The 72,089-nt window shown below is 40.7% G+C and overlaps 2 protein-coding genes across 2 annotated transcripts; both read right to left on the bottom strand.

The window, feature by feature from the left end:
* Nucleotides 1–3,880: 3,880 nt before the first annotated feature.
* Nucleotides 3,881–17,936, bottom strand: LOC148155492 (gamma-aminobutyric acid receptor subunit alpha-3-like). The gene is made up of 3 exons (XM_088012616.1): nucleotides 17,867–17,936; nucleotides 11,936–12,141; nucleotides 3,881–4,201 (listed from the first exon to the last, which is right to left on the bottom strand). Exons 1-3 carry the CDS (start codon nucleotides 17,934–17,936, stop codon nucleotides 3,881–3,883), a joined length of 597 nt encoding a protein of 198 aa, XP_087868742.1.
* A 3,414-nt stretch (nucleotides 17,937–21,350) lies between these two features.
* On the bottom strand, nucleotides 21,351–53,040 carry LOC106922708 (gamma-aminobutyric acid receptor subunit alpha-3-like). Its single transcript, XM_088012614.1, has 6 exons — nucleotides 53,033–53,040; nucleotides 51,939–52,060; nucleotides 45,020–45,087; nucleotides 31,231–31,451; nucleotides 24,321–24,403; nucleotides 21,351–21,684 (listed from the first exon to the last, which is right to left on the bottom strand). The coding sequence occupies exons 1-6, from the start codon at nucleotides 53,038–53,040 to the stop codon at nucleotides 21,449–21,451; spliced, it is 738 nt and encodes a 245-aa protein (XP_087868740.1). The 3' UTR covers nucleotides 21,351–21,448.
* Nucleotides 53,041–72,089: the final 19,049 nt, after the last annotated feature.

Raw genomic sequence — 72,089 nt, 5'->3', positions numbered from 1 at the left:
TTAGTCAGAGAATGACTCATATATATTTTATGCATAACATTTGACAAATTCAGCTATTTTGTTTAGAGCCACCAACCCGCAGTAACTCCAATCCAGGAGCCTGGAGGAGTCAGACGTAATTATTTAAGATGTGTCGACAGATGCTGAATTAATTTAAAGTAAAATATTTCAAAATAAAAGGGTTCACCCTGACTTGGGTGTGCAAAAAAAAAAAAGAAAAAAAAGAATAATAACTGCAAACAATCAGCTTACGGTTGATGCTACGTTTCATTTAGTTTAAATGCATCTGGCATTTTGTTTAAACAGCGATTCTGCAAGTTTTGATTACCTTAAATTAAGACTTTAAGATCTTGTTAAAATCTTACTTGAATTAAACACAGACAAGAGTTATAGACAATCTTAATACATTAACTTATCGTGCATCATGACTTCTGTTTAGCTAATATACCATCATAAAAAATTTAAATAAAGTTTTGCACACTTTAGTTGAACTTTTTTTTTTTAAATCTGACATATGACTCCAAAACTCTAGCTAATTTCAAGTTCAAGGATTATGTAGAATAATGAAGGAATCTTCATGAATGATTATGACTGTTGTGATGAAGTGTCATTTGGAAATAATGAAATTTTTAATGCAAAGTTGACACTTTTAATTTACTTTTAATGCAAGTTCTAATGGAACGTTACATTAAAAGTGTCTTTAATTACTAAATAATGCAAAGTTTTACACTTTCAATGAACTTTTAATGCAACTTTAGGTGCACTTTTGCACTAAAAGTGCCATTATTTACCGAATGACACTTCAGGACAACAGTCGTAAATATTTATGAAATATCATGTTCATGATAGGTCATGTTTTTATGCACGCCCCTTCAAATAAAGTGTTACCGGATAATGTACCAAAAATGCTTGAAATTTAATTTAAAAACCACAATAAGCCAGTTTGAGGAGGAGAAATTAAAGATGGAACTAAAATACACTTGAAGAAAATCCTTACTCATCAGAGGCTTTTTGAAATTGACACGGATATTAAACTTTTTAAGACCCTACGGCGACCTTGTTAAATGGAGACGAATGTCGAGTCAGTTCAGTGGATCCATGTGTTTAGTTGTAAACTAAATAAGGGAAAACCCATTCAGAGGTCTGCACTAGAGTAAGTGTTGATGCTACTGGTTATTACAAAGTGACTGGGATGAAGTCTCGACTCTGCACCCTGCTTCAGTGTGCAGCGAGTAATAATGCTGTAGATCGCAGGAGATAACGTACAAATGTTCCTGCAGAATCAATGGCTGCTAGATTTGCACATGATTGACCGACAACATTTAACAGTGCATGTTGGGATCTCCAGTAAGTGTCTTAAATAATCTTTACTTATTGAATTAGACAGAATGCATCTGGAATAAATAAATGAATAAATAAATAAAAGTGTTTTAGAATCAGATTGGGTAAATACATAGGTGCAAAAACCAAAAAGACATCTCATCTCACACACACACACAGCATTTACCACATTTTCTCAATAAATCAAGATTTGCTTTCAACTGGAATTATTAGGCTCTACAGTAATTTCCAGTATGTAAACTACTGCAATCTAAGTGTTTATTTGGATAAATTCAAATCCCAGTGTGACACATTGCCTTTGTTGTCTGCAGCAAAAATAAAGTCAACATATGTGGACAATAGAATCAGCACCGAAACACGTTGTACAGAAGAAAGCAAAGCAGGAAAGCGTGGATTCTTAGCAGCACGACGACAGAGACATGATAAACATTTTGGAACAGCAACGAATGCAAAGACAAGAGGGAACAAAGAAAAGAGCGATTGTTTTCATAAATAAAAAATAAAAAACCATTTTAGAGGTGTAATTTCAAATTTGTCTTCCTTCTGAGGTAACGGTGGCAGTTTGTTGGTTAGGGTGCTCCATAAAAAAACCAAAAAACAAAACATAATTTATATGATAGTTGTTCTCCACAACACAGGAGCCGTGAATCTCTTTGCAAGATCGTCTCACAGGAATAGGTCTGTTAACCCTTCGTACTAGGAGGCAGTTTTAGTCTGGGTATCTGTGTGTGTGTGCGTGCGTGTGTGTGTGTGTGTGTGTATGGGCTGGTTCAGGGTGGGGATAGCCATACACTGGAGTAGATAGAACCTACAGAGACCATTAAATGTTTCTAGATAAAAGATGCAGTACTTTGCAAAAGCATTAACACCCCTAAAAACTTGTTTTGCCTTATTGTGTCACATTACAAAGACAAACTTTAATGGGTTTTTTTTTAATGATTTTTTTGTGATGGAGCAACTCAAAAATGTTGCACAATTATAGAGCGAAAGGAAGATGTCTTTCAAAGCCTTTTGCGAATAGAAATCTGAACAAATGTGGCAAACAATTGTTTTCAGCCTCTTTTATCCTGAAAATGCAGCCAATAGTCTTTAGAAGGCACCCAGGGATGTTTTCCCTCCTGATAATCTGGTGGAATCGGTTCGATTGGGGTCTAAACTTGCAACATTTCTTCCATTTTTCAGCTGAACTCTGTCAAACAAACAAAACTTCTTGCCATCAGTGGCTCTGCACCAAGAACCACCGAAGGAAACAACATGAAAACCTGATATGACACTCTGGATTTAGACCAGAACCGTACTGATATGTCTGAATGGTCCAGTCAAAGTCCAGATCTCAAACTAACTGAGAATCTTTTGCAATATGAATTATTTCTACAGACGTTCTCCAGCCAATCTGAAAGAGTTTGAGCTATTTAAAAAAAACAATGACAAAACAGAAGCTGCAAAGAACGGATCAGAGGAGCTGAATACAAATGCCTGCTATATTTTCATGACTTGTGCCTAAAAGAAATGAAAACTAAATATAATTTTCTTTACCCTTAGCGATCCTGCAGGTCTTTGTGCTGATCTGCCACATAAAATCTCAATAAAACACACTGAAGTTGGTGGTTGTAGCAGGGCAAAATTGGAAAAGATTTAAGGGGTGTAAATATTTTTGCTAAGCAAAACGCACATTTGGAAATGGGATTGTGAGCATGTATGACTTTTCTTGCGTTTTGTTTCTTTTCCTTCTTTGTGATGAGTGTTTTCACCAAGGCACATATATTATCTGTCGTTGAACATAATCAGCCAGTTAAAACAATAAGAGCCAGTGGACTAGAAAATGTTCATGCAGCCTTCTGAGGCTGCATTGTGTGTGCCGAGCTTCAGCGGCAGCTGAAGGCCAGACTCTGACAATTATTAATGATGTTCCTATAAAACTATACAGGCCGCCCCGACCAACAGAAGCACAATAAAGCGGCCAGCGGATGGCTTTCCTCGTGTTTTCGGCGGTATCGGTGTGTGTGTGTCTGTGTGCGTACGGCGTGTCAGCGCCTTATCACTGGTAATGAGTCACGATGAGAACAGAAAACGCATGCGAGTGCTAACTTATTATAAGCAATGAAAAAAACAAACCCAAAACATGTCAAAACAGGGGGGACGGGGATGGGAGACGCACAATTCGACTACTGTACGAAACGGCAAGCAATCAAGATACAGCAAAGGGGATTAAACCACAACGGGGAACAGTGTGGGGTGGAGAAAAAGAAACGCCGCACAAAAACACACAGACTGATGAGAGAATGTGCTTCCTCCGAGGTCCACCGCTGCACGTGAGTCTAATGGAAACCGGGTGTGCCTTCCCAACAACAACAGCCGTGCAAAAATATCAAAGGTTTAAGAAGAAAAAAGAAAAAACAGACACACGAGACATGCGCGCACACACATACACACGACGCACGTTAAGATGCGACGGACTTGGCTTTTCCTGCAAACCTACCTACCTACCTATCTAGCTATCTGTCTGTCTGTCTTCCCGAAAGCCAACATTTGGTGAAATTCAGTTCAGGTTGTTTGCCTTCATGATCGCGGGCTTTCTGTTGACGTACGTTGCCCAGTAGCCTAGGTTGAAAATGAAGAACAGAACTGGGAAGATGATGCGCGAAATCTTGTCCACTTTGCTGACGCGGTTGTAGGACTTCTTGGCCTCCGTGTAGGGGTCGTCCATTTTGTGCAGGAAGGAGTGTTTGATCGACGGTCCCGGGGCGCTTTTGGAAATGGTCGTCAAGCCCTGGTCTTTGGCCACGTTGATGCCGTAGGTGGTGCCGACGATGTTGAAGGTGTTGTTGGCCTTTTTAGTCAGCGTGGCCGACTCCCTCCTCTGGAAAGGAAGAAGGCAGTTAAGGTCGTGAGTCGCAGCAGGGCAGTGGACTAAACAATACTTCCATTTGAACTCATAAAGAGGAAATAGAAGCAACACCACGAGACACGAGACACACACAAGAACAAAACAAAAGCCTAACCATATCTTTAATCCTGGCCATGTTAGCCTGAAACGGTTCCTGAAAAGAAAAGTAGAAAAGAAAAAAAGTTTACCAATTATATTAGAATTACCCAACTTACAGAATCTATTCATCACTATCTAGCTGGAGGTGACTTTTTTTAAAAAAAAAAATATTATTTTATTACATTTTTACAGTTTTAATACTGTCAAATCAATGGTATATTACACAAATCTGGATCGCAGGAGGAAAATGTCATGAGTAAAAATATCATGACGAGAATATTGAGCTTGTGAGATAAATAGTGTGGAAAATTGGAACAGTTCTCGTGTTTTTATTTTATTATTATGTTTTGTTTTTTCAAGGGGGGGGCGTGGGAAGGAGAACCAGGCTGGACTGGCGTCTGGTACTGCTAGCAGTAGCAGTAACAGCACAGAGCAGGATTAGAAACAAAGCAAAAAAAAAAAAAGAAGAAAAGAAAAAGAAAAAAAAAAACAGCGCCTGAAAACATGTCTGACAAACTGTATCAATGAAGGCAGCCAGGCCTCTTCAGGCAAACAGCTAGTGATAAAGCAAACATGACAAAGGCTGTGTGCGATAGAGCAAGCTAGAGGGTCCGGCGCCTTCCTGCTTCTGGAGCCGCGCGATTGCGGCGCCTTTCACTTTGGAGTTGCACGGGAAGAAGACACGGTTTTATTTGCCACATTGGCACCCTCACATAACTAAACTTGCATCTCTGGAGGATCCTGTCAGTCTGACGGAGCACAGAGCAACGAGCAATTTGGATGTGGGGGGGAAAACAAGTAGGGCAGCAAGATGGATTGCCGAGCAACACTTCTGGTTTCCTGTGTGGCTCGCGCTCTGGGTTTGTGCTGCGATCATTTCCTGTGCACCGATCAGGACCTCTTTCAGATCAAGACTGGACCGGTGTGTGTCATGAGGGAGGAGAGTTTCAGATCCAAGTGCTCCTGTTATTGCGTGAAAATTTATTTTTCTAACTGCGTCGTCTGAAACAAAGCTAAGCTTTCGACGTATTTTCTTCGGTGGCTGTAAAACAAAGTAGTGCATCTTTAAAGGTAATATGTACGTTGTGTTTCAGCTAACAGGTGTGAACGTACGGTGACTGAAGCTCATTCAGACTGGATGGAGAGCAGTGGTGGCACATGGACATAAACTTTAAGTTTTATTATGATAGTTTGTGGTACTATTGTGATATGCGTCACAAACAGCACGCCGTAACTATAATAACAATATTTTTAAATGTATTGATATTTTCATTGAACAAAAATTACAAAAAAAAAAAAAAAAAAGCAAAACCAACCATCCTAGCAACATTTACAGCCTTTGGGGGTTTTAAAAATTGATAATCAGGATTTATTGTGACTATAATAAATCAGAATTCTTGTCACGACAAGAAATTTATAACAAAAAATGATACATGATACAATATATGCCCACCATTAACGGAGAGCATGTGCAAGCGTAAATATTTTAGTTTGCCACAGATTTACGATTGGGGTGTAGGTCTGGGCTTTGACTGGGCCAGCGCAACAAATGAACACGCTTTGATTTAAGCCACTCCATTTCAGCTCTGGCTGCATGCTTAAGCTGCACTACTCAGCTGGAAAATGAACATCTGCTGCAGTCTGGGGTATTTTGTAAACTCTAGCATGTTACAACAGGCAACAGCTCTTTCAATCTTGCTAGCATAATGCTGTTTCGGCCAGAGTAAAGGGAACCAAATACAAATGAAAGTATTCTTTGATTTCTACTCTGTGTTGGTTTATTAAACAGAATCCCTAATAAAATGCAAATATGAGCAATTGCGACTCTGGATCTGTTAAAAAAACAAACAAAACGGTTTTAAACGACACAGGGACGTTAGCTGGAAATGTGTGTGAAACAAGCAGAGCTACAGGAAGGGAACGATCGCCGGTTTGCTGGGGCAGCAAATCCTGTCGAGGTCTAACGGAGCTAGCAGGGTTGCAGCGATGCTCCCAGATAAATGGACGCTTCCCCATCTATCCCCCAACGAGGCCCCTCCATCACAGTGACAGCTTGGATCAGCAGGAAAAACTAATTACGACATTCAAGTGTCGTATGACCTTAATCAAAGATCATCCGGCTCCCTGGTCTTTAGCATTAAGGATGTTCTGTGCGGCGCTAACCTGACAAATGAGCTGTACAGAGTCGTTTTCTGTTGCTTTTTAGCCGGGCTGTCATCTGCGCTAATTTATTGGGCCTAATTATTGGGGAAACCATCTGTGGCATTGGGCTGGATGCATTTTGTTACGAACCTAATGTGTCACAGCACATAATTTACTTCTGCTTAAAAGATCTGCATGCACCAGGCCAAGTAATTGGGCTGGCTGAAGGCAAAAAACACATCACAACGCATCCATTGACCTTGTCCTCATAACTTCGGCAAATTGTTGCTTAAGAATTGAAATGTGTCTCAGGGTGATGAAGCGATTGTGCTTCACCGCTTGCAGCTGGGAGTGTGGATGTGTGCAAACCTTGGGACAGTTGGCAACCCCTCTATGTGTGGAGATGAAATGTTGGCATGTTTAACAGCCTCAAGTGAGTAAGCATGTGGGGGAACGAGAGTGTGGGCAGCGCATGGACAGCCATAATGACCTCGCTTGTGCCTGTGTGGTTCTGGAGTGACTGTATTTAGATGTAGGTTCAACAGACGGCCTCTGTTAATGTTATAGCTGCATGTTTTATTGCATGTTTGTGTCCCTTTGTTTTAAAACCTCCTTCCTGGTTCATTAGTTGGATATATCAGCGCCATATTAATGCAAAAAGGTGTTTTGTTGGAGTAGCTTTTGTAACAATCTGTTGTTGATTTTTATTTATTTTTTTTGCATAAAAACTGTCACTATTATAATTATAATATAAGACCGATAATCTGTTGAAAAAACATCAAGCGTTTCCTTCTCCTCCCAGTGCTATTGCTGCCATCTGCCAAACAGAGCCAGGAGGAGGGTCACAGCGCTGTCAATCATCCTCGTGTATGGCCTCATGGTGGAGAAACAAATAACAGTCAGGAAAACTGTTTATCCTCTGTCATCGGCAGCCATAGTAACTATAACTAGCCTTAGTGGCAGGCTTCGGTGTAGGGAACTATTTGTAGCATAGCACAGAGTCTGGGGGAGAGGGAGTGAGCAGTGCACACAAACATGGCTGTCAGTGCTAAGGACCTCATCCTGACTCTGATTGGTTGGACTGTCAGTGCTAAGGACCTCCTCCTAGCTCTGATTGGTTGGACTGTCAGTGCTAAGAACCTCCTCCTGGCTCTGACTGGTCATTTCTGACAGAGCTGTGCATTTCTGCAGATGAAAGTAGAACCACAGGAAGGCGGAAGAGGAGATTTTTCTTTTTTTTTTTTTTGCAGATTGTCTGTTTCATATTACACTAGTGTGACATAGTGACAGTTTTAACAAAAACGTATACCTATGTTTTGTTTTTTAATGCTGCAGCTTTAAAAAACGAAGTTGTGGAAAAATGTCTGACAATCAGTCAAAAATCGGGTCCATCAAACTTCTAGGATATTTAGGCGTTTATTACAACAAGTAATAATAGACACAGCCTTCTAAAACTATAAATAAGTAGGTGAAAGAAAAAAAAATGTGATCATATGTGTTTAGATATCATGATTTGTGCTGCAAGCACAGATATGTGTGAAACCACAATCACTTTGCGGCTCCATCAGAGAAAGCCGCTGCAGCACCAGCTTGTGACTCTGCCTGTGCTGACGCAAACAGAATACGTCTCTCACCGAAGGGTCCAATCGTTTGTGTCACAGAGCTGCAAGAATTTGCCTTTCTAACCAAAAACTCCCCACAGGCTGTAATTCCTGAGACGAGCCCACCTTCAGCTGTAAATGGAAGAGCTAATTAGACACACGGCGCGGCAGACAGAAAATAAGGTGACGAGAAAGTAAAAAAAAAGCACACGACGACATTGAAGTAAACCATTTCACATGGGTTTGCTCACAGTCGGGGATGTAAAAAACAAATATTAAAAATAATTGTCTGCTGCTACTGGGCGTTCAGCTCTTTGCCAAAGTATTCATGCGCTTTGATGTTTACTACCTGTTGCAATGTTGCAGCCATACGCTTCGATGCATTTTTAACGTGATTTACCGTTCAAAAAATTCAAAATAACTGAGAGGTGTAAGGACAATAACAAGAGTCTGGAATTAGCTCCAACCGTTTTCCAATCAACTTTGCTGTTCCCACAGCATGATGCTGCCGTCAGATTATGGCTTTCTTCATGCTACCTTTTGCATGAGTGAGTAATAATATTCCTGCCAGGAAATTGTCACGCCTTTCATCGACCTTTCCGTCCAGCTCGTTTTACACTACAAAAACAAAAGTATTGTAGGTCTAATTTCTTATGCAAATATTGCCATACCCTTAAAATAACATGAAACAAACTTACAAGTAACTTTTCGGCAAAGTAAAGGAACAATTATATCAATTATTCTTTAATACTGACTCTTTTTATCAATATCAAGACATTATTGACTTTCAAGCTCCTGCACTTTACTGGAAAGTTACTTGTAAGTTAGTTTTGTTGAATTTCAAGTAAATTCAACAAAATTTGGACTAGAAACTAGACAAAAAAAATATGTGGTAAGATTTTGTGGTTTTTTTCAGTGACGCAGCCAGTCGGTTTTGGTGAACGCTCACTTCTTGGTAGGTTTATGGTTTCCAAATAAAGGTGGCTAAATTCAAATGAAATACCACACTTCTCGTATTTTTGTTCGTTAAATCCTTACACATCACAATTATGCACTGTTTTTTGTTCACCTACTGCGTAAAATCCCAACAAAATGCAGATTTGACGTCTGCGGTGACGAAACGTGAGCGCGTGCTTGTCGCTGGACGCCGCGGAGCTTTGAAGTCCGCGCGACAAACTGACTCCAAACTCCAAAGCGGCTCTCTTTCGTCTGACGGTTTATTGCATTAGATCAAATCTTTTGCTCCATTTGTCATAAGGCCGCGTACTTAAACTCCACTGCTTTCAAGTTGCTCATATCTGTAGGGGACGCGACGGCAGAGGCCTGCATGTCCGTGTGACCCCGTTCCGTTTTATCCATCGTGACAACTGCGTGCTCAGCAGAGCCCCTGAGAACGCGGCCCAGGCTGCCGCCATTAAATTCACCCTTCAGAAAGGAGGGAAACTCTCCCTGCTGACTAAAAAGTTCCACCGCGTCTCGGCCTGTCAGTCTCAGGACCAAATGTCACGCTATAGGAAAAATAAGTAAATAAAAGCGCGGAGGCGGCATTGATTGGGTCAAACACTTTGTACATATGTAGCAAAAATAGATTTGTGACAATCTGTCGCAGCTGAAATGAGTTCCATTGTGTTTCTGACTGATAAGTGTTTTGATGTGCTTTGTCAGCGACTCTGAGACAGTTTATGTTTACTGTGGGATTTTTCTTTTTGGTTTCTACAAGCATCTCGTGAAGCCATTTTGTCAATAAAGCTTCTAGTTATTTGCATATCTCAGGAGATTAACTGCTCTCATTAAATCTAAAAAAAACAGAAACAACTTCAAAATTTAGATGCCTGATCTATTCAAGTCTTGTTTTATCATTCCACGTGTTAAAGTTTAGATTCAGTGGTTTTGTTAAAATGTGAATAATTTCTGCCACAACTTCAATCCCGCCTCATTCGGGCTCCATTACATATAGTTTCAGGATCCAAGTTGCTTATGCTGGCATACGTAAAAAAGTTAAGGAAACGAGAAATAACACCGTAAATAAAGCATTAAAGAGCATTTACATCGCAGAGAGCGTCTTCGCAGAAGTTTAATTACGGCTTTAAACACTAACCATGCAGTGCATTATGTGTGAACAATTATTGTTCATACACGACAAAGCAGCTCAAGCAAAAATGCTCACCGAAGTGAAATGATAATCAAAGAAGGAGAAAGTCTTTTTCAAGTTCACGTTTGTCAGCTTTCTCTGCCGCGCCTGTGCATCCGAGTTTATTTTATTCTGACATCTCGCCGACGTTTTGCGCGGACCTGCTAGGCGGGCCGACGCTGATCTGAAAAACAAAATTAATTATTCACTGAAGTATGTAGATCTAAATCCTGTTTTTGGGAGGAGGACGGCGGTTTGTTTACACTCCGGATGAGATTTCATCGCCGCAAATTCAATCAAAGCGAATACTTGACATCTGACTCTTAACATGCTGAACCACAGAAAAATGTCAAAGAAATTTATTTATTTTTTATTTTATTAAGCTCTCTTTGATGGCATTCCAACATACCAAGCTCGTTTTTTTTTTTTGGTTTGTTTGGCATTTTTCCACTGAAATTTCTTCCAATTTGACTTTTTTTTTCTACCCCTCACACCTTTCAAATGATCACACTCATTTTAAGATCAGACAGAAACACAAAATGCAGGTTTGAAAATGATATTTATTGGAGGAAAAGGCCGCCCAAACCAACCTGGACCCATGTCCAAAAAACACTAAACCCTAACCAATTAAACTAATTAAATTGAATGAAAAGCTAAATTCATTTTCATTCGACTACATACAACATAAATAAAACTTATCAAGCAATTTGACTCAAAGAAATCAAAAAGAAGACATTTTTGACTCCATTTTTTTTTTTTTTTTACATTTATGTTCAGATTGAAGAAGATGACTTTGCATGAACTGAGCGTGATTCAGCCAACTTTTTCCGCTCAAAGCCACTCCAAAAATTTACTTTCACATCGAACCAGGTGGGTTTGGAAAGCACTTTTTTCCCCTTAATGAATAAAATTGTCATTTGTTTTTCCTTGTCTCATATGAAAATAGGTCCGATCATCTGAAACGGAGGTGAAATCTATTTTTGCAGCTCTAAGTGTAAAGCAGGTTACGCATCATATTCATAGTAAGCTGTGTGCTCCGACTGCAGCCAGCACTTTAAATGGGTCACATGCAGAAGAAAAAAAGTGATAAAACACCAAAGTTGTATTTCTGTGTCACAACTTTACCAAAAATTCGCTCTTTTTTGTGTGTCTTTGTAAACAACGCACAAACGCCCCTGCTGTACCGGTGAATAGAAACCGTACGCGTTGCGATTCATCTTGCTTTCATACGGAGGGGAAGGGTAAACCTGAGGTGATTCATTTGAAGTGAAGCACGTTCGCTCTCTGATCAGCATGCAAGATGTAAAGATGGAGTCTTTTTTTTTTAGCGAGAGCGAACGCACGCTGCCTTTTTAAAATGAGCGCTGAACATATGCTGCGATTGTAAATCAGGGCCAACGTCTCTGGGAGTTTACTTCTGCTTTTGCTCTCAGTGTTCCTGTTCCATTTGGCTGCTAATGAATAAATAAAAGGCCTCTTTAAGGTCTTTAAAGAATACTCAAGGCTGTGTTAAAAAAAAAAAAAAAGGAACCTGCTATGTGTGGCCAAAACTCTGAAGATTTACTCAAGATTATTTTTAACATCGAGGTCAAAATCCAAGTTAATGATATGTATCAAGCGCAAAAACTAAAAATAAATAAAAACCCGACTCATTTCTGAAAAGCATTCTCGGATTCCTCATGCTCTTGCAGTTGTTAGATGCACGTATGGCGTGTCGATTGCTTCGTCACTCACCCTTATCTCCATGCCCTCTCTTTTCCCATCCCACGCCCAGCTGCGTTTGGTGAAGTAGTTGACTGTCGCAAACTCTATCAGGGCAGAGAAGACAAAGGCATAGCACACTGCCATGAACCAGTCCATGGCAGTGGCATAGGCCACCTTAGGGAGGGAGTTTCTAGCACTGATGCTCAGAGTGGTCATGGTTAGGACCGTGGTGACGCCTGAGGACAGAAGGAGAACACAAACGAACAGGTTCAGGGGAGCTGAGAGTTTGTCCTTTTACAGTGTGTGTAACTTTTAATCGGTTCAGAGTAGGACTGAAACGATTAATCGTGATGAATCGATTACTCAAATAGTCGTCAGCTGATTTAGTAATCGATTAATCGGTGACCGGAGTATACAGACCTCGAAAAAAGGCAGCAGAGTGAGAGCAGTGATTAAGTCAAAACTGAACAATCTATTAATTTAAATATGTTAATTAAATATGTTCAACCCAGAACTCCTCAAGAGCCATAAAATCCTGGTTCATATTCTGTAAAAAAAAAATAAAATAAAAAAATAAATAAAAATCTCCTATTTTTTTTTTCTCATTAAAAAAGTAATGAAATTGTTTACTTGCATTTTCTAATACTGCATAAAAAGCTCCAATGAAAACTCTGCCGAATGCTTCACTTTTTAAAAAATCTGATTAATCATCAGAAATCCACAGATTAATCGATAACTAAGATAGTCGCAGTCCGGGTCCAGAGTGTGCGTTTAAAAACGATAATCTAACTTAATCCAATTTGCACTTTGAGATGAAACTGGAAGTCGGAGCTCTTACGTAAGCTGCTTCGTGCAAATCAGATCGCAGCGCTTCGTAACGCTGACACGGTTCACTGACGCGTAAACATCACAAGTGCACTGGGTCAGTGCACCGAGTTCAGACGAGCAGAAACCAGTCGCCACTGCGTTACGCCGTGACAAGGCATCTATTGTTCACTGTTTTTTTTCTCTTTTTATTCTGTCTTAACCAAGTCTGATGCAAGAATTGTTAAATAAATCATAAATGGAAAAGTGGAGCCCTCCCTCTACGGTGGTGAGTTGAGAGGACTTTGAAAGAATAAACCATCTATTTGCAATAAATAATTAAAAGAAACAAAAACAGTGTCGTAGTGCCATTATATAACCACGTTCAATGAGTTAGGCGCTCAACTTCAGTTTGCGCAGAAAGACTTAGATTTAGCTTTAAAGGACTCTTTTACTTTTATCAAATTGTTTCTTCTGACTGGAAGTAATATTGACGGTTTTGAGGGGCCCAGAGTTGTGACATGAATCCGATGGAGAATCTGTGGAGGGAGATAAAGTCTAAAATGTCTTCCAAACTTAAAAACTGGTTGAAATAGTGAAAAAAAAAGGTCAGAAATAACAAGCATTTGATTGTTGTAATAACGTTTCTGTCTGATTTTCAACACGGCATTTCTTTTCTTAAAATGTGAACAAAAAAAAAAGAATTTTCTTCCTTAAATCGATTGAGATTCACGTGTCATTTCGAGACTCTTGGAAGACATAAATCTAAATTTGATCGGGATGTGGGTAACATCGAGCCCGATACGAGCTGCGTCGTTAACGTCAGCGGAAAGTTTAGATTGTGACGGCAGCTCTCATGTCTACTAAAATGACATTAATTGGGAAACGAATCCACTGAGGTGTAAACTGGAAATTTCACAGATCATTTCACATCCCAGCCTTTTCACTTAGCGGTGGCGGGAATGAGATTTGGCCCGGACAACGGCTGCCCATCCAACCACATAAAAACAATCCTGTCTCCGCTCCAATCTATCTTGTCTCATAAAAATGGACATGTTGGAAAGTAAAGGCAGAGGGGAGGATTGAAATGGAAGAGCAGGGAGGTCAACCGGTTTCAGCGAGACACGACTGAGGAATTGTGACAAAAAAAAACCCAACAACTTGTAGATATGAAGAATTATATTAAAAGTTAGTTACGGTATTTTGCTCTGTTAGCAGAGTGAATTTTCTGGGTTATTTACAATAATAAATCCCTACATTGATCGAATCATATTTAATGATAACATAAAGCTGGGGGAAGCCCATAAGAGAAGATAAAAGATAAATAAGCGCCATACTTTTTAGAAAGGCTGCTCTTTAGTCTGATCAATCTGTGATGGTTGATTAAAAACCACTTGGAGGAACGCTGAATAGTGTGATCACAACTTTTATTTCATATTGTCTAACGCCTCTCCGATAAAAACAAACTGTAAATAAATATATTGTAATCATTTTATGTTCTGATGGATTCAAGCTGGCTAACTCTATCAAGAATCATATTAATTTTAAAAAAAATTGTTTTTATTTATATGTTTTCTGCGATAGAGGCCGCCCTAGAAGAAAACTAGGAGGAACCTGATTGGTGGATTTCTAAAGCACTCAATTTAGGAGAATCTGTTTCCAGACTTAACTTTACTAAAGGCAGTGGAAATACATTTTCTCAAGTATCGGGCGCAGATTAGCATTAGAACGGTACACACCGTACAAATAAATCAATTCAACCAACGTCACTGAATTGCCTCAATTAGTAACAAGTTTTTCAATTAAGTTTGTGAGGGATTCACCCCCTCCCTAACAGGTGCTGTTTTTCTGTGTGCTTTGTGTATTCTGGTTTATTTGGGTGGATGTATTGTTTTGGGAGGTGGTTTGATTTATTTACTTGTTTTAATCACCTTCTCATCTCTTTGAGGTCACCTGGTCATGTGTTGCCATGGAAGCGCGCCCATGAGCAGTGCTGACAAGGACCTGGTGTTTCCAATCAGCCTCATTGGGAAAATCCATTTTCTGAGAGGGAGCAGAGATGTATTTTGGATTTTGTTTGGGCCCAGATTGTTTTTGTTTCTAGTTTTGCTTGAGTTAATTGCAGCTGTGTAGACATTTTTTTGTAGGAATAGTTTAGTGCAAATGTTTTTTCTTTCTGAAAATGTGATTGTCTCCACCCCTCTAATTAAGCCAGGAGGTTCAGGTGAGAGGGAGATTCTCCCTCTTCTTGTTGTGACCTGATATGCCATGCTGTGAACTGAACTGAACTGAACTGATAAGAAAAGTATTGAGTACTCTACAACTGCTGGCTCCAGCCTGTTTTTCTCTTCGGTCGCAAACTAACAAAGTTTATCCAACTTAATGAATTAGGTTATAAAAACTTAGTAAATTGAGTTGGATAAACTTAATGCAAGGTTTCCCTCAGAAAACTCGATAAGCCCGGTGTTGGGACGCTCAGCAGTCATTCATCCAGAAACCCGTCGTGTTTTTGAGTTAATTTTTTTTTAAAAGTTGACAGAAAATTTGAAAATATCACTTGATAATCATGTGTTATTGGAAGATTAATATCTCAACACCAACTGTAAAGTAAAAATGCAAACATTTTAAAAAGAATTAAATAAGCAATGCTTAGGGGGCTCAAGTAAAGCCTGGTGGCCTGCCAGGCTTATAATACACTGAGGGAAACCCTGTTAATGAGCTGAGTTGGACGATCATAATATATTGATTGATTTTGTTTTCAAAATCTCTTTCTTACTGTTTATTCAATGTCACATGCTGTTATTTTTTTCTTCAATTATGTAAAGCACCTTGAAATGCCTTGCTGCTGAAATGTGCTATACAAATAAAATTTGATTGATTGGTATGTAGTAGGGCTGAAACGATTCCTCGAATGATTCGAGTACCTCGATTACTAAAATTCCTCGAGGAAAATTTACCTGCCTCGAAGCTTCGTTAATTTATGTTTTATTAGTTAGCGCACGTGTTCCGGCCGGGACTTAATTTGCGTTGCGCGGAGCTCTCACTTCCGCCTCTGAGTTGTTGACAAAAGCTAAGTCTCAGCGGCATAAAGTCCAATCTTCAAGATTGGCCCGTGGGGATTTTATTGATTGATGATAATGCCCGACTTTTTATCGTTTTTGGGGAACCAATAAGCATCCTTAAAATGACTGGGGGAATGCCTGGAGTACGGCAGCATTTCTCCTCCGGGGCTGCTGGTTGAAAGCGAACGGCGGGAAGAGCGCTGAGGTGAGCGGATAGCCTGAACAGGGCGGGCGGCTGAGTAGCTGATGCTTACCGTGTAAATGTAGCTTTACCGACGAACCGCACAATAAATTTCATATCCCGGTCTGAAGAAACGGGTGGCGGAGCGCATCGTACATGGCTGGTAGATGAGTTTCTGAGTGTGACCAGTGAAGGTGTCGTAAATATCCCGTATTGCTTCCCCCCGTGTTCGTCCCCCGGTCTAACGGTTCGTCAGTCCGCTGGTCTATTTCCTCCCCTCCACCCCATGTTCGTTCATTCGCCCTCTCCTCCCACTCCAGGCGGCATTTCCCGTATTTTCAAACCCAAAGCGTGACAGGTTAGGTGGCAAGGTGAGTTTAATTAATCTATTAAACTCACTGAAGATGAATACATAAACTAAAAGCTGGATTGTAGACATTTTTTATAAGCATATTTGTGAGCCTGCCTCTTTATTAAATTCAATATAATTTCAGATTTTTCTATAACTTTTCTTCTGGTTAACTTAGAAAGTGAGCTATTATTGTTACAGGTTAGTTTTCTAAACTACAAAAAAGCAACTGTTAGGGATGCCAAATATGAAAAATTGGACTGATATTGATATCTGATAGTAACACCGGTATTATGCCAGATTTACCAATATTTCATTTTATAATTTTTTTTATCCGATTACTCGATTAATCGTAAGAATAATCGATAGATTACTCGATTACTAAAATATTCGTTTACAACAGGATAGGATACGAAACTGGCATTGGACTCAATTGTTTTGAGTAAAGTCAAAGTAAAAACTTCTTTTAAGTTAATTAAAGTTAGTGTTTTAACTTTCAGGTTAATTAAAAACAAAAAGTAAGTTGTCATCACTGAACCAAATACATGAAGTGAGATTAATGTAAATAGGTCCATAAAATGAAATGCAACTAAAAACACTTTTTAGAGTGCAGCTTTTCTACAGGATTTAATCCTGGGAACTGAGAAACTCATGGAGGAAGGCTGTCTTTGTATCTATGAACCATTTTCTATTGATCTGAAAACATTTTGATTTATTAGCATGCAAAACTGACCAACGCTAACCCACTTTTATCTTGCTGTCCACCTACTGACCGTTTCAAATGTCCTGGTGAAACGGGAAACGGTGCCACAGATCCTCCTTAACAGTGGGCATGATCTGCTTTTCTGCATATTCTCTAGTTTTTTTCACACTAAGCTCACCTGAAGGTTTTATGACCAAACTGTAAATAAATGTTTCTCGTTTGACCAAAGCATCCAGCTAAAGTCAAAATGTGGGTTTACATCTGCAGGACGGAAAAGCGTTTTTTTTTGTGTTTTTTTCCTGGCATGGTTCCCTAGCAACCAGCTGGTTGATGGCAGAAAATCCCGGCGCAAACACACTAACTAAACTGTAGGAAAGACAGAAAATCTGTGCATATTGTTTTCCCAACTTTTATATTCATTCTTTTTCCCCCCCACCCTCAAGCATTTCTAACATCAAAACAATAACAAATGTATTTATATCAGAGTAAATGAGAATCTAAGAAGAGATCTGAGTTAAATGAGACAATTTCAGAAATATAGTCTCATTTGCCGTTTTGTTGCTTGTAAAATAGCACATTTTCTCTCAAAAACACTGAATTTGAAACTGAGAAAAGTCAAGTTTCTGCTAAAAAAACCCACCCCAATTTATTTTTCTCAGAAACTGAAAATGTGCTATCTTGCCCTCAGGGATTATCCTGGTTGTTAAAATGTATGTGCTCCGTTTTATCTAAATTACCCAAAACTCACAAAGCAGTGGCACTTTAAGCAAGGGGCAGGAAGTCGGTGCATTATATGGAAAACTCTGTTTGATCGTCCCGAGAATATTCTTAGCCCATTAAGAAACAAATGAGTGGCACTCACCAAACACAGTGCGGGCTGGAACCGATTCCCTGTTAAGCCAGAAGGAGACCTGAGACAGTATGACTGTCATGATGCACGGAAGGTAGGTCTGAATCACAAAATAACCAATTTTCCTTTTCAAATGGAAATATGTCGTCATCACTACGTATTCTCCTGAGGGAAACACAAACAGAGGCAGAGAGACAAAACGAGTTGTAAAGATCTTTCTTCGTACGTAGTTACAGAACAAAATTATTAGATAAACTCAGACTAAAATCATTTTTTAAAAAAGTAGTGAAAAAGGACTTGAATGCAACCCTAATTAAAGATCAAAGTAACTTGTAAATTAAGCTTGCTTGTTGTAGATTTTGATGATTTCAGATGTGTTTAATTAGTCGCCATAGCCAAAAAAACACAAACCCCCCCCCAAAATAAACAAACCAAAAAAAAACAAAAACAGAAAAACGTGTGCTTTTCCATTTCAATGAGAGAAGTGCAATCAAGCATGAGCGGGGAAAACATCCAGCTGAAGAAAGATGTTTTTATGGACTTTTCATTTTCACCACATTAATTTGAATTTTAAAAGCCTCCTGGTACATTTGGGTAATATCAGAATGCGGCGTGCTGCACCTCAAAGGAGATTCAAAGCCACAAGCAAGCCAGTAGTTATTCAGGTGGATTAACCCGTTTACAGAACACTGACATTTTCCTTCGTGCCACTCCTATATGTACATATATATTTATGTGGAGAGTGTGAGCCTGCATCACTCTCCAGCGTTTGTATTTGTCACTGACAGCGAATGGCCAGATTCACACTTTCCCTAAGCGTTGGCTCTCACTCCCGCTTTTGCAATCTGTGTTGCAGAGATACGAGAGGCTCCCGTTTCCCCGAGGCGGTTTCTCTGACCACGGCTGAAGAGGCTCAAACTTCCCTCCGCCCGCTCTACAGTTCATTAGAAACCAACTCGGGGAAGAAAAAAAATTTGACTTTTTTTTTTTTTTTTTTTAAGATTAAACCAGTTTAACAAAATTAGTTTAGGCGCTCCTAAAAGTTCCCTGTGTTTTCGAACCACTGAAGAGCCGCCGCGGTCAAACCGACCGCGCAGGACGTTCTCGCTCGACAAGAAGCACGGTTATTCAAGAGCCTTGCTCTTGAAAGTGTGAGAGAAGCACGGGCGTGTTTTTGTTTGTGCTCTGTCACACCTGACAGATCTCCGGAAACGCTGCGAGTCGCCTCCCGAGAGCTGCATCTGCAAACGGCTTCAATCCCGAGGTTAAACCTCTCTGAAAAGGAGGCCGTAAGCTGCGCCTCTTCCCGGTGATTTACAGAAGCAAGCTTTTATCATCAGCTTTGCACCAACATCTTCCTCCCAACTGCTTTTCGCAGTTTTACGTCAAGCCGCCGCATCGTGTCAGTGCTTCTACTGACGAATAAAAAACATTCAGACTTCACATGACAGCAGCGGTGGTTGTACGGGGATGTCAAAATCCTGTATGAGTGTTATTGTATTGTCATAGCGCATATTTAAGTGAAGTTTACAAAAAAAAAGAAGAGAAATAAAGTGCTCTCCACAATTTTCATACTGTCCCCAGGGCGTAACATGGTGGTGGCAGCATCATGCTGGGGGGAGGTTTTTCTTCACAATGCAGAGGAAACTTCTTCAGGTTTGATGGTGAGACAGATCGAGCTAAATGCAGAGGGATTCTGGCAGCACATGTGCAAAAACCAGAACCAAGCGTAGAGGCATTCAGCTTCTATGCACCATAGATCCGGAACAAACTTCCAGAAAACTGCAAAATAGCTGAAACACTGAGTTCCTTTAAGTCTAGACTGAAAGCCCACCTGTTTATTTGAAACATAATCAATGAAACACTAATCAACAATCTGATGTGTAGCGACGGCACTTGACAATCTGTGACTTTGTGTTTTTATGATGCAAAGCATTTTGAAATGCCTTGTTGCTGAGAGATGCTATACAAATAAAATGTATTTGATTGATTAAGGTGATTTCGTTTTAATCTTCTGATTTTTCTTTTATTCACCTGGGAGCGCAGACAAAAGCCGTGAGATGTGACGAATGCAGCAACTCATCTCGGCTTGTTTTCTGCTTTAAACCGGGTGGAAATGTGCAGGTAGGATCCTGATTCCCGTGCGCGGGGAGAAAAGAACAGGAGCTTTTCAGCTGTCCGAAGACACAATTTAATGCTGTTTAACCAAACAAACTGAACGAAAACCGGTTTTAGCACTGAATAACTTCTCAGTAATTCACATATCTATAATAGTTAAAGCCTTTGAGATTTCTACCTCACATCCTCATGCTGCTGCAGCTCGTCTGCTCCAATCAGACTTAAAATCCTGCAAAATGGCTGACCCTTATCTCAGAACACGAACACTTAAGGATATTCTAATGCCAGCTGTAAAATCTCTTAAAAGGCTTTTATGAGCTCATTACTCCTCCTCTCTGTTTCACATAAAATGTAAAATGCTGTAATTTGTTGGGTTTTTCTTACACTGGTTGCTTGTGACTGTATAGAGATGCTGCGATGAGTCACTGAGAAAACCACCAGTAGACTCCAGGCTTTAATTGATCTCGGTTTTAACAAACGGCAGGTTCACCGGGTTGTTCTGCCTTCAGCTGCTTTACACCGCAAGCTAACCTCACAACACGGACGAATCTATTTCTATACCCACGAGTGTTGACCAGTATCGCACTGAGTCATTGACCATCGCCTCAAGACTGAGCGTTTTCTAAGGGTTGCGTTGCATCCCGGGTTCCTCCAGGTCTGTCTAAGGTTTTTCTCTTAATCAGGATTAAGATACAAACGCACAGAAAACAGAGAGATTTCCATGCCATTATGATCACAGCAAAACATTTTTTAAACACAGCAGAAGACATGATTAGATTGCATATTGCCTACTTCAGGGAGTGTGGGAAAAAGCAGAATATTTTCAAAAGGCACTTTTGAACAGATCCACACCAATTATGTATGTTTCATAAACCGTAACATCAGTATCACTGTTGGCACAGCTAATTTGACACCTTTGCCTTAATTTGCAGTAATAAACTTTATGTCCTCTAGTGTTGGAATAAAAGCATTTGTGTGTTAAAGATAAAATGACTCCCATCGTGTGATGAAGAGATACACATTTGTACACTGAAGAGCTTAGGCTAGAAGATATTTACATTTAATATGAGCAATTATTAAAGCTGACTCTCTGGGCTACGGGGCTTAACACATTTGAGCAAACCTTCACCTCTGGCACATTTTCTCGTATTATCTTTGTAAATATGCTGAGCAGTTCGCCTGGGAAAAACTGGTAACAGTCATCATTTTCACAGTGTACCCAAACAATTTAAATAATTCAGAAATAACAGAAGAAAATAGTGCCGGCCGAAGCCGACGTCAATGAAACGGATGAAATTACGGCAGAACAAAAGCAGAAAAAAACAAAACCATTTTTTTTTTCCTCTGATGGAAGCATCTTCCTGTGACTCATCCAGTGTTTCTTTTCTTTTGTTTTTTACCCTTTTTCACTTAATTAAAAATGTGGAATCGTGTGATAAACTAGTTTGAAATTCTGCCTGACCTGCCTGCAAAACGTTAGCATGATGCGCTAATGCTTTGCCCGAAATAATAATAATGAAAAAAGAGATTTCCAGCTGGTCTGCTACAGCGTGGCGTGTGGTATGTACCTGTGCTGGAACTGATGGTTTCTTTGCCAATGACGTGACCCAGTAAGTCATACTGGTTGAGCCTGGAGCCGTCCTCTGCCACAGAGACGGATCGCTCGTCTCCCTGAGTCCACAGGTAGATCACCTCGTTGTTGGTGTACGCATCTGAGTCGAAACGAAAAGATAAAAAAACAAAAAACAGGAAAGACGAATTAGATGTCAAAATCTAATTGTAGCAATCTGTAGATTTAACACAGTTACTACACATGACCACATTGATGGCCATATCTGGTCGTGTGTTAGCACATATTACCACACGTGAGATAATATGTGCTAACACATTACCACATATTGCCCATGTGGTGAATATGTGGTAATATTCGTGTAAATAAAATTTCTACCTCTTTCACAGTCAGTTATGATTATGTCTTTTCTTTATGCATCAGAAATCCAGGGTGACAGATATTTTTCTTTATTTGCTATCTAGCTAGCTTTAGCCATTTAATTTATTTTTTATTATTGCCAATTTCTAGAAATCTATCTCCCTTTTCAGCCATGCTAGCACAGCTTTTTCCACTCTATTGTGAAAGATTTTCTCAAAGTTTCCAAAATGCAACGAAACCGCAATTTGATTTTTTTTTTTCATCAAGACTTTTAATTAACAGCCCAAAGTGCAAGAGAAACTCTTCACTTACAAGCCTGTCTGCTAGTGTAAGAAACAAATCGTTACCTGTGGTGCTGCTTTGTATCTGTTTGGCTTCTAATCACGTTTTGTACAGATGAGATAATACCAATTTTTTCCAGAGGTAAAACAGCCTTTTATTTTTTTATTTTTTGTCTCCATTCTTACTGACTAACAGGTTTTCAACAGCGCACGGTCTCTCTTGTCTAACTCTTCTCTCGGCGATGAGACACATTTTTAACTGGAGACACATCTGGATTGCAAGAAAGTCACACGCACTCACATGATCATGTTCTATTTAAGTCGTGCACAGTTTCTCTGCATGGTCTTTCCTAACCATCGTGTCTTTTTGACGAAAAACGAGCAGAGATTTGGACCACAGGACGCGCGTTTTGCCGTCTTCCTGTCCATCTCAGATGAACCCGGTCAGAGCGGGCTGGACTGCAGAGCTGCTGCACGGGATCCCTCCCCAGTAATACGGATTTATGGTAAATTTCCTGACTCAGGGGCACAGGCTGTGCTGAGTGACAATTGTTCTCTCAGGCACCGCTGAGCCCATGCGGCTATAATGATCACAGTGATTGTTTCTCACGCGGCGCAGCCTGAGGACTCAAAGGTCACGCGCGTCCAGCAGCGGGTTTCATCGCAGCCGGGACGAGCCGAGAGAGCCTGGGCTTTCCTGCAGCCGATGTGGCGTCAAGCTTTATTATTATTTTACATTTTGCTATCTTACTAACACAATATTTACATATTAGCTGGATTTTAAGTGAAGTGGAAGAAACAGCCTACAGAACAGATGCATAGTTTTTATTAATTCAGTTGAATGCTTTGATTTTCCCCACAATTACCAACGAGTCTCGGTAGAATTTAGGTGAGGACTTTGACTGGGCCGTTGTAAAACACGAATGCGTTTTGACGTAAACGGTTTCACGTCATATTTAGGTTTCTCTGCTGTAAGATGCCCTTCTCCCTCTTTGCCACAGCATGATGCTGCCACCACTAAGTCTCACGGCAGGGATGAGGCGCTCAGGTTGACAGCAATGTCATGTGCTGGATTTCATTAAGAAAAATGATAATGAAAGAAGCTTATACCCACGCTGCCACGTGTTAAAGATTTAATTTAGCAAAAGCAGTAAAAGCGACATGTCCTTCAACTTCCACTTCACAGTTAGGCACTGTGAAAATGGACAAAGGCTAAAATGCTCTGTAAATATCTTTGCTTTCTTACGTATTAAAAAGAAAATCTGATTTTGTTTGCATCGTGAAAATAGTTGCATTTAAACAAATGAACAGATATTAGATTTTGATGTGTTTGGGGGGGAAAATGAATCTTTCTGATAACAAAATCTGAACATAAGTGGACGGGATAGAAGTAAAAGAAAAATGTCCAAAGTATTCAGATAAATCCACCCCAGAGTAGTGATTCTCTTCTTCTGCTTCTAATCCTGCCAGCGGGTTGGACGTTGCAATTACAGAGAAAAAACCCAACTAAACAAAAGACCTTAATTATGGCCGTGCAGACCTGCTGCTGTGACTGCAGTCTTGATTTGCAGCGGCACATGTATGTGTCTGTGAATCCGACGCGCTGCCACACAGTGATTTGAACAGGTTTACGGCGAATTTCTTGCTCTGAAATTCCACCTACAGACTTTTCGGTGGACCGATGCCCTGAGTGCGCGTTGACATTAATCCACCTCTTCTATTGCTGTGCTGAACTACAATAAAGCCTGACGTCTGTTCTACGGTAAAGATATATCTGGAATAAGCTGCTTGCTGCTTGGCTAATGTTTGCCCAGGCACTTTAACTCTATTATGCATCAGAGTAATATTCCCTCCTTAATGGCGTTTAAATCTCAGTCCTTATGTAGTAAACCTTTGGCTCTGCAGCGGCGGCTTGGGTTAAATACATGGCTATTTTTCCAGCTCCTCACAGCATATCGTTCATTACAAACAACAGCGGCTCGAAGTAGTTTGTTATGCAAACAGTTCTGAGTAGCAAAAGGTAATCAATATCTCCTCAGGACAATAACGTTTGTTTGCTGTGATTTTTTATTTTTATTTTCTCTCTCTCTCTCTCTCTCCACTCAGCTCTGGACTCGAACACGTGGGGCTGACTTACAACTTCCAAACTTCAAAGGGCAGGCGTGCGCGTCCATCGGGAAGTCCTCCAGGTGCATGGGGCACTCTGCGTGGATGGTCAACCTGAAAGAGCAGAGACACGTCAGACACACCCACCGGCAGGGTGGATCAGGCAAACCCTGCAAAAACAGTGGAAAGCCCACGGCTGCAAACGCAGCGGGGAAAGCAAGCGTTTGATACAAGGAGGATATTGCAGTTGAGACGCAGTGTCTAGAAGTACAAATAATAATTAAAAACAGGGTTTGATTGTCTTTTAATAATCAATTGACAATTAGTTGCAGGTTTCAAATGTTTCCTGTGATTCTTGCCCAGGTTTTCACTCACTGGGGTCTCAGCCCACTCTCCCACGACACATTTAAGCGAACACGATCGAACACTTCTTTTCCCCACTGCGCGTCCCGAGAGGTTTCACTTTTCGGACGGACGGATATGTTGTGTTATGAAGACCCCCGGCCTAAAGAGGAGCGTCAAAGTCCGAGCCTCAAAACGCCCCACAAGCGAACGGAGAAACGGCTCATATTGTCTTATTCATGAATGTTTAATCACAAATCAAATCCAAGTGATTCAGAGACTCATGAAACCATTCCTCAGCTGACTGGGTTGCCCATAAATGGACCCGGAATTAGGTTATTCTAACCGAGTTACAGCATTTGTAGTCCATGCATCAACTCAGGATTGGGTTACTTGAGGAAAAAAAATAAATAAAGGACTGTAAGAAATTACAGTGTGAGTAAATGCTGCGCATAAGCACATTTCTTATTCCTTAACCGGCACCGTTGGGGAGGAAACGTTTTGCACCGTAAGGATTCAGTGCAAACTGTTTTGCTTGTTTAATTTTTATACGTGAGCAGATGAATTTTTAATTTCTTTGTGGGAGTTAATAAAACGAGTCAGGCGATGAGGAGGTTAATTCGGCGGGCTTACTGCGGCACATCGTTCCACACGTGAAGTTTATTTCACGTGAAAATAAAGAACTTCCACCTTTACTGCAAACTTTGTGTTTCTCATTAGATCCCCGTGTTGCCTTAACAACAACCCCGTGGCCTCAATTTTCCTCCCGCCCCGCTGCTTGCTATCTGGCGCTACCTCGCTCGCTGATGAGCGTCTCAATAACTACCCCCGACCCCTCCCCAAATTAACTCAACAGAGCATAAATCAGAAGACAGAATCGCACCGTTGCATATCGCCCAGCTCTTAACATCAGCGTCTAATTGATGTCATTCATCCTGCGCCTGATCGCAACTCACATTCTCCCAGAAACAAAGGTGGTGGCAACGCCGGAGTCGCTTTGATCGCAAACAAAGAAGCGAGATCTCTGTGAAACACAACTTCACGCAAAGGTACTAAAAGGAACAGCCCCAGCGCGCTCAGAGAGGCTCGTTGAGATCACAGCTGCTCCTTAAGCAAAACGTAACGGCGAACAGCTACTGCTGACGTCTGGCTTCAACTTTTTTTCAGGGCGTCAGGTGCAGCTCATCTGACGGACGTCTGGGTGCGCTCGCCTCAAACCTTCAAATTAAATTTAGAGAACACAAACATGCACAACGCCAATGCCCTTCAGTGCATTAGTCCTCTGTAATTAATCACGACAGCCAAGGCGGATTGACTCGTTTAACAGTTCACGTCTGTAAGAATATTCTTCTGTACAATACCTTTGATAAGGCAGACAGACAGACAGACAGACCACTCACTTGTGTTTTCCACATTTTGACTTTTTTTTTTTTTATAATATTGCTTGTGCAGCTACGCAGCAGTGAGTTTACGGCTGGGCCTCTTTGGGTCGTCGGCGTACTGAAATTCAACATAGCACCTCTCAGACGTCTAATTCGGTGCCTTGTGGAGGTATTCATCGTCACCCATGAATATTTCCACATTTACCTCGTCAGACAAGGGCAATCCCTCTGTGTGAGGAAGACCCTGGAAGGCCAATAGGGAGGCCAGTAGGGAAGGATCCCCATCAGAGCTCAGTCCGGTCTCTTTGACACACATTCAGCCCAGAGAACCGGAGGTCTCCAGCCAAGAACCCATTATGCTGAAACGTGGCCCAAGCCCCTCCACTGGGGAAGCTGCCACAGTTCCCAGGATAATCCCAGCACCACCAGTTCCAGCTCAACAGCCAGGGACACAGAGGCAGGGGCAATAGTGGGACTTTACTTTGTCACCTCTGCCCAGGCCTTCCCTTTGCTGTTTCCATCCATGACCGTAATAATGCACCATGGTGCAACGGTCCAACGGGCCACACAGGTAAATCCTTAGACAAAACTGTTTAACCCTTCCAGACCAACCGGAGCGCTGGCGATCCAGCCAGATTTGCAGTGCCGTAAATCCGCCACACTGAAAAATTTCAATGGTTTCTGAAAAGGGGAGACGTTGCGCTTTCAAGCCAATATCGGGTTATTACAATAATTTCATAGCAGGGAGAGAAATGAATCTGAGGGGCGCTTTTAATAGATGGTACTTGCTAGATATTGAACGTTCCAGTTGTTATCAATAAATGGGAAAATATATATTTACTCACAGGATATTTAAAGAACTGTGTACAATTAAAATAAGCAAGAATATCCAGGCGGAGATTTGAAATTTAGGTCGTAAAGGCTTAACCTGTCATTCACAATTCAGGGGTGTCAAACTCCAGTCCTCAAGGGCCGCTGTCCTGCAGTGTTTAGATGTGCCACAGGTACAAAACACTGGAAGGAAATGGCTTAATTACCTCCTCCCTGTGTAGATCGGTTCTCCTGAGCCTTGCTAATGACCTAATTATTCTTTTCAGGTGTGGTGCAGCAGAGGCACATCTAAAAGTTGCAGGACAGCGGCCCTTGAGGACTGGAGTTTGACACCCCTGTCACGAGAGGACCCAAATTTGGGTCCTCTCGTGAATGACAGGTTAAGACTGCGAAAGACTTGAGATTGCAGAAGAGCTTCAGGGTCCCTGCAAACGCAAGCAGAGCTGCAGCAAGATGGTTTGAATCAAAGCGGAGTGGCTCAGTCAAAGTTCAGACCTCACCCCAACTGAGACCGCATGGGAAGACCAGAGAAAGGCGGTGGTGCAGGCACCCCCTCTTCAATCCGACAGAACCTGAGCTGACATGCGAAGGCAAACCCTTAGGCATTTGCTTCTACAATTGGAAAAAAGAAGAGTGTGGTTTTAAAAATTGATTCATGGGGTTTGAATGCAACTCAATATTTCCACATGTGAAGAAACTTGTGTTGGTCTTTTACGTAAAAATCTGAATAAAATACACCGGAGTGCGTGTGCGCAACATGACAAAACAAAATGTTAAAAAGCCGCATGATCGCATTTGCAACACAGTGTTCCCATGTAAGTTGTGCTGGTATTCATAAGACGCTGAATTTAGCTCGTTGCCGCTCATTTACATCTCGTTTATTAATTTATTTTAACCGCAATCGCGCGCTTTTGTGTTAGCGAAGACGATTTAATTTATTCATAAATTCACATTCACTCTCGGGGACAAAGTTGTCGTGGGGAACCGCAGTCGGAGTTGTACTGTTGCGAGCTGACAGCGAGTGATAAATGCTCCCCGAAAAATAAGACAGCGACAGCAGCAGCTCCGGCAGACAATAGCGGCTCCACTCCATTCAGAAACGACGACGCAAGCCAGCAAAGCCGAGGCCTTCTGAGCTGCTGCAGACGTGCTGATTAACTGGATTTAAGCGGTTGTCTAGTGAGAAGTGCCAATCAACACTGAGTGCCAAGTCAAAGCACTCCACATTTCATATAAGATGGATTTGCATTCTGCAGCCTAATACTGTACCTGCGCCGTGAGCAAAAAGTGATACGAGTCTCTACTTTGGAGTGTTGCACACCGGGGTTAAACGGGGATTTGCGACGCGTACGGGCTCTGTTGGGTTTTGGGTTGCAGCAGGTAAATCCTCTTTGAGTGTATAAACAACAAAATCCAAGTGTTATTATCTGACAAACCGATCTGCACCAACAAAATCCAGCGATGAGTAAAATGAAGAGCCTTGGGGGGGAAATGTGTGATTTATCAGTAGTTTAGCACAGATAGGTTACGATCACACAGCAGGGAAATGCAAAGCAAATCCGCTGGGTTTTTTTTTTTGTTTGTTTTTGCACAAATGCGACCGATAAAAAAAAATAAAATAAAAATCCAGTATGTGATACTAAATCTGACATGTATTCGACCTTTTCAGTTTTATTCAATTATAAGAAAAATAAACTTTTCTCATTATTTCCATTCAGTACACTCCAACTTAAAAACAATGAGAACAACGTTATGAAATACCAAAGCGCGTGCAAACTCACGCAGCTACAACCCTGCAGATTTCATATTTGTTTACTTCTTATTTCAACCATGAACGTTTTTTTGTTGTTGTTTTTCAATCAAAACACATTTAGATACATTTGGAGATGTTATGTAACTTTAAGTTTCCCAAACCTAAAGTTTCTCCAGGAGTGTGTAGACTTTTGAAACTTTATCTGGGAAATGATTTGTATCTTACTTTACTATAAAACATGTTTTATTTTCTTTTTTTAGCAAAAAAAACTTTACAAAGCTAAGCGTGTGAAAAAACTATACAATATTATATAAAAAGCATAAGAGCATTTTTCACTTATTTACATAAACACAGATTGAAGGCTCGTTTATTTCCATTACTGTTATTGTTAAAAGCTGGCCACACTAGAATATATAATGCTTAGTAATTTTTGAAGTTAACTTAATTTATACTTTATTGTGAACCTGAACGCAGCAGGAGTCTTTAAGTGGTTAATAGAGGAAAGTAGAAAAAGTCCAAAGATGTTTTCTACTAGTAATGTTCCAGGCCTTTGAGTTTCCAGTTCTCCATCCATCCGATGCATGTCTGCATCTCATGTACAGTATTATCCGTCAGTGAGCCAAGCAACAGAGGAGATGGATGGAGCAGAGATGTTCTTCAAACCTTCAGTAAGTAGGTGCTGATTGTCTGCTATTCTCTTTCTGCTCCATTGCTCAGCAGTGGAGATGGAGAAAAAGGGCGAAAAATATCAGTAGTCCAGAAAAATATGTCGCAGTGAAAAGAAAGCACGCCCACTTTTCATACAATAAAACTTGCCCTGGATTTCCACCTTGTTGTTATCTATTAGGTTAAATACTGCCAGCATGGAGCAGACAGTGTAAAGGAAAAATCCCAAGCTCCTGCGGTGACAAAACTTGGGCTTGTTCTCTTATTCTGACAGAAGCTGATAACAGACGTTTTCTGAGAAGTTGCTATTTTGTTCTTTGACTCGATTAAAATAATGACAGGATGAATTCTGGGTGTTATTCTTATTAATTGAGCCAGTGTCTCACATCAAAATAAGATGAATTAATTCATCTACTTTAACATATTATCAAACTTTGCTTCATCACTTGATTATGAAACCATATTGATGTTTTTTTTTTTTTTTCCCAGAATCAAAGCACACATGTTAGATCACGGAACTAAACTCATCTAGTCTGAAACGTAATTGAGAACAAAGGGATAACGGAGAGCGCCACAAGAACCATTTCTTCTAGACGGTCTCATGGAAAGTTGCCTCACAGATCGAACGCGAGGATTAGATGATATCAATTAATTCTTTCTGGTTCGGTTCTACTCGGTACGGGTGTTCCCTGCTTCATTTTCCACCGCAAACAAAACACTGGCGGCGTCAGATGTTTATCGTTGCAGTGTGTGTGAGACTTCCGAGAAACACACACACACCGACACAAACAACATCCTTCTGTGCGTGCTTGAATTAGGCTGCACTACACTGAGTTTATAAGTACTTTTAACCAAAATGGCTGAATATAAAACCATGATACTCTGCTCTAATTCCCCTTTTGAGTTATGACTAGTGAGTTTTTTTTTCTCTTTGACAACGTAGCTAAATAAAATGTACATCAAGTTGTCAGGACCTGGGTTGTTTAGAGGTTTGATTTCGTTGTTATTCTGTGTTCTTTAGTCTTTCTTTGATTAGATCAGCTTTGTTTTTGTTTTATCTTAGTTTAGTCCTTTAGTTACTTTAGTTTTATTAATCCTAGTCACCCAGTTTGTATTCTCTCTCTCTCTCTCTCTCTCTCTCTCTCTCTCTCTCTCTCCACTCACACCTGCAGCTCGTTTCTAATCAGCCATCTGCTGCTTGTTCAGTAATCAACCCCCCCAGTATATATGCAACTCTTTCTCAGTCACTCCTTGCTGGTTCCTCCTGTTATCTCCCTGCTACTCCCATGTTAATGCCCTCCTGTGCTTTTCTGCTTTTGCTCACGGTGATTTTTGTAAGTTTTGTTCTTTGTTTTTCATTAAAATACTCATCATCTGCTGTAGTCCACCATCGTCACCACAAATCACCACAAATGTGGCCGACAGGGACAGTGAAAGTTTATCTAACAAGTCAAATTCAACGTCGGCTACAATATTTGCATGTATGGCTCTTGAAATGAAGTATCCAGCCAAGTATTCATTCCAAGATGTCCTTTGTGATTGCAGTGTTACACATGCTGATACTGTTATGATGGTCATGATTAATATATTTTGCAGCTCAGTGGGATAATGAGGACATTTATTCAAGGTCTTTATAAATAGAGATGTTGAGAGGAATCAGATGTCGTCTATGTTTTTAAATTGTAATAAGTGATTTTATGGTTTACAGTTCAGTATTCAAATAGACATGACAACAAATTATTTTTAGAGATTATTTGCTCTTATGTGGGCAACTAAGACTTGTACGCAGTTATATACAGTTTTTTTTTCTACATTTATTTTCTCTTCGTTGCATTTTGAGAGAATTTGAAGTTCATAGTCTCCATCCCTAATCAACATTCTCAAAAATAAACACATAGACGCACTTATACACACAGTTTCCATCCATCTGTCCACCTTCACACCGACGTTTAAACACACAGTCTCACCTCATCGTGTAGAGAAGCGTGCCGTTGTCAACTAGCCGCAGCAGTTTGTTCGGAGTTGTCATGTTGTGGGCCACAGATTTCTTCCCGTTGTGAAAGAAGGTATCGGGCGTCCAGATCTTACTGGCCAGCAGGTTGTTAAGAGGCAAAACTTGCATTGGACCGTCAAATTTGAGCCTCTCGTCCCTCCAGCTTTGACGGAAGAAGACATCAATGGTGTACTCCTACAGGGAGGACATTGGAAACAAAATGGTTAAGAGAAACGTCTACAGAGCTGGAGTGTAAAACTGATTATCGCAATTACATGGACCAGTTAAACCACAGTGTAAATAAGGCTAAATTAAACTTTGACTAGAATGGACTGGGCCTACGGCATCATGTGTTCACTGGCATGAAGTTCTTTCAGCTGGTCATTATGCTTATGTTGGGATGGCAATCTGCTTTACTTTTAACCAAAAGGCACATCTTATCTGTAAAAACGTCAGAATACACGCCCAACCGCATGGAGTACAACGAGGAAACTACGCAGACGACACACAGCTCTACGTCACAATGTCACCAGGAACAAATTAATTCATGGAACTTTCTTCCGCTAAATAGAAGCAAAACTGAAGCAATTATCTCTGGACCTGAAGAGCAACGATAGAGTTCAGTTATTAGATCTGGAAACTAGATGTTTAGTGATGGACTCTGAACCTTCAGAGACACATAAAGACATTTACAAAGTCAGTCTTTTATCAAGAACATTTCTGAAATTAAGAGACCAATGTCACATCGAGATCTTTAGAAACTCAGACGTGTGTTTGTCTTTAGTTGAGTTAATTACTTCAACGGTGCCTTCACAGGTTCTCCTGGACAGTCATTTGGACAGCTGCTAGCGTTTTCACTGAAACTAGGACATCACCTGAGTTATAAAGTCCTGTAGCTCAGGAATAGACTTTGAGATACTTTTGTTAGTGTAAATGACTGAATATGATATGGGACAGCCCACTAAACATACAAATAGATTGTTTCTTGATTATTCGAGAAAATTATTTAGCCATGCAGAGCTCTGTTGTATGTTGTTCTACGCTTCTCTAGATAACTTTGTAGAATATTCAATATTAACAACATGAGGAGCATCTGTCTTCTTTTCAGTTCCAGCTCATGTATTTTGTTGATAAAGTGTTTGTCAATGTAGAACATCTTTCTCTGTGGAATACAACCAAACACTTATCATCATATATTAAAGATGTGTTGTGGTTGGATCAACCTTCCAGACCTCTTGGGTTTTCTGGTTCTGGTCTACTCTGCATCCCCAGAACCAGAACCAAACATGGAGAAGCAGCATTCAGTTTCTGTGCTCCTCTAACCTGGAACAAACTTCCTGAAAATGGCAAAACTGCTGTAACGCTGAGTTCTTTTACATCAACCCCCTTTGTTCAGGATTTGCCTTCGATTAATAACTGGAACGTCGGTTATTTCTAGTCTGGATTGTAGCTTTTTATTTCCCCACTGTGATGTAATGCTCTGCACTTTGAACTGCCTTGTCGCAGAGACAAGCCGCACATATAAACTGACTTTATTGTAAAGCCGGAGACATAAATAAACACGCTTTTTAGTGCTCGTCTGGCATAAAATTACCATATCATATGGACTGTGATATTAGGCACTGATTAAGCTCTCTAAAACACGGTTTTGGATTTGCGAAAACTAAACTGCTACGTTAACTTTGCTTTCGTAACGACATACTGCAGAGAAGTGCATTACAAAGAGAAACAACTGATTGATTACTTGAAGACTGTGCAACAAAATATCTTTACTGCTGCCTCCATGGAAAACAAGATTATGAAGAGAAACCGCAAGAAGAAGTCAGCAGTCGTAAATTTATTTCATATTAATTACAAAGGCTTAGTGTCCTAATAAAAAGCTTTGTGCAGCTCGGGCCGATTGTTTCAACATAACAAGCTGGAGGGAAACGTTCTCCGTCCTGTGCAACAGGACGCATTATTAACCATCCAGAAAAGCTCCACACTTGTTTCTCTCTAATTATCTGAGCATTTCTTCTAATTTTAACTCGCAACAGTAGCAAACTTCACAGCGCGCAGAATGTAATCGTCTGCCCCCTCGGTGAAAAATCTAATAAATTAATTTCTCAATGGCTTTAACGACGGGAAGTAATCAAGCACAGCAGGAGGGGCGTGCCACTTCCACTCAGCACATCAACGGGGGCTCCTCTAAACAACGCTAATTGATTCGAATGACCTCCTGACGGCGTGACAACCCAGAGCACAACCAGACAGACTGCATCAGACGCCCGTTTATAAAAGTCTACAGAGAGCGTCACTGAAACAAACAAACAAGAAGGTGACAAACTTTTTTTTTTTTTTTCTCCCCCACTACTACATCCATCTGTTTGTCTTGGGTTAATTCTGTTCCAAACACACAAATCTCTAAGACGCTCAAACAAATCCAGAAACGAAACGCAGCTACGCTCTTTATTCTTTGTTTAGGCATGTTCCGTGCAGACAATAAAGAATTAACACAGGCTGAGATAATAATAAAGCAATAATTAAAAACGCTTGATTGCTTTCTGATCTGCGCAGAACAATTTGACCAAAACTTTCCAGCGACACCAGGTAATTTCCTGTAACCACGGGGATTCTCATGCTGCTCATTTCCCGCGAAATGGCTGCTGGTGAATAAACATAAAAGAAATGTATTTTGACGAGGACGAAGCCATTATTTGCTTTGTCCCCCGTGGTCAAAAAAATCTCCTGTAAGCACCGAGAAATAATTTAAAGATTGAAAGGCAGGAATGAGGAAAAATGTAGCCAATCTCCACAGGGCCAAATGGCACAGCCGGTTCAGATGCCAGCTGGTGTTCTGCAGGGACCGAGTGATTGATTTCCCCTTGACGGAGGAGACGGCGGGAGCCTTCTATCCCACCGTAATTTTTAAATCTCTCTTCTTTTACAGGAAAGAAAATCGGGAATGGATTCCCTCCCGTAAAAGTCGGTATTCTCGGCTGTATTTAAGAAGAGAAAAATCTTCCCTTCTTTACCGGCTGGATAGGTTTACAGCGCCTTGAATCTATTTGACCCTTCACAGATGTCTTCGTTTTTTTTTTATATCAGACATAGACAACACATATAATAATTCCATGCATTAAAGAAAAAAAAAAGTGAAATTTCGTAAATGCTTGTACCACCTTTGGTACTAACGACTGATTATTGAAAAACTATTTTTCATCCACCACTTTTCTTTTCCACAGTTGTTTTATTCTGCAGCCACATCATCATCATCAAGATGCGTCCTCTTTGCTCAGCAGAGGATTTGTTTTATTTTTTTATTTTTACCTTAAAACTATCCTCCTGATGCAATTTTCATCCAGTCTGTTTCTTATTGGTGAAATATGAACACTGACTTTAACTGAGGTAGATGAGATCTTCAGAAGTTGTTGCGGGTGAGTAATTTTTGCAGGCCGGTCGCTCCTGGAAAGGCTCCCCGCTGCTCCACGCTGCTCCGTTTGAGGATAAGGATTCATTACGGTTTACCGCCATCTTAAAAGCCCAAAGCATCTGTAACCTTTTCCACACTAGGAGATGTTTTTGCTTGGTTTTCTCGTCTGTTCTGGAAGTTGTTTTGGAAATTGTTTGGCCTACTTCAAGCTGTCAGACAGGTTTTTATTGAGGTGATTTTGTGATTAAACAAACCTGAGAGTGATTTGTTAATTGAATCTTTTGTTCCTTAATTTAACTACATATATATGCTAACTGTAGTAATAAAACTACTTACATGATTTAAAATGACAAAAAAAAAAAAAAGAATAACAGGAGAATATTGCAAGGAGACATAATGTTTTCATATCACTGATTATCAGAGTTAATTATAAAGGATGAAGGAGATTAGTAGCTTTTGCATTTAGAAACCAGCAAAATAAAACATAAATAAGATAAATAAGATACACTACATGTTCATCCATAGGCTACAGAGTCAGCCAGGTTTCATCTGACAGAATATGATTTATACCCTGAATGCAATAACAACACGTTTGTTTTTAATGACTTTCATGATGCGTAGCTCGGCAGTAACACCTGTTTGTTCAGAACTTCAACCCTAATTTCATTTAGTATAATAATGACTCCCTGATTCGTTCCCTTTATGTGTAGCATCATGACCCCACCTTCTTTAGCCACTGCATACAAACAAAACACTTCAAACGATTCTCATTTAACTAGAATACATCGCTTACATTAACAGTGGGCTGCCTAATGAGCTGAAATGAACAATAATAAAACATACAGTGGAACAATATTGCTTTTCTCTTGACTGGAGGATGCTTTAGGTGTCAGACATCAAGCAGCTCTCGGTAAAGGCGACACCCACAAAGGACTGGGCTGTTTAAAAAGATAACAACAAAAAAACAACAAAACGATGTCAGTGAAGAAGTTTCAGTCTGCAATCAGGCTGGACGACTTGTACAATGACATCGGCTTTTAAATCAGACGTTTACCGCAGAATCTCACGTTAGATTTACAGCTTTGTCATCTGGACAGAAGGACGCTAGCTGGAGCTTACCTCCTGTTGGAATTAGCAACATGGCCGCCGAGTCGGTCAAAAACAAAAACACAGCCGTCTTGTACTTGTGGTTGTAGGCGCTGCGTGCGTGCTGGCTGCACATGATCCAATCCGTGATTTTCATGGTAAGCATTAGCAGGTCATTACAGAGGTGCAGCTCTAACCCTCAGTCTGACGGTAACCTTTGACCCCACAAGATATAATGGAGTTTTTTGTTGTTGTTTTTTTCTCCCAAAGAGAGGCCGTTCTTTGAGGATATATGTTCATCTGTGGAGTCAGCCGTCTTCCACAAGCTGTCCACTGTCGTCCGTGCGTCAACCAAAAATTTACTGAAGCACAAGAAAGAGGCCTGCAGTCATTCTCCAGTATGCATCACAGCGAAGTATAAATCTGTAGTCTGGACAAAACAGGCCCTTCATGTCTGCAAGTTGGGATTAATCTCTGAGCCCTGTCCGCAGACGCCGCTGGACCGTTATCGCAGCGTTCTGCATGAAAAAGAAGAAAGAAGAAAAAAAGCGCAAATGGGGGAAAAAAAAAAGAAATTAAAAATCAAAGGAAAAAGATTTGAATATCACACATCTATAAACGTCTCCCTCCTAGATACTGGTCGAAGCTGGAAAGCGGCCGCTGGTGGCAAGGCCGAAGCTAATGAGGATGAAAGGAAATGATGAAAACGACAGAAAGGCCTGATAAGATGGCAGTTAAGGTAGGATGTACAGCAGACTCTCCAACCAAATGAGTCTGCACATTAAACAAATGACAGCGGCCGATTACAGCAGGAAGGTTTGGGTCTGATGGGATATTAAAGGAGCTTTTTATCTGGAGTAAAGGAGTTCATGAAGTTTAAATGTTACATCTCATCTCAGTAACGCCACCATCTCACTTTGCTTTAACGCTCTCTGTACATCTGAACGTGGTTTCTACAGCTTTTTTTTTTCTAAATGTTTCAAATTATGCACCAAAGTCCTAGCTTGTTTTTTTTTTTTTGGAATCTGTTTTTGAACCCGCTGACGTTTAGGAGCAATTCTTTTTTCTTTTTGATCATTCTTTTGTTTTACATCTGGCAGATTTGATGTGTCGCTTCTGACGACTTATTAAGGTGGAGGAAAAGAAACTTACCAGCTGTTTTTCCACTGAAACAGTTCGGATGACAAACGACGCCTTGTTTGTATCTGCACACAGCAGGCCAGGGCTAACACACTGCGGCTCAATTGCGCGGTAACGACACACGTCACTTCGGGGGAGGCTGCACGTCTATCGGACCTGGCTCTGCCGGGTTTCGCGCTCTGGGTATTGCAATCATCAGTCAGACCTGATCAATGTTTTAATTACGACGACTCCTTATTCCCCCGGTTGTAAATCATCCTCCCTCGCTCCACTTCTCGTGCGCCGTTCGCTTTTTTCCCCCGCTGGGAGAGCAACCTGTGTGAAATTCGCAGCGAGCCGTGAATCCCACACCACCTCCAATTATATTCACATGCATCCCGGCGCTCCGAAGTTCGAGCTTGTTTATCAATTTCGCCGCGCCGCACGTCGAATGTTCAAAAAAATATAAAAGCTCTCTGTAGAATGGTGACGTTTTGAATTTGTAATGAGTCACAAATTAACAAAACACCATTAAAAGAATGAGAAACGGCAGAAAATATCTATTTAAACATTTATATAAATCTAGTTGGTTATTCTTCACCCTAAAACTTTTCTTCCACTTTGACCGTTTCCATTTGTCTTTCACGTTTTCTTACCTAGCAAATTACTTTTGACCTTTTCTCCTATAATCTTCCTCCAGCATTAAAGTGTGGTTGTCAGTTAATGAGCTTTTCAGTCTCTACCGCCACAAATCCAGATTATACCTGCCAGCCAATTGTAAAAACCCAGCATGTGCAAAAAACGACTTCACAGCTCAACTCATTTTCTTCCTCTGGCAGAAAAAAGAAAAAGAAAAAACCTTAAACACACAGATAATAAAGTAGGGGACATTGGTTTAACGTGATATAGCTGGAGCTATCAAAATCTTTCCAGAGGAAGGAAGAAAGAGTTTGAACCTACACTGATGCGATAGTCGTCCTAAGTGAACGGCTTTGAAGGTAGACATAGTTTAGTGATCAGCCTCATTGGCCGGAAAATGAGACGTTTCAGATTTGTGCCTGGGATCTTATTTAGTTTAACCCTTATTCAAGAGCAGAGCGATCGACGAGCAGGAGGGAGGCTGAAATACAGAACGGCAAAAAGCCAACGAACAGAAAGGAAGACATGGGGAAGCAACAGAAATATAATCAAATTAATTATCTCTCGGGATTATACACGAGCACACCAAGCGCCTACACGTTGAGTTGTAGGAGAAAATGGATCAAATGTTAAACAAATATTTCTAGACAGATTTGGAAACAGGAGAGATGTACTCGGTAATAAAAAAAAACAAGATGTCTACGTGACGCCAGTGTGACAGTTTCTGGATGTACGATTTAAACAATTAACCCACGCACGGCGTCATATTTTAGGAGCGCAAACAGAAGTGCATAACTTCCAGGGCATCATAAAGAATCGGCGCAACGGAAAAACATGACTCCTATTGACTTGGAAAACTCACATTCTCAGAGTTAATGGACCAAATAATCCATCAGTGCAGCCAGTCCACTGCCTGCTGATTGCCTCCTCGGTTTCTGTGTCCTACCAGGTATCGGCTAGCACAAAGTGGAGTCTCTGTTAGGCGTTTTCAGCTGCGGTCAAATCATCCAGCCTGGTGTCAAAGGGCTGAGAATAACAAACGTAGACGGTGCACCACTCGGCACATTTCTACTGCTCGTCTGTTTTGGGAAAGATGAAGGTAAAAGTTTAGGTTTTATTTCTCCAGACATACCAAAGCCCATCTAGATATTTCCAGGCTTTCGGTTTGACCCACACAGTCGTTATTTATTTTAAAACTTAACGTAGAATTGGAGAGCCTTGTGCAAGGCACACTTCATTAGCTTGTAGACTCTCATATGAACAGTGAGTTTATGTTGGACCTAAACGCTCTCCAGACCCCGGTAGTTTCAAATCGGCCAAGATCGTCGTCTCTCCGCCACCATGTTGGCTCAATATGCTTGTGAGGTAACGTTGTGATCCATGTTGTTCCCTCTGATGCCTCTTTGCAAACTGTCCTGGGTCCCGATAAAATAATCCTTTTCTATGAAGAAGTGGTTTTTCTCTTGGCCAACTCAAGACAAACCTGTTCGTACTTTCTCTTGCTTTGTGATAAAAAATAATGTCTCACTTTATTTTATGTCACTCAGAAAGCAATCGTTTCATCAATTCATTTGATAATGGTGACCATGATTATATGTTAAGGTTCGGCATAGGTTTGAAGTAGGACGTCAGATTTTAAAAATCCTCGAAGACGACATTTGCTGAAGTCAATTATGCCTGGATTATCCTTTCTCCATAATTGCTTAGCTTTCAATCTCTGGCCTGAATGTGATTGGTTGAAACTGGCTTGCCCAGTGGGAATCTGTAGATTTACAATTTTAAGAGTAAATAGAAGACTTTAGTTTTCAAAACTGGTTAAAATCTAAATGGTGACCAATCTCACAGTTTCTTCTACACATTTGGAAGAAAAAGGTTAACATGTTGCTTCTGTCCCTACGAAACAAAGATTAAGCTTCCTTTACAATGAAACATATGAAAAGTTAACACTTCATGTCTTGTTTTATATTAATTAAGTCTGTAAGGTGTAATTTGAAGTTGTCTTGCTGCTTGGCTACTCAGTGACTGCACGTGAAGTCCTATTAGTCCTATTAGCTGCAGTTTTCCAGAAACAACTCTGCTTTCAACTTGTTTGTAATCGTACATAAATCTCACTCAGACATCGGAGGAAACTATTACTTTCATTGTGGACGATAAAAACTAAACAAATCCAGCCCTACATTAACTTGTGTATTGCATGGAAAAGGGCGTAATTGGGCTTACCAGCCTTTGAACAAGGACAACATGATTGATACGGAAACCTGGAGTTCACCTCCAAATGCAAGTGGCACAAATATCCATCTCCTCGGCAAACACCTGGAGCGGAGCAGGGATCCCGAACTTTGGGCACACAAACGTGTCGTGAGCGTCTCATTCCTCAGGGGGTGTCTGCACCCAGAGAACGCCGCGCACACCTGGGGAGATCAGGCCATCGCCGACATCTTGTCAAAACAAGCCGCAGCGCGGCGCACGTGACAACCTGAAGCGCTTCATATCAGCGAGGGCCTGTCAAAGCCCACCGCGAGACAGGTGCATGTGCTGCGACGCTGCACGCATGCGAATGAGACGCGACTCTGCAGGCTTGCAGACGATGAAGAGAAACACGTTCAGCTTTTTTTTCTTTTTTTCTTTACCAAAGAGTGAGATGTAGGTGTAAAAACGTGGATGTTTTTGTCCAAGAAAGCCAAATAGTAAAACGCAGCTTCTGTTTGCAATATGGGACACTAAAGGAAGACGTGGTATATTGAAGCCAGAGTAAAGACTCGATGAGAGGCCCCAGGGCTGAGAGAAGAGCAGACATTTCTGGGACACTTGATGTTACAGTGAGGGGTAATTGAACCGCTGGATGTATACGACATAAAAGTTTGACACGCCGAGGGTATAGAGTGTGCACTGTCTAGGAACATCTCAGCTTTAATGTTCTCTTCCAGTGCTGCAGATTTTTAAAGGCCACGCTAGCAGCATGACTCCCGGGATGCGAACATCCCCCAGCTCCATCCTTTGGGCCACAATGAATAATCCTGAAAGGATCACCATTAAAATCTGATGTGCGCGCCTTTTTCGACTCTGGTTTTCTTCTGACTCTCTTCTGTCGTCTACAACACGTTGCACCATATTGCGAATTGTCTCGCTTTCCCTCCTCTGATACTGCGGCTGCGCTTAATTTCAGTGTATCTTCACGAATCAGAATTGCAACGAATTTGCATAACATATGCACGCACTCTTTCTAAAAGCCTCCGATCGTCCTCTGAAATACAGTTTGGATTGTCCATTTTCTCTCTCCGTTCAGCTGATCGACAAAAAGCCTTTGCGTCCCGGAACAGAGCGGCAATCTGTGCCGCTTCCTACTCAGGCGCTGCACCGGTCCACGTTCATATAGCCTGATCTAGAAAACACATTAACATGCCCCGTCCCCGACCCACTGTAGATATGCTCTGAGTAGGAGGTTTTTCCCCTAGGCACATTGGTTTTTATCCCCCCTCCCCCCGATATGTACCAATAAACATGATCCAACTCGTGCGGCAGTCTTTTTAAATTAATCTCTGCAAAAGTCTTATGCAGAAGGAGACCAACTGGTTTGTAGACAGTTACTGATGTCAGTGTTTCAAGTCTCTTCAAGTCTGAGGACAAGACCTACTTTTTGGTGCTACTTTTAGTGCATAACCACCGACTTCGCCTTACCTTCCCTTATTTAACTGACCCAAGAGGTCATGCAATCCCATGCAACAGCCTCGGATTTAACTGCTAGAAAGGACAAATAAAAACAAATTCAGTGGGAGGAATTGTTAGAGAGCAAGAGCAAAGAGAAAAACATTTTCTTATTTGTTAGATTCTTGTGTGTTTTTCTTGATTGCATCATGACCAGGAGCATCAATACACGACGCGTCTGAACTGTTGTTTTCCCAGAGTGGAGTAATTATGATGAAATTATGATAAATGATTTTAAATATAACAATGTGCACAATTTGTGGTGGGATTTTCAAAAATATCAACGTATACACAGCCATTAATTAACTTGGTAAAATGTTTCTTGGAAAGTTGCACAAAATGTAAAAGTGTGTGAAAATCTTCAAAACAATTTTCACAAAAAATATATTTTTTTGAATACATAAACTGATATATATTGCAGGGTATTTATAAGGAACGATAACAGACAGAAACATGATACTAAATCTAAAGTTAGTTTAGCACACATGGGATTAAATCACACCTTAACACCTACTTTATAAAAAAAACATCACAAAGCAGACGTTGTGTGTGTGTGCGCGTGTGTTTGAGTGCAGCTCTCGTTTTGCCTTTGACGACCGACGGGATGTACCTGCACCGACCTCGCTATCTTTTTTATCTGGCCAAAACATTATCACAAGTGAGACTCTGTGTCCCAAGCTGCTTCCACTTGATTCATGTTCCTGCCAAGTGAAGCATGTGGAAAAAATTAATAAATAAAAAACTGTAGATCCATAACTGAGCTTTGAGAGACCCCAAAGGTGATATGTCCTGAAAAAGATAAAGGACTGTCTATTAAAATAACGCAAGTGAGCCAACATCCTCTCACAAAGCAAGTTGGGAATAGAGTGGTTCACATATCGAGTCTTCACAGCGGCTCAAACCGAGGATTCCTGTAATGAGGACAGATAAAAATATGACACAACACTCCTGGATGAAGCACCGTTTCACTTCAAGTTAGATGTTCTTTACTTTTTTCTGTAAGGAATGTGTATGATGTGGCCAAAAAATGCTGCAGGAGGATTGCAAATGTCTTTTTAGAGTGTTATTTTTCAGGAGGGAATAAATAAAACCAAATTATTATAAGCTGAGAGAGTATTTTTTTTATTATAGAAGAGAATCCCGAAAGATAGAACTAGTGTCTGCAGATTTCCACATAAATAAATTCCTCAGATACGGTAATAAATAGCTACGTTATTTGCTAATAATATGCCAGTTGTTGTCTTGGTCATGTGCAAATATTAAAAGCTACAACCAATCATTGCTTAGTTTACAGATGGTTTGTATTTAATACATGAATACAGGTAAGAAGTGCACCAAGTGCTACATCACAGCAGCAAGGAATGCTTCCTGTCAGATTAAGTGTTATCCAGTGGCAGGTCGTACGTAGAATAAATAAGATGTCGTAAAGTTGTGTACTCCAACGAGCTGCCTGATTCTGGACAGATGCTCCAGCCAGATAATTTGTTCAAAACTCAGCCCTGAGAGAGAGAGAGATTCATAAGACACTTTCAGGAACGAAATTCCACAGAAAAAAAAAATCTAACAGTTTAGGTAAAATAAAAAATAAGGAAATCTGTAAGAGACATTTTTTTTTGAGTAATTGAACATAATTCTTTGGAAAGTCAAATCATGTGTTTTGCTGCACTGCACTTTCATTTTGTTTTTCAACAGTTTTTACCCCCCCCCCCCCCCCACTGTTTTTAGTTTTCTACGTTTCTGGTCGTGTTCTTAAAGCATGTTTTTATCAACTCATATTTTGTATAGTGACTGTTTACTGAAATTGAGTGTGTAGGATTCAGTGACGTTACCATGAGGCCACAAAAGCATTCTGGGAATTAGGATTTTTATTATCAAACAGATTATTTTGCCATCTGTTCAAAAGCCAAGTGTGGACGTGGGTAAATCTTCATTGGCGCAGACAGAGAATCTGCATAATGCAGCATGAGAGTAACATTTTCTGTACGTATGTGTCTCTGAATTGTGACTGAGACCTGGATGAGTTGCTAATCAAACATTGTGACAAATGAAGTTGATGGTAAAGTGTCATTGTTCCAATCCTCTGTCTCGGTCTGCACTATTCAAACACAAAGCATAAAGAAGAATCGAGTGCCTCCTACAACTACAGCCATGTTTTATTTGCTTCTGTTCTCCCAGTCTTTACAGTCTTTGGTTGGGAGGAAGTGAGGCAGATGTTGAGTAACCCATTAAAACGCCTCTGCTTCTGTTGTGCTCTCCAGCATGGAGAACAACAGTGTGTACGCGCAAATTGGGCCTCTGTGTCATTATTTTTAATAATCGCCTTATCTCCAGTCTACAAATGCCGCTTAAAAAAAGAAACAAAATTTCATTCTGGAAAGCATTTTTACAAATCCCAGCGTGGAAAAGCTCTTTGTGTGGACGAGAAATGGAAACAGAGCAGAAGGTTTCCATTTTGTGAAACATGCCTATTAGTGAAGACGGGGTCTCGCCCTGGTGTGGATGTCCTGAAATGAAGATCACCTGGCTGCATGACGTAAGCATCCACAGAATGGAGTAAGAGAGATGCACTGACTCAGTGTGGCGAAGCTCAGCTAAGCTAGATTTTTTAACAACCTTGCCCTAGCATAACGTTACGTAAGCTGGCATAAAGCAAATGTGGTCAATTTTAACGATAACACAAAACGACAGCCACGGTGGTGTTAACATAAGCCAGCGAGATCCTCAGGAGATCCTTCCTGGCTCGTGGAAATCACAGTCTGACAGCGTGAACATGACCTGCTCCAAGGAAACCAAGAGTTGAACCATTGTACATGAACGAGCTGTGCAGTGAAACCACAATGCTCCTATCTCGCTGTGTCACTCAGGCTGACAGAGCAGCTCAGAAGCAGGCAAAAGAAACAACCTGAAGCTCTCAGTGGGCAATTAGAGCTGCATGATCAAATGTGTCAAAAGCTGCAGGAGGTCCCAAGATTAAACAGAGGTCATCCGCGCTGGCTTGAACGGAGCTTTTGACTCTATTACACATGCAGCAGCACAACTGTCATCATTTAAAGATAAAAAAAAAAAAAAAAAAAAAAAAAAAAAAAAAGAAATGGCAAAAGAAGGGGAAAGGTTGTTTTTTTTATTTTTTTGAGGAACTTTGTGTCAAACGTCTGGTCCGCTTTAATCAAACTCTTAGTTCGTTGGTCTAGAAAGTCCGTCTCGTTTGGGAAGGTGCGAACGCGCAATCGCACTGCGATGCAGACCAAAGAAGGGAACTCTGGTCCGGCTTAAATCTCAGGTCTCTGTTCGGTTCAACTGAACTGAAAGCAGGAAAGCAAACTGTAACGTGTGGCATTCTGGGTAAATGCAGCCTAAACAAACATGTGAGTCTAGCGATAGCGTCAGAAACGAAATCCTACAACCGCTAAAATCTAACGCCACTCCACTTTTATTTACATTTTGAGAAGAACTAAGCTGCGTTCAGTGTTCTTCTTCAGAGGTTTTTTTTTTGTTTTGTCATTTCCTTCAGGGGTTCTTGGTGCAGCGCCACCACAGGCGAGGAGAGGAACAGGTTTTTCAAACGCTCTGGATCGTTTGACACAATGCAGTGTGAAAACGAACAGCACCAGCTGAAAATGTAACAAATGTTGCAAATTTGGTCCCCTATTGAATAAAATCTTCTGGACTATGAGATGGGAAAACACCCTTAAACTTCACTGCATTAGCATGTTTTAGAAACATGCTTTCCCATACAAGCTAAATGGGGAATTTCCTTTAATTTCTCCATTTACAGTTGACAGAAGAAGAATGAAACACTCACCATGTCTGTGTCCGACACCGGCCCAAAACTCGTCACATAGATGTTTGTCCTCACTTCTGTCACGCTCTCTGAGAAAAGAGAAGAAAACAGACGTTCAGGTTTTAAAAATAAAGATTCCTCGCAGCACGAATGAATCATGTCCAGCTCTGGTTAAGTTTGCCTAAAGCTGGCAAAAATAGCTATTTGAATATTTATTTGAATGAATGTATTGTTTTCGTTCGCTGCGTGCTGAAAATGAGTTTGCTGCTAAAACGCCGGAACAATATTTAAGTCAGCAATGGCACTATGGAGAGCCTGATAATACTGTATTCTAACAAAAGCAAAGAGTTTACCGTAAATGAAAAAACTGGTCATGTTGTAATCTTCACAAATCATTGCAATGCCTCAGATAGTCGGCAAAAACAAACTCTCAAATCATTTCTATAGGATTAACGTATAATTTATCTGAAGTAATAAGGGTCTCAAAACCTTGAAACCAACAAAAAGGGTCTTCCAAATAGCTTCTATTTCAAAATGAAAGAACAGCTCATTAACATTATAAAGATATTTCACAGGCTTTTACATGTCTGCTGGTGAAGTTACAGACAAAAGTCTGTGAGAAAAAAAAATCTCCTTAATCTCTCCAAGACAACTGGACCCACCATGTTTACTTCCTGGTTACTCAGTACGATTGATGAGCGTTTGTGTCTGACTGCATCCTGGTTGATCCTCAGTCTAAGACGTGAGTTTTGCTCTTTGCTTCTTTTGGTGCTGGAAACAAGAGTGTGGAGATCCAGAGATCTCTATAAATATGTTTAGCACTTAAAAGCATCGCGCTATTTTTAAGCAATAATCTGGGGCCTTAGCAGACTTTGACTTATGTATGTAATATTGGCTCACACGGTGCAGAAAGGCAGAGGAAGGCTGTGCGAAGCCTACTGAGTTATCACTGTAAGTATGCTCTGTGAATACTTTGGGTATTTCTCTGCAGCTTAATCCATGGATTCAAAGTGTCTTTGTTCCTAATCTTGTCCGATCCATATCTTTCTTGTTAAGCTACACTCTGCAAGTTTCGGAACATAATGTTGGCTTAATAGTATCGCAGATTTGCTCGAACGTATCCTCCAGTGGTGCTAAACAGCATTGGTTATAACAATCCCAAGACTTGGCAGAAAAGGGTTTATATATATATAAATATATATGTATACCCTGACCTCAATTCAGATGCAAGATGTTGCTTTGAGCGACTTCTCAGGCTGCTGTTGAGTAAAACGACCATTTGTGTGACTGAAGCTCATCCACCAAAGCATTAAAAAAAAAAAAACCCGCTCTGGGCTACGCTGCAGTTGACATCTTTGGAAAGAAGACATCCCTCTTGACCCAAATTAATTTGAGCTAGCTTGCCCCAAAAACATTTAGCAGTACCTAAGGGACTGGTGATTCAGGAAGCGAATGCAGCTGCTCGACGTCTGGCTTGTGTCAGAGCGTATTCTTTGTTCAGCTTTTTGCACATCTTTTCACTCATGTTGTTCTGACTGGAGAACTTTTTCTCTGTCTTGAGTCACTTTTTAAATTTTTTTTTAAAGACATAACAGCAATTTTGCATGTTGTGTTAATACACGACATTTTTCACTTATTTTATCGGGTTCGTGTTAAAGGGGCACAGTGGCCTTTCTGCAAGAAGTTCCTATTTATTCGTTGTGAAAGGATTTTCAAAGATAAATATTTTGTTGCATCCACTTCCCTGTTACACTTTTCTTTGCGTGTTACTTCATCGCAGCAACAAAAAGCCTCCAGTCCCAGTATGATCCGTTGAGTATTACAAACATGAAAACGTTCTAGGTGTATGAATGCTTCTGTAAAGTAGAGTGAATTTATGTGATGGTGGCGTTGTGGTCTGATGAATTTCAATGGATGGCACTAACGTATTTGCTAAAATTGACTAAATCTTTAGCAGATTTAAACATAATTCAGTTTTGCCTCAAAACTTTCATGTCTCTAAATTAAAAAAAAAAAAAAAAAACTGCTGAAATTTTAATTATTTTTAATTGTCATCACCCTGACTCCAAATCTATGTAGAGATTCATCACCAAAAGAAAAGCTCAGCTCAGAATTAAATCTGACTGAATGTCTGTGGAGATCAGACGCTCTCACATATTTTCTGAAAGGTATTCAGTACGTGGGATGTTAACAGACTTCTCCCTCGCTTAATGAATGACTGAATTAAACGAGAATTAGTTCTCACAAATAATTAGTCCGAAGGTCTGAACTCTTATGCAACCGGGCTTCTGACAGACTTGGTCATTTTTTGTTTTTTTTTAGACGTTGCGCCAAAGATCGAATGAATGATTCGCCAAGGCTTTCTATTTTACAGCGCAAGAACATTTTAACAGGGAGAATTTTATACTCTCTGCAAATGACCCAGCAGCGAAGGACCCCCCCCCCCCCCCCCCCCCCGAGCATTTAATAATTCCTCTAAACGCAGCGTTAAGTAGGGCATGCGATAAGAATCACGACAGTCAAAAAGTCGCCCTCTTCGGTGTGGGCTGAATCAGCTCCTCTGGGGCAATCATGCCAAGCAGGCTCTTGGGCCACTGGCGAGACAAATTGCTGTTCCCAGTGGAGCAGCAACAACTAGAGATAGATGAACCCTTTCTCCAGAAGTGAATGGATCCTCAGCTCTCGCTGTGTCCCAGATCTGAGCGACCACCCACAGGTAAGTCTCTAATCCTTTAGCAAAGGGCCCCACTGTGAGGAAAGATCCACCGCCACATTAATCATTTCTGCAACACAAATGGCTCTTCCAAATATGTGATTATCGCAACACAAAGTCAGCAGTTTGCATGGCAGGTTTAGGCAGTAGCAGAACAAGTCGCCCTCTTTCTGTTTGTGCCGGGGCTGAACAACAGAGGCAGACGCTCCCGAGAACTAAATGAGATTGCGTTTTCTAGTTTTATTTCGAAGAACCTACGACAGACAAAAACTCTGGACAGACAGCAGCTAAACTAACCTGTAGATATTCTCTCTTTTGTTTCAGACAAAAGCTCATTTAAATTATGCGTCGGGGTCCTCACAGAGAAATGTCACTTGTAGATTCATTCACGCTATTTTAGTTTGAAAATATGTTTTAGTGTTCTTCATTGGACACTGCGTGTCTGAGTGTTTCTAAGTATCAAGGTCCCTTAAGACACGAATAAATATTCAATCACACGTGGTAAGGATATGTAAAAATTAGCAGTTTTTGATATAAGCACAATTATTTAGCGGGGAAAAAGAAATTATTGTTTTCTGCCAGTGAGATTATAATTTACTGTGGAATAAATACCAAAACCAAAATATGTTCCTTAAAGTAATACTTTATTTTAATTCTAGAAAATCCAATGAATAAATGTATTAAACCTAAAGGTTGAATTTCCTTTTTTTTTTTTTTTTTTTTTTTACTTTTAGGTTTTCCCCATGGGTGCCAACAAAAGTGGCTCCAGACCGAAGAATAAAATGACTTTAATAAAAAGGAAAAAACAAAATCAGCCTTAACATTTATAGATTTGTTCCATTAACTCTGCTTATTTCCCAAAAAAAAAAAAAAAAAAAAAAGACATCAGGTGAGAACAAATCATTCACGCAATTCTAGTGAGAAATGGTAACGACCTGCACGTTCACAGAGACCAGGTTATGCAGCCTGGTGCCGGTAAACCCCCCCAGACAGGGTTGAGTAACAAGCAGCCGAGCAGAAATGGACATTCCAGCTGGCTGGTCGAGAAATAATGAAGCCCGCTTGATGAGCATGTGGGCTCACTGTTATGCAGTATGTTGTCCCCGGAGGGATGAATATTTGGATCAAATGGCCTCAATTAGTGGGATTTTCACTGACATATATGCTTATTTGCCATTTGGGCGCGACTGAAGAAAGACTTTCACCCAGAGGGAAATAAATTTCCACAGTGGAGCTGCGCAGAGAGTGGCCTGACCTCATCACGGGCCGGCGAGGCGTCTCTGCCGGATAGAGGGAGACGCTTCAGATTGATGGGAAGCAAAAAAAAAACAAGATGAGAAACTATTTTTGTCGTTGTTGTAGTAGAACCAAAAATTAAATGGATCTTTATGGAAGACAGAAGTTAAGCGTTTCAACGTACAATCAAAAATGCTGCGTTTGGGGGGAAAACTAACACCGAGCATCACCCTCTGTACGCCATACCGACGGGAAACATAGTAGTGGCAGCATCATGCTGTGCTGGTTGTTCTTCTTTAGCTGGGTCAGTGAGAACAAAATATAGGATGATACTGAAAAATTAAGAATCCAGACTTAGTAAGACGACCAGAGCTCAAAGGGAACGGGTTTAGAGCAAAGCATGTTTATGTTTTAGAAAGATCTAGTTAAAGTCCACATTTGAGAATGTGTACAAATGCATGCCATACCATGGTCGACCTGCAGCTTAGGCAGTATAAACAAATGTTAAAGGTGTCATAAAAGGGGGGAAAAAAACAGCAAAACATTAAAAAAACAAAAACTAATCGATAATAATATGATTTCCTAATACAAAGCATTGTGCACTAATTCAAAAAAAAAAAAAAAAAATTCAATACTCCATCTAAAATGAATCAAACGTTGCTTAGCTCTCAAACACACACACACATGGTCAAATGCCCATGGTCAAGGCGACACATTTTGTTTGCATTGGGCTGCAACTGTGCCAGAACATTTACAAACTAAATAAGTAAAAACATTGCCTTCAAACAACACAACTTACAAAGATTAGACAACAAAATGCAGCACTCAGTGCACCAGCGTTGCTCGTCGTCGTAGTTTATTACATCGCTTTCATGCCAGTGCCATTTGTTGTCTTTTTAGGCCGAGCCAAATTTTCCTTCTTCCAAAAAAAATTGGATCCAGAATCAGAAATGCTTTGATGCAAGTTCTGCTGATTTCATTGCATTTTTTTTAAACTGTGGCAATATTGTGAATATTACGCAATACTGCAAAACCTACCAGAGAATAAGGTAGGTTATTCTCTGGCAGAGAATAACCTACCATGCCAACGCAAAGCATGCGTTGGCATGCTTTGCAAAATTGCAAAGCATGCAATTTTGCATGCTTTGCAAAATTGCCAAATTTTGCAAAGCATGCCAACGCCAGGCCAGAACTGTCGACCTTTCTGATTTTTATTCATAAAGACTTATTTCATATTATTTGATTACAATATTATATTGTTATTTTAGATCTTACACTGTCTGATTTTTACTACGCTAGTTTGATTTGCTTAATTTACTAGTTGAGCAGTGAGCCTAAAAACGCGGCTGTAACGCTCACCATGTGAAATCCATGAGTGCTAAACTGGATTTCGGAGCGGCCTCATTCTTTTAAACAATTCATGAAAAGTTACAAAAAGGGTTGTGACCATTTCTTTTGGGATTTGTGTAAACAATCACACTATAGAGCTATAAACAGGCACAAATAAACACATGTTTCCAGGGACATAAAAATAGATGCGTCATAGAAGTTTTTCCTGCTGTAACACAGACAGACGGTGTGGTGAAAATTGAAAGTCCCGTTTGGACTCTGCGTGTGCCTGTGTGCAGCACGGGAGATCACGTTGAAGCCGCCTGAGGCTTTAAAGTACCTTCAAACCTATATAACCTTCATAAGCTTTGCCAAGCTCGGCTGCAGTATCTGCAGCGAGAGCAACACGCCAACCTCAACTTACTTCCTCTTGTTTTAAGGACATCGGCGTTCACATGAAGCTGACCTTGAGAGTCCAACTGTGTTTTCCTCCCCTGTTGCCACTGCAACTGATTTTCTTTCTTTTTTTTATTTTTATTTTTTAACTAAAATGAATGGAATTAAATTATAATGAATCAGTTTGAAATGCATGAAACCATCTAAATCACGGGTGTCCAAAGTGTGGCCGAGGGGCCATTTGCCGACCCCGGACTGATTTTGTCCATCCCCTGATTTTGAAACTTAGCCCTGGAGGTTGATGCTGATGGAAACTTTTATATTTGCAAAGTAACCACATAGTTTTGCATTCTTTTGCAAGAACAAACTGACTTTTTATTTTTATTTATTTATTTAGCCATTTTCTTTTAATGAACACCTGAAAAATATTTATGTCACTACGACAAACCCACAACACTCTTTGTGTTTGCTCTACAGTAGTTTACACATCTCTTTCTACAAAAAAATTCTAACTACTTTGTTTGTTTAGTAAAACTATTTAGGGTTGAAATTATCTAATTAATTCTGATTAATCAATTATTGAAGTCATTGTCAGAAAATTTAGTAGTCGATTTAATCATTAACTTGAGTGTAGATTCTCCAAAAAAGGCCATTTCCTGAAAGAACAGCTCAAATACTGTTAGACCAAAAATGTACACACATTGCATTTAATTTCATATTTTTAAAAGGAATTACATGTGTCATATAATGTTTTTCTAATTTAATTTAATTTAAAAATCGGCAGAATGTGGTTTGTTTTTAACGGATAAATTGATTAATCATTTAAAAAAATAGATTAATTGATTACTAAAATAATTGTTGGTCGTAGCTTTAAACTACTACATTGTTGAGTAGATAAAACAATATGAGGGTTTTTTTTTAAATAAATTTTTACTTGAAATATTTCTTTCCTTTTTGCCCCACGAGTCCATTTGACTTGACATTTTTAGTCCAAATGCCAAAAAAAAACAAAAAACAAAGACCCGGTGAAGAAGAGCAACTTTTAAAACACCCCACAGTGCATTTACATACATCGCTAATATTCTTTAGGACAGCGATAAATGAAGAGTAACATCTCAGACGCCACAAACTAAACGTACATGAATGTGCATCACCCTGGCGAGCAACACGATTTATCTTCATGCTCGTTTCTCATTCTGCAGCCGTCAACATCGAGCCTGAAAACACCGCCTGCGTGCGATTTATCGAACAAATATCATCGCTTACCTCCGAGCCCGGGACGTAGCCTGTTGTCGTACCCATCCAACAGCCTGTCGAGGATCCGGGTGAAAATGGTAATGTTATCTTTGCTGTCATCAGGCAGCGGCTCTCTGTGTCCAACGACTGCCCTGCAGGGGGGAGTCAGAAAAGTGAAGCATGTAACAATTATCAACGAGGACAGAAATCTGGAGTTTTAGTCTTTGGTTTGATGGGAAGTGACGCAGCCACGCCACATTCTCACAGCGCAGCTTTCTGTTTCGAGGCCGTGCAGACTGAACAACCACCATGTGAACAAACGGCATCTATTTATTCACATATTCTGGGTAGAGATTGGTTAGGATGTTTTTTGTATGTCGCTGAGAATATCTTAGATCAACGATTTTCCCGCCGGCGTTAATCAATATTTGATTATCGTTGCCTTTTTGTTTATGTAATGTTTTCACAGGCTGGAGCTCGTGGTGAGGAAATGCTTCATAAAAAAAAAGAAAAATCAAGACAGTTTTTTCATTAGAATATGTTTTGATCTAAGCCCTCTGATTGTGTATATAGTGTTTTAATTTCCAAGGAGAAGGTGAAGCGTTTTTTCAAAGTTTCTTTTTTTTTTTTTTTTTTTTTAACTTTATCTCCTGCTTCCCTGTCCAAGCAGAAGAGAAGCATCTCCACCACATTCACTTCCATACCTCTCTCATTTTGGTCATTTTGGACCTGATGTTTTCCCCAGGACGTCTTCCAGGTGACACACCAGACCTGCTTCCAGTCGCCACCTGTCAGGTTCAAGGTGATCCAACTCTGGGCCTCAAGAGCAAACACTCTGCTTAGTTTAGGAGCGTCTCTGGCCCAACAAAGCAAATTCAAATGAGTCATTATCGTCGGGTACTGGATCAGAACCAAAGTATACTGAAATCGGCTGTTTTACAACTTTTTCAGAAAATAATCTGCAATTAAAATAAGTAATTTCCTGTAATATTCAACAATAAACTGGTACATGATGGTTTTAAGTACAGGGGTGTGAAATTGTTTATTGGTAGGTACCAAACGGATTTAATGAAATGAAAAGCACTCATGTGGCGTTCGGTGCGATTTCCACCGTTTGCTTCCACCTGCACATCTCGGCAAAAACTAAATAAATAAATAAATAAATAAATAATTTCAGTCTCAACCTCTTCTTGCCACTCTTCTATCACAGCCAGAGGAGCGATGGTTTGTGCATGGCGGTTCTGTCCACACCCAGAACTTCTTCCGGCTTTTATTTTTGTCTTTCCAAATCACATCTTTCCTTCCTGCCGCTCTTCCGTAATAAAGTCCAGGTCTGAGCAGGGTTTTTTTTTTTATTAGCGAATCCATCACACTCCATAAACCACTCTTATTAATTTATATCGCACCAAATCTCCAGCAGAACAATAATGAGTTGAAATGAAAAGGCGAGTATAATGTAGGTGGAACGCTGATGACTTAATGAGTACCATCTTTAATTAAACCAAAATGCCCCAAGGAGCCGACCTATAATATCCCAGTAATCCTGGTGGAGAGCAGCTCCATGCGCCGCCGCTCTCTCCCAGACCCGGCTTTACGTCATCTCCTAACGAAGGAGCTTTAGAGAAGTTTAGGGATCGAAGAGCGGCCTATATACGTTTTCTCCATTCTGCAAAAGTGAACCGCCACTCACAACAAATCTGTCTTTTCCCGTCACGAAGGCTTTCTGTAACTTAACAAGCCCAATAATAACAGCTGAGAATCCACCCAAGCCGTAGCCATGCACACTCACCGGCTGCTGATCCTATTACTTACAGGCAGCGTCCATTGTAATCAGCTCAGCGTGTTCGAAATGACAACTGCGTTTCCCGTGGCGTCTGGGCAAGGACTTCAGCTGAAAAACGGTCTTTTGATTGATCGCTAAAAGATATTGACAGACGCAGTGCAAAAAAACAAAAACATGTACCATAATCAAACTTTAAGATTTTAAGTCCCCAAACAGACGACACACTCACACAAAACTAAACCGAGGTAAAATAAATGAGTTGGACAAAGTAGAAATAAGATACAACAAATAAAAATGCATGAAAACAAAAAAAGTGTTGGGATGCATCAATCGCAGATTAATGACTGAGGTTTGCAGACTTTCGTGTAAAGTAATAAGCAGTTTTTATCTGTACTAGTGGTGGAGGCAAACAATCTGTCCGGATGCAAGTCGTACCAATCGGTGTCATCAACTGATTTGGAGAATCACCTGATTGGAAGTCCCCTGAGCTGATGGCATGTTCCCAAACCATGGGAACACGCCATACATGCTTAGGTATGTTCCCAAACCATGGGAACACGCCATACATGCTTAGGTATGTTCCCAAACCATGGGAACACGCCATACATGCTTAGGTATGTTCCCAAACCATGGGAACACGCCATACATGCTTAGGTATGTTCCCAAACCATGGGAACACGCCATACATGCTTAGGTATGTTCCCAAACCATGGGAACACGCCATACATGCTTAGGTATGTTCCCAAACCATGGGAACACGCCATACATGCTTAGGTATGTTCCCAAACCATGGGAACACGCCATACATGCTTAGGTATGTTCCCAAACCATGGGAACACGCCATACATGCTTAGGTATGTTCCCAAACCATGGGAACACGCCATACATGCTTATGTATGTTCCCAAACCATGGGAACACGCCATACATACTTAGGTATGTTCCCAAACCATGGGAACACGCCATACATGCTTAGGTATGTTCCCAAAGAACAGGAACGTTCCATGTTTGGTGCTGATGGACAACTAATCCAACACAAAACTCAGGTAGAAACCAACCTGAATGAAGGTTATCTCTGTAAAAAAAAAAAAAAAGGTTTATAATTTCATTTTTGTCAAGTTAAATCAGCAACTCCAACACTTTTTAATGTGTTCGCTATCTCCACCCAGTTGGCATGTGCCCTTAGAAGAACCAAGCGCACCCATTCCTTTCACTGCTCAAGTTCAGCAGGTAACCTGGTTCACCTGTGCTCACACAATGACCTCTCCTCTGACAAAGAACCTGAACTGAAAGCTTCCTCAAAGACAACGGACAATTTTCACACCTTACACGATTCAGATTGAACTCAAAAGACCAAAATAGATTTACTGCTTGATGCAAAAAATTTTTTTCATGTGTTTGAAAACAGATTAGTTGCACTGCTTGGAACATAATTTGTTCATTTATTAATTTAACTTAGAGGTAAATTATATAATCCTTACTTGTGAAGCTAGTTAATTAGCTGAAGTTAAAATGAACTTATTATCTGCAATTAACATTTCTCCTTTCTATTTGAAGGTTTTCAACCTACTCACATGAGCAATACATGTTGCCTGTTCATATGCTGCTGCTAAAATTCCTCGGAAATAGAAAAGATGAATAAAAAATGTCACCAACATGAGTTGTTCCTGCGTCTCTTTGGAGGAAGCAAGATGAGTTGGCTTAAGAGAGTAAAAGGTTGACATGTTTAAATATCTTTTTCCCCAATTGTTGTTCCATTTCTGGCCTTATTTTGAGCTAACAAACTCTTCCTCACTCGGTAACAACTCTCACGCTGAAGGGTGCGTCTTAAGATTAACGTGCTTCATTTTAAATGAGCAAAGAGGAAAAACAAGTTGTTACCACTACAGATGTCTGAATAAAAACCATGATTTCTGGCATATTTTGCATCAGTTTGACGTGCCGAAGAGAGCAACAGAGCTGCGACGAAGGCTTTTGGGAGGAAAGCAGCAGGGGCACAGACTGCACACCTGCACTGTGTGTGCAGACAAAGCTGACAATTATTTCTGATTGACTTCTTAGAACATGTTTGGTTCAGACGCGGAGCCAAGACGCGCCAGTTTTCAAGCTGGAGATCTGACAAAGAAGCCCAGAAGTGCCGTTGCTTTTGGTACTAAGCTCTTCAGAGCAACGCAGACGGATGAATCAGGCAGGATTTCACTCTTGCCAGAATATCAGCGACTCCACTTTAAAATAAGCCTTTTAACGCCACTTTTATCTCTCTGACCAACGCGTTCTACGAAAGCAGCTCAAAAAAAAAAACTTCAGGAAGGCTTCAGAAATGTCAAGGATGAGTTTACCAGCAATAGTTAATATCCCACTCGCCATGAATCATGTGTCAAACAAAACCCTCTCTGACCTCCCCTGTACAAATTCAAAAATTAATGAGAAACCTTCAGTCCCTGCGAAACCTTTCCAGCTACGCCTGCTCTCCACTAGAATATGCATTTCGGGAAAAAAAACAAAACACTCATGTAGTGAGTAGCATCTGCGTGTTTTCGCTGGAGCGACACACACACACACACACACACACACACACACGCGCACACAGACACTCGATATTTTCCAGTAGGAACCAGATGTTAAAATTCACAGATGAGCACAGAAGAAAAAAAAAAAGGGACACTCTCTGAATCGGTCGTCGTTTCTGTTTTAACACACGGGGTTTGTGCTTCTGCCAGCTGCTAGTTTTACTTTCTTGGTTCTCTTCGAGACGCATCAATTTATTCTGTCTGACATTTTGAAACGTCTGAAAACCGCCAACGGAGAAGAGACCCAGGTACCGAGGCTCGAGAAAGACGTCCACACGTTTCCTCCGAGCTGATTTGTCCCATTTAATTGTGACGACGGGTCTTGGATCTTATTAAACGTTTTTACGGCTCGCGTGTTTTGCATATGAATGGCGTTCGTTGTTAATAATTGCTGGGCTCTCTAACTGCACATTCTGCTCTACAGAAGCTATATTGTTACAGCTGAGAAGTGAATAGTTGGGAGATTTGATCGTTAGTGATACGCTTGACTGTGGCTGTTAAAGCCCGAGGAAGAAAAGATGGCGAAATCCGCCTGTTTGCTTTTAGCAATTCAAAACTGTTTGATGTGGCGCAAGAATGGTAGAAGCCCACGATGTGGTGGTTAAAATACAGATCACTGGGAATTTAGCAGACAAACATGTGGAGAGTTAAAGCAATGTTTTAACTCTCCGTGCTATTGCAGTAGCGTTATTTCACACAGAAAAAGTGAGGGAAAAATTCAGCAGGAGGAAAATTTCTGCTCCAAAAATAATTACTGTCCAGATCATGTCTTGTGTTTGCTTCTCTTCAGTTCACACCACAAGTTATCTATAGGATCAACGGTCTGGATCGGGGTTTTTCACGCTCCGCAGCATGAGAGAGAAGCAGAAAACAAAGTTACTGCGGACATTTAGTCGACCTCACCAACCAGTTCTTCCATCTGGTGGCACCGTTTAAAAGTTAGCTGGAGCAGAGCTGTCTGTTTCTTACATCCCAAAATTAGCTGAAAACTTCATATGGAGTTACTAAATTCAGCAGTGAGTTGCTTGGCATTCATATTGTTTTCATGCTTTTGACGAGGGTTGATGACTTTACGCCGAGGTTCTGTTTTTAGATCTCGTTTTGTCTGCTTTGCCACTCCATAGTGAAGTTTGGTTATTTTTGATACGTTTGTGTATAAAACTATGTAAGGTACTGAAATGGGACTACAGATTATTTGTGCTAAGGGTCCTTAGCAATTCAGGTAAACTGCCCATGACCCATTTATTTACTTTTGTGGTGTTTTTGACATCTTTTGAAATGCTAATGTTTGGGGGGGGGAGGATTAATTCTGTCATTGGCATAAGTTTGTTTGAATGTAATTATGTGATTATTTATTAAACTAGTTTATTGATTTGCCTTCTCAGTGGTTATTAATATGAATCTAAAGCAGGTAAACCCATCAGTGAAACATCAAACATAGGGACACCAAAACGTTTAGCGTAACCAAGTTGGGGGACGATTTGTTCCCTAAAGGTGGAGCAGCTCTACCAAATATTGAAGAGCCCAGGGTTGAATGAGAAAGTTATGGAAGAAGGTTGATTTTTCATTCTTCTGCACCATTTTTGTGTAAATTTAGCCTCAACTAGATACTCCTATTATGCTAAAAAGCCCAATCATCATACATTGTCAGTAGAGGATTTTAATTTAACACCAAAGGGTTTACGACTCCTTGTTTAGTTTAGAGTCTCACACCATCATCACCGTCAAGTTGAAGAAGTCCACATTAAAAAAAACACAACCCTTCAGCTAAATTAATTTCAAGGGAATTGCTAAAGACACCAATAACTGTTCTACGGAAGAAACCAAAATGTCGGCCAACGTTGCAAATTAACTCTTGGCACAAAATTGCCAGTTGCCATAGGCTGCAAACAAACAAAAAAAAAAACTCAAATGAGACATTTGGCAGCAGTGAAACCGTCAATCCAATCCTCAGCTTAGCAAAACACTGATTAATCGTCTGAATAATCTAGCTGCTACTTTGAGATAGCTGTCATCGCTCGCTGGTGATTCATGAGGCTGGAAAGTAAAACGGAGGAAAAAAAAAGATGAACATAGATACATAGGTGCAGGTAGTTTAGTTAGGGTGGAATAATACAAGCCTGCAGCCACCGCCGGCTCTAAATGATCTGCGCTGGCAGCAGCAGCAGCTGTTAAGAGAAAAGCAAGCAGACAGTCGACTTCTTTCGCATTTGTGACACAAAAATGACCACTTCCAACAACGGCACGGCCTTAATGAAGCAGGGAATAGTCGATGTTAACCCGAGGCGGGCTTTGATTGAGAGATAATTAAAAACAGATCTGAGTTAAACCTGCAACACACACACACACACACTCGTTCCCGTCCCCTGACGCGCCGGTGTTGCGCTGGTTCTCGGGGCTAAAGCAGCTGCATCTGGAGGGCAAATGGCGTTTTAGCTCGGCTTCTCCCCGTTTGCCAGCAGCGTAACGTATATTCAAACATCCAGCGGCCTTAACGTAACCGTTAGGCTTTAATTTTGCGTTCAAATGTACAGTTTTGTTATGCTCGCACGGCAGCAGAAATTAGGCACAATAAACACCTTCACAATCCTCTAACGGTTTAATTAGACAGGATATGTATTAAGTCGGGGGATAAACGTCCCGGAGCACAATTATGCAACCTAATAAAGTAAGCCCAAACTTTGCGGGAAATTTCTCCCCTCTGATGAAGACGCAGTGTGAAATGTGATATTACCCTGTGAAAATGAAGTTGCCTAATTAGCTGTGTTCTCTCAACATCACGGGTTTAATTAATTATTCCTCGCTTGTTTTACTGAAAGGATCCTGTGCTAAAATTATTATTATTTTTTTTTTATTTTGATTTTTGGATCAATATTTAACAGATGGTGTCAAAGGCCCTTTGATCCCGACTTCAACAAGCAGCTGCTGCCTCTGCCTTTATGCCGCTGGATGAGTTCAGTGATGTCGATTGATGCTGTGGCATGCATTGCGAACAGGAAACGCTAAACCTGTGACAACAAACGTGTGTGTGTATGTGTGTGTGTGTGTTTGTGTGGTCTGAGGACCCCGGCGGGCTGAGTTAGCGGACCGGGCGTGCTCTGAGTGAGTGGTCTGGCTCCGATCCAGGGTTAGCGCGCTGAACGGATCTGACAGCTGAAGGACTGCAGGCTTGGGAGGTTGTAGGTAGCGGAGGTCCGTCAGGGCAAGCAGGCGCCGACAGGGAGGTGTGTGGACTGAGCCGGAGGAAAGCGAGCAGCAATGAACGCCACTTTGGTGGCAGTGGGAGGCGAGCGTGTATTTTTATGTGACGGCAAATGGAGCCGAGCGAAGAGGAGGGGGGTAATTATGCAGACAAAAGTTCAAATGCAAATGAGTGTTTCGTTCGGTAACTGATCGGTCTCGTTGCATAAGGGAAGTTATGCCATCCCACAACCTGCGTGTTGAATGTCTAATGCCGTTAAGGACAATCTGATTTCACCACCATGTTTTTTTTTTCTCCAGTTTTCGCCAGGAGGTGAAGATGATCAAGTGAGATCTTATAGTGAAAAATTGTTGCCAATATGGTGAACGAAGCCATAATCAACCTGCGGGTCGCATGAAACGCCAATATGCTCTGCTAATGGGAAGCATTTCTATGAAAAACAGGTTGTCTCAGCAGTTAGGAATATTTAAGTGCTACGTAATGGGCTCTGGAAGCAGGAAGGGCTGAAACACAAGGATGAAATATTCAAACCCCGTGAGATTACAACCACAGGCTTCGATGGTTTTATGTGAGAAATCAACACGGTTTAGCTCCTGATTATAATTTTTGACAGAAAATCATAATAATAATAATCAATCATCTGTCACTGCTATCTGAGTGAACGTTTTTTTGTTTTTTTTTGAACCGGTGAAATACTTTTCAGTCTTGTCGTATCTGGATACTGCATTTGTTGTTATGCTAATTAACTCAAGCTCAGTCAGATTGGATGAAGACTTCATGTGAACAATTTCAAGTCTTTCCACAAATATTCAATTGACTTTAGCTCTCGACTTTGACGAGGCCATTCTGTCATTTCATCGTATCTCTGGCTTTTAGTGTCGTTTCTTTCAGGAATGTCCTGAATTCACCTTCATCTTTCTTTCCATGAACTCAGACCAGTTTGTCTTTCACTGCTACAAAAACAAAGCATCCCAAGCGCACGATGCTGCCACACTCTCATCCGTCTCCGTGGTAACGGTGCGTTCAGTGTGATGTCCAGTGTTGCTTTTCCACCAGAACATATTTTTCATTCAAGCTAGAAAGTTGAACTTTTTTCCCCCTTCTGAGTGAGTACCTTTTTTAATAAGTTAGATGTTTTTTGTTTTTTTTTTTCTGTACAGCTTGGTTAAACTGTGTTTTATTTTGAATATAAATGCACACCACACTTTTCAAAATTTTGTTCTTAAAAAATTTGAGCCGTGTCTGTTTTCTTTCCACACTATTCTATTATTCACCGGGTTGTAATGTCTCAAAATGCAGAAGGCTTCAATTGGTAGGAAGCACTCTACGACACATCGCCTCTTATACGTTTATGAACACTGTCCAAAAAACAATAAATTATAGTTCTTTTAATCATCATTGCTGAAATCTTAACTAAGAAACACGAGAGAAGATTCAGACTGAAGAACTTTGGGGTTACTTTTTACCCAAACAACTCAAAATGGCTGCCGCTTCTGCGTCCTCGGGAACCATCCAGGTCTTCTTTTCAGCTGCTGTCGATTCAGTCGTCTGAGGTGAAATTACAGCAAAAAACATGAGGAAGAATCCTGAAGTCCCACCACTGATAACGACGCTGATCATGCAGCAAAAGACTCAAATGGAAGCGACACACCACTCTGAGTTTTCACATTTAGACACCTGTTGGTTTCCACTCCGTAAGCTACAGACGAACCGCTTTATTTACTCAAGTAAAAAAACAAACAAACAAACAAAAAAAATCTTTCCGTTATTCCTAACATCTAAATCCCACAAAGGGGAAGAAGCCAGAAAGCGGGGAATTTCTACTTAGCATGCTGTTGATTTAGATGGTGAATTTGGAGCTCGTATTTATTCATGAGGTAACCTTTGCATCGCAACTAATCTTCCTTACGCCAGATCCTCCCACTCGCCACTTGAAGATTCCTCCAACAATATATTGATGATGCTGTGCGGCGGGGCGTTATGCGGCGGATTGTTTCCTACCAGAGGACGCCTTGTATCGTTCGCAGGCCTCACAATGTGACTGATTTTTCTTTGTGAGCCTCTTTGTTCTGCCTTCCACTTGTCTGTTTGGGGCAGATAATGCGCGCAGGAGTGAAGCGGGCGGAGGCGGCGGGGGTTAGCTGTTAGCAGGAAATCTCCCCAGAAGGCGTTCCTCTCCTCTGGGGGGGGGGAAAAAATAAATAGATAAAAAAAATATTTCCGTGTCTTTCTTCTGCTTTGATAGATGTGTTGAGCAGAACCAGCTCTGGATTGAGAATCTGTGGAAACATCAGCGGTGAGAGGATTGATGCAGGAGCTGGTTTCGGCAGAAATGGGTTTCGCATTTCCTCCCTCAGGATGAACCGTTACAACTCTTTGCGGTTTCCTCCTCCGCGCTGGGCGCGACGTGGATTAGTTTTGCTTTTATTCCCAATTGCTTGACAAATCAATACTTTATTTTGTCTTTGGTAATTAAAAACATTAGCATGTTATTCACAAGGGAGAGGTATTGATCTACTTTGTAGCAGGGCTGTGAGATATGGCTTGAAAATAAAATCTGATTTTTATTTTTTTCAAGCTAGATGCATCACTTTCTTTTCTTAAAAACAATTTAAAAAATCACAGAAAATGTTTTACAAAAATGTCTTTAAGTATCTTAAAAATCCTTTCTGTGGGTTGTACAACACAGAATTAGGGTCAGGCTGCAATAATTTCTGTTTAATTACGAGAATATAGTAAGAATATTGGCCTTTAAAAAAAGACGCAATGTGACCAGAAAAAAGAAATTAAAATTACGAGAAAAAAGCTTAATCAGGAACTAATGTGAGGAACTTTCTTTATGTGGTTCTTTCTTCAAAGTAGAAAATTGTTTATGCAATCGTTTGAAATTCCTGCATTACATGAAGCCACATGAAGTTGATCTGAATCCAAAGTTAAAATAAGTAGAAGCTGCAGAGAATGCTGGCTGACATAACTCTGAATTATGGGAACCATATAGGAGTGAACTGAGGGGAAAAAAAATCAAAAAAATTAAATCTTTAAACATCAAAATTTGATTATTCCATAAAATTTATCACCCAGCCCTACCAGTAAGCTTATGCTTTTATTTTGTTGAAACCATCACAAAGGAACATTTCAAAATAAGAGCCCCACTGCATGTGAGGTTATGCAGATTAGCTGTCCTGCACTGCTGCGTGACCTTTGGGTAATAACTTGACTCATTCTTACTCAGAGTGGCAAACCGGGCCGACGCTCATGTAACATTTTCACTGGAGCAGAGATTTCCATGGGATGATAAATATTTATCGCTGCAGCTCTGTTAAAAAGTCGGGCTCCGTTTCCCTGCGGCAGGTTGATCTCACGTCCAACCGAGCCCCACAGCTCAGAATCTGGACACCAGTGACCCAGATTCAGTTCAGTAAGGTCGTATTTTTCAGGAACTCAACATTTCTTCATTTTTGATACAAAGTCGTCCCTTTTAGACTCTCTGATGTGCTGAATCTGACTGTATTGAAATAGATTGTAATTAGCTTGAGTTTGACTACAGGGAATTGGAATGAATAGACTTGAATTGTAATTGTTACAACTTTATGAAACTCTAAGTGTGACTGTTGTCTGTTTAAAAATAATAATTTGAGTGAACTTGATTGAAACTTGCATCCATACCAGATTATCGTGTTTTGGATGCAAATTAATGTTTACTTTTTTTCTGTAGTCTTCTTAGAAGACTTTGTTTGCAAATCTGTCTCTTTAAATATTTTCACACTTTGTCAAATTACAGACTGAAGCAGCGATTTTCAAGTGATGTCACAGACTTTTAATTGGCTGGACTTTGACTGGTCCACTGTCACACATGGAAGTTCTAGTTGTGTGTTTAGGATGGATCAGACAGACGTCTGCTGGATGTCAGAACCTCGGCACATTGTTTTGTTACTCAACTCTCCTTTAAACTTCTCCACAACTTTTTACCTGACCTGACATCTGCTGCTCCTTGGACTTCATGATGTTCACTAATGTTCTCAAATAAATGTTTATTTTATGTCATTTGGGGAGCAACTTGTTAAAACGCCTGTTAATCTTTACAGATCCATATTTGTGAAGGTGTTTTCACACCTGACAGTCAGGTGGACTCGGTCCAATTGAGGACCAAAATTTCAACATTTGTTATATTTTCAGCTGCTGCGGTTCGCTTTCACACCGCGCTGCGTCAAACAATCCAAACTGAGTCAAAAACCTTCTGGTCCGCCCCAAACAAACTAGAGTTGGATCAAAGCGGACTAAGCGGGACTTGGTGTGAATGCACCCTAAAAAAAAAAAATAAAAAAAAATGCTGAAAATTATGGATCACATAAAATGTAATTAAAATATATGAAAGTTTGGGCTTGCTGCTTGACAGAACGAGGAGAACGGCAAGGAGAAGAATACTTTTGCACATCGATCCATGCATTCCTGTCAGAACCTGAGATATTCCCCTGCTAACGCTGCTGGAACGTTTCCAGTTTCATATCTGGCTCTCTTCATAAGGCAAGCACCTGAGGGACATTTTTAGTGAATCTCTAAACCACCTTCCACTGGGTACACTCTGCAGTGTTTACACACTACATGCCAAGTTAGGTTATTATTTGCTGTCTGGGGAAAAAAAAAAAAGTTATGAACCTAAAAGAGTGAACTAAGTCAGAAAATTTATGATACAGTTTTTGCTCAGATGAGAGAGATGCTCGGGCAATTTTAGCCCAGGAGGAAGGTTATCAATAGTTGTTTGGTAATCGTCAATGACGACGTCCAACGGTTCTTTCCAGGAATCTGTTTTAAACACTTCCAGATCAAACGCGACGCCGGCGCCACTTCAGGGCTCGCCTCACTCATTGATTACCGTTCAATAGCCGCTGCTCTGAACCTCACACGAAAGAAAAATCACCTTATCTAACGGTTTGTGGAAGCCGGTTCAATAGTTGCTTGTAAAACACCGCAGTCTGAGATTTAAACATAGATTTTCAACATGGATTCACCTGCAGTGCGAAACAGAAAATTTTGCAGTTTTTTTTTTTTTTGGTTTTGTTTCTAGAGCAGATCTTGGTGCGCTTTAAGCAAGTTAAAACTATCTTTTTGGAAAGATATAGGAGCGTGGCTTTGAATTGTTATTGATTTAAAAGTATTAGTTCTACGTCAATGTTTTTCACTTGGTGAAAAAATAGTAAAAATTAGTGAAAAAATTAGCTTTTCCATTAACTTAATAGTGTTATCTGTAAGTTAATTTGGACTTATTTCAAGTGTGCTAAGATATTTGCACTAGAAATTACACAAAAATTCTTAATTTTGTGTCTGTGCTGCGTGAAACGTTGTGCCGTTTCAGTCGTCCGTCAAATTTTTTTAACAAGAATTGGATTATGACCTAATACGACTACGGAATGAGGCAACAAGTTATGAAATTAATGACAGGAAATGTTCAGGATGTTTCCAATTTGCCTGGTAAAAGTCCTCACAGCTCCATGCCTCTTAACACATTTCGTGTTTTCATCCCACACACACAATCTCCATTCCCCCCAGTCCGTTGGAGGTAAAGCTTCTGCCTTTCTCGATCTGTGAATTTAACGATTTTCGCCTGCCTTGTTGTCCTTGATCTTAAAGCTGCTTTAATTCACTGCCATGACAACCAAGGTCAGAGAGGGGGCAGACAGACGCCTTGCTTGTCTTTTTTCCCCCCACTGCAGCTGACCAGTCGTTGAGACTGCGTGATCATTCTAAGACTTTCTTCTTCTAAAATGAAGGAGTGGTTGTGAGCAGTTGGCTGCCACGTCCGCTACGTCAGGGTTTTAGTCAGCCGGGCTCCGTGTGTCATTCCACAGCTTGGCGTTAGTGCGATCAGTTAATCTTATGAATAAGAAAATAAATAAAAAACAATTTGAAAAGCGGTGGAAGAGGACTTATTTATTTTTGAAGCTCCTCCATGCTCCATAAGGTCTGTCCCTGCAGCAGCAAGTGAGATTGAACACGAGGTTTGGTTTAAAATGTGCGATATCAACAATTTGTGTCATCAGCCTGGTTTCGGGGTGTATTCAGAGGCTAACTGCGACTCTCGGCGTCACATGCGGCCCCCGATATCTACGGGGATTACAAAAAAAAAAAAACGCCATCAGCTGCAGCGAAGATATCATTTGTAACCCTAAGCGCGCTCCACAGAGCAGCTTCACAGCCGTAAAAACCAGACTCTTCAAACGACGCGCTCGTTTTTCACGTCGGACAGAATCGCCAGCCTATTTCCAATTGTGACCGCTTCCGTACGAGGCAAAGGAAAAGCGAGATTAAAATCAGCTCCACCAGCTGACGGCGTTTGAATGTTTTTTCCACATTCAAAGTCTAAATTACGCCTCTGGAATCATGGCGGTATTTTATTTATTTATTTTATTTTATGTTTTTTTTTTTTTAAACAGACGTAGAGGGAAATCCAAGCGGTCAGACTGAACCATGACGACACATCCTGTTGCGGTTTCGCTCATTAATCCTCGCTACACAGGTGACGTACAACGCCCCATGTAATTTCCAGCCATGGAATGGGGTCCATATTTCTTGTTGCTCTGCTTGAATTGCTTTGATTTAGAGACGCCGTGGGTGAGGGCGGCATGCTGCACATTTTTACAACCGGCCTCTGTTTTCTCCCCATCTGGCTGAGAAGCGGCGGCTTCTCTGTGAAAATATTGGAGCCCATCCTTCTCGCATCCTGACATCAGTGTTATCCTTTCCGTCCTCCGCCGTCTCGGTAACACATGTTTTCTCTCCTCACTCTGCTTTCAAGACGATTTCTCTCACTGCTTCGTTTTCGGCTGACTGCAGCAGAAACGAGTATTTTCCCATCTGTAGAGCAAAGTGGATGTTAGTCATGCTGGTGGACTTGTGCATATGGCTATCTATCTGAAATGGGCTCCGATAATATGAATTGGTCCGTTGGTAAAGTTATTGTTTTAACATATTGTGGATGGTAGCCTTTCCAGGGGGGAAAAAAAAGCATGACACGGCAGGAATCCGTGCTAAAATTAGGCAAGGGCGAGAAGGAGACTCCCACTTTATGACGCCCTTGAGTAAAAATAGCGCATTTTCAAATGGTGCTGCAGAAACATGATGGAATGTAGTTTATGTTCAACAGCAATGTAGCGTTTAGTCATCCTGCTGAACAAGAACGTGGAAACTCCACATAGAAACCACTTGCCACCCTTATCCCACCTAAAACATATCGGTGATTATTTTAATGGGAATAAAATCCACTTTTCAGTGCATGTAGACGTGAACACCACGTCTACAACCTTCAACACTCGAGTCGCATTCAGCCGATATTTTCTGCTCTTTAAGTCGAATCAATTGAGCGAGTTTTAGATTTTGAACCTAAATGCGAGTTTGTTGAAAGATAAACCTAAAAGTAGTAAGTTGTGTTAGCTTTTTATTAATTTTGTCAAACCTCCAAGAGTTGAATAAACTGGAATTTTTAAGTTGGCACTTAAAGTGAAAGAAGAAAAAGGCGGGAAGCGGGAGCTATTTCCCAGAGTGCTTAGCGGCATGCTTTTGTATCCTGTGTTGCACCGTGAGTGATATGGAGGCGTTTTACATTGATACAAGTCTTTTTACGTTCAAGTTCATGTTTATTTTAATACAACTGTTCGCATTGAGTTTTGAGTCAAGTTTATTAACAGATTATACGTTTTGTTCGTGCAATTTGAAACAAGAAATGTAAGTAAAATAATTAGTTATTTCAATGTGATAATAGTGAAATGTGTGCTCTTTAAATAGGTGAGGGCCGTTTTTTTTCCTGCATATCGTGAGATAATAATTTGGTTTAAATTGCAGCAGTTAAAACTCACAATTCAAGATTAATGAATTTACAAAGCAATGTCCAGACAACTTGTGTCTTGTTAAATCGACTTCATGAACCTTAATTTCTGAGTTAAGACCAAAACAATTTTCTTGTTGACTTCAATAGCATTTTCAAGTTCAACCACCTTTAAATGTTTTATGGTTCTGATTCGAAAAATTATCCACAATAAAAGTTAGAATAACATGCAATGTCTAAGATTTAGTCTGTTATTTTGATTCTGATAAACAGGCTTAAGCAAAAGTAGAGAAACAGTAAAGTTTTCTATATAAACATACAGACTCAATCTTGACTATATCTGACAGGGGTATGAATATTTTTTTTTAGCTTGATTATTTATGTCTGTATACGTAACTTGGGAAAGTTATTGTTCTAGTAATTAACTCAAGTTCACAAAGATTTATTGGGACTCATTAGGTAAGACGCCGACTCCCTGGTTTCCCCGATGTGGATGCATAAGAACGTGAATGTGTGTGTTTTTGTGTCCGAACGGCTGAATGCGAGTTGCACTGTAAAAACGGTCAATGAAACCAGAAAAAAAAAAGAAAACCAATCAATTCAATCTGTTTGAAACAGGCAGCCTGTTTATCCCTGTAAAAGAGTTTACTGTCACATTTGAAAGTCACAAGAGCCGAAACGAGATTAATAAGCCAGATGAATCTCATTGATTCGTTAAGTGTATTATCCTCCTGGAGCACGTGGCATCAGGGTGCAAATTTTACAGCAGCCGTTGGCAGAGGTGGTGAAGGAGGACGTGGAGTGGACGCTTTTTCTCCTTCCAGCATTTCGCCTCCTTTATGGCAACGCCTGCTCCTGCGACACGTTCCTAAAAGCACATCCTTTCATCCAAGGCATAAGTTCATGTCGGTCATTGGCAACACATAACTCTTTATTTAAACCAGTCATCAAAAAAAAAAAAAAACTTTCACCTTTATGAGAAAATTTGAGAAACCAAAAAAAAAAAAAAGGACCTTGCTGTAAATATTCAGTTTGTCTTTTCCAATCATTTAAAATCCAGTTTTTATGTCTCAGGTTGGCAGCGTTGAGGTGGTGGGTGGCATAATGACTAACTTATTTTTACTCTGGCGCTCCGTCTCCTGCGCGCAACACAGGAAGCAGAGGACAGAAATTAACACTAACAAGTGACAGCAGACGCTCTGACGCTGCGCTCGGATTAACAAGGGCACCCGAATGGATGGCTGCATAAAACATATTACTTTAGCTTTATGACATAATAAAACTCTCAGAAACGCCAATTAAAATCCTAAGTTCGCCCTGCTGGAATAATATTAACTATGATAAGGCTGGCAAACAGTGGTTGTAGGCTGAAGGTTCACAACTGATCAAATACAGCAACAACAAAAGAATTATGAGAAAGCTAATTTTTTGTATTTTTGTTTTGTCTTTTACAGTCGGTAACGACTTCTACAGCGAAGAGTGTTGTGAGCTTGACATGAATGGTGACTTCACTGCTTGGAAAAACAGTCATGACATTTAGTTTCCAATGTGAAATTTCCTGATTCTGGCCACTTTCTACTCTGTAAAAACGTCTCTAATACACGATTTATATGGTAAAATTCTGGTAACCACAGAATTTCACCGTATAAATATAAATTTTATCGTATTCATATGGTAAAATACCGGCAACTACAACTGCTGGTATTTTACTGTTAATTGAATATGTTTCTTTCTTTTTTTTTTACAGTGTACATGAGATGCAGTCACTTTCAGACAGACTTTAGCCTTTGAACAGCAGCTGTATTGCCATGTCCGGGTCAGAATGAAGCCTTCTTTGTTCCTAATAGGAGTCGATACATTTCCAGTATATAAAAAAAAAAAAACAACATTGTGAGAAGCTGTTAATTGATTGGTGAAGCCGTGATAAAAGATAAAACTCACTCCAATTATAATTCACTCAGTGCTGGTTCAGCAAACACTGCACTGAGATGTATCATCTGTCTATGTACAGTCTTTTTAGATTAGGTTTTTAGTAATTTAGCCACTAAAAATACAAACTACATCCTATAAAAACACCAGAAAGGTGCTCTGCATTTCAAAACAAGCTATTCATGAAATGATTGAGCTAAACTTTTTTTTATTGTCAGCACTTTGACTGAGCCCACATGATATTTCTAGAGACATTGATGGGTTTAGGGATCCTAATCTGCACTGAATAGCTTTCTTGTCTTAAGCTTCCCCACATCTGACTGTAGTTCAGAGGGATTTGGGGGTGGATGTTGCTGCTGGGGGACGGATGCAGATGGATTGCAGTGGTTGTCTCATATGTTGCGCTTTCATGGGAGGTGACTCAGAGCCTGCACAGATCCTGCATACCTTATGTTAGATCAACAAAAAAAACAGAATTTGCAGCAGAGGCTTTATTGCCCAACTGTCGAGCGTAGGATTTCATAAATGCTCGGCACCGGCTTTTGCTCCGCGTCCACGGAGAAGCTGCTCAGACTGCGGCTGAGAAATCCCCTTCCTGCTCTGTTTTGATGCACACCTGCTGGGGTTGACTGATAATTGGCGACTTGGAGCATCACTGATCAGATCCTCGCTGTTATCTATAGAAAATTGACTGGAAGTCTGAAGTAATTAGAATTTAGATGAGTGAAACTGGAAGGCGTCCCAGCGTGGTCAGCCGTCCAAAATGAGAACAAACACTTACCTGCCACTTTGTTAGGCACAATTGCTTGCTAACCCAAACAGTGACTCAACCAATCAAATGTCAGTAACATCTAGAAATCTCCAAAGTCAAACGGAGCATCAGAATAGTCAATAAAGGGAATTTAAACGACTGTGACGTGCCTGATCCACCTTGGAAAGTGATTAGAAAATCTGGCCAGCACTGCATTGTGGGAAAAGTGCAGTCTGCGATTGTGCACAGAAAGGAGATGCCGCTTGATCTTCCAGGGTGAGATACCTTGAACAGCAGAATCTAATGAAGATGATAACTTGGGAAGGCTGGTGTTCAACGATTTTCTTTTGTATTTAGTAAACGCCGCTAGGCAACGTGGGTAAGGACTGTGACGGAGCCTCGACCTCAAGAAATCACCTGCGTGGATGACGGCTCCGGGTTCAGTTCCGTCATTCTAGCTACATGATCTGAAAGGAGATAGCCTCGTATGATGTGAAAGGACAATGTTACCCAAATATGAGAGGTATGGTAACTATGATGTGAAAGCAGAGCTAGAGCAGGAGAAGGTCACATCTCGTCAGGCTACAGGTGGCGTAGGCTACACAACTATGGACGACACGATATTGGAAAAACGTTATCCTGTCCAAAGAATCAGCTGCAGGATGTCCGAACTGGTCGTAAACAGCATGAAAGCATAAGTCCATCTTGTCTTGTATTAACTTTTCAAACTGGCCTTGTAATGGATATTTTCACTTTGGGCTCCTTAGTGCCAATCAAGCCTATTACCACTGACCCATGCCCATCTCTTTATGACCACAATGTCATAATCTCATCTTCTGATGGCTACTTCCTGCAGGATGATGCTGCAAAGCTGAAATCATCTCAAATTGTTTTCTTGAAGGTGACAATGAGGTCACCTGTACTCCATTGACATCCACAGTTACCGGGCTTCAGCCCAGTAAAGGACTTTTAGGATCTGGTGTAACAGAGATTTGCATTGTGGATGTAGAGCAAAAAAATCAGCAGCAATTATGACTGTGACTCTTTAAATGGAAGGCGATTTGCAAGAAAAATATTGGCGAAAACAAAAACGATGCAATAGGTGCAAATCTAAAACTACAAAAGTCCTTTTTAAATGAATGGTTGTGTTTAGATTTCTACTTAAAAAGTCACCACTGTTAAATGCAACCAGAAAAAAGCTGAATAGATGTTTCTGATCATTTATTTCAAGCATGTACACCGCAGAGAGCCAGTGTTCCTCTTTGACCAAACGACCCGCATTAATGCAGTTCCCAAATCCTTCCAATAAATATAACGCACACTTGACCTCTCTCGCAGTTGTAGAGATGAATGGAGCACAGGCTAATCCTCCCCTGCGACCTCCGCGTGTTCAATGAAATATCACAAACGTCACCTTAAGGGTCCAACCAATAACAACAAAATGTAATCGAATGCAAAAAGCTACCAGCAGCGGATCAACTTGACCGGTGTGCTGTGATTTGACCCGGTCTTCCTTCGTTTTCGCTTTCCTGCTCGTTCGCTCGGCGGAGCGGCTCGGCTGTGAATGCATTACCCTTGTCTGGTCCTGTGACACATTAACCTTGACAACACCCGCCGAAACAAAATGTTATCTGTTGACCGGGTCGCATCTCAAAGCGATGCCGCCCCCCGCCCCCTCCACCACCCCGCCTCGCCGTGAATAATTTATGTGAGACGAGTGGAGAAAGCCAATGGAGACCAGGCGAGTTCGGAGCCAATCATCGGGGGCGAAGTGTACATACAGCTCTTTTATGCATATAGCTATTGATTATGTGCCTCGTTAATCAGAAGCCTGGCAATAGATTACAAACAAAATAGACAACAAGACAGACTGACTGTCCGCACATTTTAAGGGTCGGTCCTACGAGAGGAAACGGTTGGGGTGGAGTTAGATTGATGGGGCAGCGTTCTCCTGCATGCTCTACACACGAACCGCAGCGATTAATGCCTAATTATTCCCGATCTAACCATGTAGGAGAAATGCAGAAATGTAGGATTGGCAGACTGACGGTCTTTTTAAATAGAGGATTTGTCTGTTACACCTTAATCCGTTAAGAAACTCTTCTGCAGCAACTGTAGCAAAGCCGATT

The sequence above is a fragment of the Poecilia mexicana genome, unplaced genomic scaffold (genome assembly GCF_051168715.1).
Source record: "Poecilia mexicana isolate PSO_F unplaced genomic scaffold, ASM5116871v1 scaffold_14, whole genome shotgun sequence".
NCBI classification, from domain to species: Eukaryota; Metazoa; Chordata; class Actinopteri; order Cyprinodontiformes; family Poeciliidae; genus Poecilia; species Poecilia mexicana.
Note: the sequence above shows the minus strand (reverse complement) of the source record. Positions and strands in the feature narration are given on the sequence as shown.

Coding starts and splice junctions, on each gene's coding strand:
- LOC148155492 (XM_088012616.1), bottom strand. CDS start 17,936: ATGACAGTCATACTGTCTCAGGTCTCCTTCTGGCTTAACAGGGAATCG. Junction 12,142..17,866: donor TCCAGCCCGCACTGTGTTTG/GTGAGTGCCACT, acceptor TTCTGTCCTCAG/GCGTCACCACGGTCCTAACC. Junction 4,202..11,935: donor GAGAGGGCATGGAGATAAGG/GTGAGTGACGAA, acceptor CTTCCTTTCCAG/AGGAGGGAGTCGGCCACGCT.
- LOC106922708 (XM_088012614.1), bottom strand. Junction 45,088..51,938: donor GCTACGTCCCGGGCTCGGAG/GTAAGCGATGAT, acceptor CTCTTTTCTCAG/AGAGCGTGACAGAAGTGAGG. Junction 24,404..31,230: donor ACGCTTCTCTACACGATGAG/GTGAGACTGTGT, acceptor CTGCTCTTTCAG/GTTGACCATCCACGCAGAGT.